Source organism: Pseudorca crassidens, chromosome 8, assembly GCF_039906515.1.
Source record: "Pseudorca crassidens isolate mPseCra1 chromosome 8, mPseCra1.hap1, whole genome shotgun sequence".
Classification (NCBI taxonomy): Eukaryota; Metazoa; Chordata; class Mammalia; order Artiodactyla; family Delphinidae; genus Pseudorca; species Pseudorca crassidens.
In genome coordinates, this window is record NC_090303.1 from 57542216 (window position 1) to 57614304 (window position 72089).

The 72089-nt window shown below is 41.2% G+C and overlaps 1 long non-coding RNA gene across 1 annotated transcript; it reads left to right on the forward strand.

Moving 5' to 3' along the window:
• The first annotated feature begins 13517 nt into the window (after positions 1 to 13517).
• LOC137228600 (uncharacterized) lies at positions 13518 to 43812 on the forward strand. The gene is made up of 3 exons (XR_010945315.1): positions 13518 to 13776; positions 42840 to 43253; positions 43765 to 43812. It is a non-coding gene; the product is annotated as an uncharacterized lncRNA (long non-coding RNA).
• Positions 43813 to 72089: the final 28277 nt, after the last annotated feature.

The window sequence follows — 72089 nt, forward strand, 5'->3', positions numbered from 1 at the left end:
CCCTTGAGCCACTAGAGAGACGAGCTGCCTCCTGGCCTCGGTTGTTGTGCCCCCAAGAGAGCACAGTTTCTCGGCCACACTACTGGGCACCATTGCCCCTCAGTCCACCAGATGCTAGCCCTGCTTTCCTGACAGAAATCCAGAGATGCCCATATCACCAAATTAGGTCTTAACCCTCACAAGGGTCCACACTGGAAAACAATCCTTTCCACATCTGCCTGCACCCACTCTCTCCATAAGAGTCTCTGAAGCTCTTGCACTTTGGCAAGGATGGAATTTGCCTGGAGAGTCTGTTAGAAATGGAAGTTCCTGTCCCCCACCCCCACCCCCGCAGCCCCACCAGAGATCCTAATCCAGTAGTTTTGATGAGCTGCTTTTAAACAAGCTCCGCAGATGATTCTGAAGCAGGCAGTCTGGATGACACTTCGAAAAACCAGTTGACTAGACTAGACAGAAATGGTAGAGAACATGTGATGGTGAGTAACACACACTAGGTTTTATATGGAGAGGAAGCCAGAGAGCATTTGGAGAAACTCCATAGTAAAGAATGTGGTGGGTAAGAATGGTTAGTACGTATAGGGCTAAGAGAGTAGAAAAGAAATAGAAAGCATTAAGATGGCAACCCTGGGAAGCAATCAGAACTCAGGGATTGTACAGGAAATTAGTGCAGCTCCACCAGCCCCAGCTTCTTCCCACTCGCAGACAGCGCACCAGGAAAGAATCCAGTGACCACCTCCTTCCCACTAACCAAGTCCTTCTATGTGCTTTTTCAAGCCAGCCAAACACAGCCAGCAGAAAAGCCGTATCTGTTGGAATGTTCCGTCATATGAAGGGGGAAATGACAACCTTAATGCAAAGCAGTTTTAACATGGCATTTCCAATGTGTCTTTTCACCTGTGATGGAAACTTAGCTATTTGTGCAGCTAACCCTCTGCTGCCAGCACCCTCACTCCACCCTCCTCTTCCCATCACTCTTTAATCCATCTTATCCTCTCTATGACCAGAGTAGAGAATGGCTCCCTGTAGACTAGAAAACAGGCCTGAAAGAAGGAAAAGACAAGTTGAGTTGGGGGGATTGGCATTGTTTCACATCCCAGAACACACTCAATGTATGGAAAAGTGGTTTTTCATCTCTCCCAGAACTGGATGAGCACAGAGACACATAGTTGCCCCCCCCATTCCTCTCTCTTTGTGCAGGACATTGTGATTGACTCTTACCAATAGCCACTCACCCCCAGGCCACTCACCCCCTCAGCCACTTAACACATGGCATTCCTGTCCAGCCCAAATTGTGTCCAAAGTTTTTCCCATAAGACTAGAGCAGTGCAGGAAATTTCCTGGTAGTCCAGTGGTTAGGACTCCGTGCTTTCACTGCCCGGGTTTGATCCTTGGTCGGGTAACTAAGATCCCACAAGCCACGTGGCACGGCCAAAAAAAAGAAAGACTAGACTCAGTGTTGTACAGTAGAAACATAAAGCATGCCACAAATGTAATTTTAAGTTTTCCAGTAGACACATCTTAAAAAGTGAAAAGAAACAGGTGAAATTAATTTTTAAAATATATTTATGTAACCCAATATATCCAAAATATTATCATTCAAACACATAATCAATATAAAAATTATTGAGATACTTTACATTCCTTTATTTCATACAAAGTCTTCAAAATTTAGCGTGCTTTTTACACTTATAGCAAATGTCAATTTGGAATAGTCATATTTCAGGTATTTAATAGCCACATGTGGTTACTACTACCATAATGGACAGTATAAGGCTAGAGGATAGGACTTTAATCCCATGTTTTAAAATGGGATGGACAGAAGGGGGTATTCCAGGCTATGATAAGAAAACATATCACCCCTGTGGTTGCTGGCAGCCACCTTAGGACCATGAGGTAATCCAGACTGTATCCTTTTCCTCTATTACTTAAGTCATTTTGAGTCTGCCTTTCTGTTAAATGCAGCAAAAACATGCTAATCTACATACCCCTCCCATCCATGTTCTTGCCACGAAGGAGTGGTCCAGCCCTTGGTGTGATGGATTTACTTGCCCTCCCAAGCAAATGGATACAAGCCAAACACATTTCTCCTCCGGGTTATAAATTGGGAGAGCCAATAAAACTCTAAGCCACCTATTTCCCTGAAGAGTTACTATTTTTACTGTTGTTTAAATACTACTGCAGTTGATCTGTTCTTAACGAAGTTAAGGTAGCACTTCATATTTAATATTTTAGAAGCAAAAGTAGACTCATTTCCTCTAAGTGCTGTTTCAAACAAAATGAGTCCATTGTTAAATATAGACATAATCACAATAAAATAAAATCACTTAGGTCTAAAATAAAATTGATTAGTGCAAACTTGATGGAGTTACATAGACAGGAAGAGTCCCTCCAAAGTCTTAGATGCAAAAGTTGCATGGAAGTCTGAAACTGAAATACAAGTAGTGGGAAAGTGTTTACTGATGGTATCACACCTGGGGTGAAATGATGCCAACAGCTCACTACTTTTTCCTGCAAAATTACCAGAATAAATAAATGTCAATAGTGCTATTTAAACATGTACAAAACACTTACATTAAAAGGAAGAAAGATCTAAACAATGTAAATTTATACCAGAAAGAACTATAAAAAGAATAAACTAAAATTTAAGCTAGCAGAAGGAAGAAAATAATAAAGAGTAGAGATAAATAAAATAAAGAATAGAAAAATCAACTAAATCAAGAGTTTGTTCTTCGAAAATTCAACAAAATTGACAAAACTTTAGCCAAATTGACTAAGAATAAGAGAGATGACTCAGCCAAAACCAGAAATGAAACAAGAGACAGTACAGCTGATTCTATAGAAATATAAAAGATTATAAGAGAGTACTTTAAACATTTGTAGGCCAACAAATTAGATAACCTAGATTAAATGGATGAATTCCTAGAAACAAAAAAGCTACCAAGACTGAATTATGAAGAAATAGAAAATCTGAACAGACCTATAATTACTAAGGAAATTGAAACTGTAATCAAAAAAACTCCCAACAAAGAAAAGTTTGGGACCAGAAACCTGTTTTAACTAATAAATAAGTTCCAAAAAATTTCAGGATAAAAAATCAACATTCAAAAAACCAGTTGTTTCTAAATGCCTACAGTAAACAACTGGAAAAGGAAATTAAAAAAACAATTCCATTTACAATGGCATCAAAAACAATAAAATACTTAGGAATAAACTTAAGGAGGTAAAAGACTTGTATACTGAAAACTACAAAACATTACTGAAAGGAATTAAAGAAGACACCGATAAATGGAAAGACAAACTATGTTCGTGGATTGGAAAACCTAATATTATTAAGATTCAATAGTATCCAAAGATAGATTCAGTGCAATCTCTATCAAAATGCCAATAGAAATAGAAAAATCCATCTTAAAATTCATATGGAATTTCAAGGGACCCTGAATAGTCAAAACAATCTTAAAAAAAAAAATTCTTGATTTCAAAACTTACTGCAAAGTGACAGTACTCAAAAAATTGTGGTACTTGCATAAAGACAGACATATAGAGATGTATAGAGAACCCAGAGATAAACTCTAACATTTATGGCCAAATATTTTCAACAAGGATACCAAGACAGTTCAATGGAGAAAGGGCATTCTTTTCTACAAATGGTGTTGGGAAAACTGGATATTGAAGAGATATTTGTACACCCATGTTCATAGAAGCATTATACACAATAGCCAAGGAGTAGCAGCAGTCCAAGTGTCCATGGACAGATGAATAGATAAATAAAATATGAAATACACATATAATAGAATATTATTCAGCTTTAAAAAGGAAGGAAACTTGGATGCATGCTACAATATGGATGAACCTTGAGGACACTATGCTAAGCAAAATAAGCCAATCACAAGGAGACATAAGATTCCACTTATCTGAGTTATTAGAGTAATAAAATTCTTATAGACAGAAAGTAGAATGGTGGTTGCCAGGGGCTAGAGGTAGGGGAATGGAGAGTTACTGTTTAATGGATACAAAGTTTCAGTTTTGCAAGAGAGAAAGATTTCTGGAGATGGATAGTGGTGATAGTTGTGTAACTACGTAAATGCCACTGAACTGTATACTTAAAATAGCTAAGATGGTAAATTTTATGTTAGGTGTATTTTGTCACAATTTTTTAAAGCTTAAAATCAAGTCTTAGTTCCTATAAGACTCAATCATCATAATTCAATAAGTCCATTTCAAATATTTACTTTGTTTTTTGTCTTGACCCTTAATCAGAGCTAGTACTCCTTTAAAATATGGAGGAGCCCAAACAAGATGTTTATACAAACTCCAGACAGAAACAATATAGTCCCCAAACCTGGATTATTTTCTCAGGAAAATTCCTGACCTCTAACACATCAACATCTTCCTCTTTATATCCGTGTACCTTATTCAATCAACATTTATTGAGTGACAATTATGAGCTGGGCATCAGGATACAAGGAAAATCAGGGATTGAATCTATCAGTTTTCCTTACAAGAAGCTACACTTGAGCTAGATCTTGAAGGATAAGTAGAATTTGCCAAGTTGCAAAAGATGGGGAAAAGCTTTCTTAAAAGTAGAAACAGCAGGTGCCAAGGTATTTAGCTGTGAAAGGGCAGGGTCCATCCTGGGAAATCGGAGACATTTCAATGTGGCTGAATCACTAGGTGGATGGCATGGAGTGTGGAGGCATGAAGCCAGTGAGACAGGTTTCCTGCTCTCTGCCTTTCCAATATAATGAAGGGTTACCTCTGGGCATTTTGCATGCAGTTCAGCAGTAGTAGAACTAGGTATTTGTCTCTCTGGTGTTGGGCAAAGACACGAGGAAAAGCATCTTGGGCCAGGCACAGAAAATGCCTGCACACATGCCACCACTCCCTACTTCCAACTCCACAGCAGGCATGACTAATCAATGATAGCACTGTTTCCCTCTGAGGCCACACAAGGTCTCAGTACCCTTTTCACAGTTCCCAGACAGGTATACCAATGGATTGGGAGGGCACATTAGATAAAACAAGTTTCACATCCCTGTCTGAGGGAACAGCTTTTTTGCATGGTTTGGCTAAACCATGTCGAATATACAGCAAACAAAATCTTTCTCATTGTCAGCTTTTAGGAGTTTATGGTTTAAAGCTAGAATATGTAGATAGATCAAGGCTGAATCTTCTCATGCTGAAGCTTACTTCTAACTTTTACAAACTTACATTTTTGAGCACCTTCTATATGCCAAGTTGACATTAACACCACACATATTTGCCACATGTACTATTCACAACAATCTAGCAAATCGGGTATCTTTATTCCTGTTTAAGACGAGGAAAATGTGACATAAATATCTATATAATCTATCCAAGATCACATGGTTAGAAAGAAGCAAAGTGAGGATTTGAACACCTATGGCCTTTCTACCACATTGTATTGCCACTGCATTATGCTAATTAATTACAGAATAGGTACTACTTTATTGTCTCATTTTACATTTAGAGTGTATTTGGTCAAGAAGTCAACAGATTGTTCAAAAAATTAAGAATGTTTACAAAGTCAAAAAACAGAAATCAAAGGGATATTGGCCACAAATTCCAAGGCTGTTTTATGCATAAAGCTCAACAAAATTTAGTCAGTAGGAAGGTCACATATGACACATAATTGTTTGTCTTGAAAACTTCTGATGGGTTCAGAGAAGTTCTTGTTCTGAGAATCATCATGATATCAACAATTTTTCCCTCTGCAGTCAAGTAGGACATGATGCTCCTTCAATTGTCAGCATTCAACTGCTGGGTCCCAGGGGACCATTTCTTGTCTAAAAAGAGAAACGCCAGAGGGTTCTTGCTACCAATGGGTAATTGCTGTTATCTGTACTTGAGTCAAATTGATTTGAATTCAGTACCTGTTCATTACTCTGAGGAGAATTTCCTTCTGAGTTGAGGATGTGAAGATGGTTCTTCCCAAAGATCTTACTCTAGGCAAAGTTGACCTTCCCAAGGTGCCTGTTCTAACTTGTGCATTTATTGGACAATAACTGTATCTGACTTTTTAAAAGTCTTTCTTTTGAAAATAAGTTTTATTGCAGCAGAATTATTTTATAATGATTGCATTGAATTTTCCATTCTCATGAAAGTATTTGCCATGTACTACTAAAGAGAACACTATTAATATAATTTCTCTAAAAATTTGGATTATTATCCAAGTAGTTTTCAAATTCTCATCTTATATAAACATTCATCACCACAAATAAATAAAGGGATCTCTCAACATTTCTCCTTACTTTGAAGAAGCTAATGAGTATTTGGCAGGAAAGCAGTACAACTCATGTTACTTTCCCTTAGGGCTTCAGGAATAAATATTTTCCACTATCAATAACTACAGTCACAAATGCAATCCAGAAATCATTAAATCTGCATTGCAGAGCTAATTAAGACACACCAATGAAACAGTAAGGAGGACTGGTTTTCTTGCAGAGATGATGAGAATTTATGAAATCAAGGAGTTAAAATGATAAATCAGGGGCCACTGGCTCACTCTAAAACCAACCACAGTTAGAGGGGGTACTCCTAGGGTAATGCAACATGCCATAGACTAGGAAAAGAACATTTGTGTTCACCACCCAGCTCCACCTCTTCTGATCCATCTGATTTTGGACTCTGATCAGTGAAATGGAGATGAAAACATCACCCTGCCTTCTACTCCATAGCATTGCTTGAAGAGCTAATAAGATAATGCATATAATGTGCTCAATTATAAACTGCTCTACTGAAGGCAGAGTTATTTAGACCTTTGCAAAAACTGTTAGCATTCACATTACATTAAGGAATGTTAGAACTTTATATATTCAATTAATCTTTTAATAGTTTGTATTCACGCCTCCATCTCTGTACACCGCGACACTTTCTAAAGAATGTCTCAACTTTGAAGTTGACAGAGCATGGAGATAAACTCACAAAGGAACTAAAAAACAACCTGCCACATTCCATGGCTAGCCTATAAGTCCTATCACCCCTGACTGCCTTCATTTACACGATAGATACTTCCTCCAAAATTGCCTATAGAAGGGATATTTTGAAAATCAAATCACATTTTAAATATATAGGGTTAGTTCATTTTAAAAGAACCTGCAGCAGTAAACCCTTTGGAAAGTGAATTATTATCCTTAATCTATCTGTTGTGTAAATACAGATTTTTATATTTTGGGTTTGCTTGAACTATATATATACTTGAACTGAAGGGGCCCCAGGAGTGATTTATACCTCAACTTCAGCTAACGAACTGCTGTTATCAATGCATGATTGCATTGACAGCAGCAATTGGGATTAAGAAGGAAGGCAGTGGATCGGGCCTCCAGCCATGTGTGACAATGACTCACTCAGGATTCTAACACACTCCATTGTGGTCCTCAAGATGAGGATTTCTACCTGTTTAAACGAAAGGCCATCTTAGTTATAACCACCTAGTATATTACATTAATTTCAAATAACATAGTTTTCTTAACTACTGGCTCCCAGGGACAGATATTTTATTTCTTATTAAGCATATAACTTACCTGTGTAAAAGTACGACATGCAGTTTATAAGTGCTACGTAAACATGAATTAACAGAACAAATATTCAGACAAAAAAACCCAGTAAGCACCTAAAAGATTATGTACTTACTCTAAGGATTCAATAACATTCCTTTATTAATAACTAATTATGCATCACATCTAAAACACAAATTCTCAGCCAGACTGAATCAACATTTCAGTAAAGCAAATGTTATAAATATGAATGAATGAATGTACATCATTTTATTGAGTCCTCTCCCTCTTGCATCTTTCTCTTTCCAAAACATTTTATCAATGTGTCCTGCTGAAGAATTGTACACTGGTCTTTCAGCGGGGTAAATCGAGGCACACATTGTTTTACGGGCACCTGGGATTACCATACCATCAAGTATGGTAAGGCACGCAGACACAGAAAAGACTGCCATAAAGGAAGAAGGTTTTTATACTTACAGAGCCTTAGAAACACGAGGCATAGCATGCCATACAGGGCCACGTGGGGAAGCCAAGGGCGAGAATGGTGCTGTTTCCCCAGCCAAAAAGAAGATGGAGAACAAAGAGGCTGCTGCCCAGGGGGCCAGGGAGGGGCCAAAAGCCAAGGACCCTGCTTCTCCTGAGGGTGTTGCATCCAAGATGGCGCCTGTACCACTGGCCAGGAAGGTAGAGGCTCCCAAGGGCCTGAGAAGGCCTGGCATTCCCACCAAGTCCTAATCATCCCAGGTGGCCAGTAAGAAGGCAGAAGCCGAGAGCTAGAGACGTGGTGGAGAGAGATTGAGATACTACTTTTTTTATTCCCCTAAACACCATCACTCTATTTATTTCACTGTAACCTACGTATCAATAAAGAATTTATCCCCCGCCACACACCCACACAAAAAGGTCAGTAGGAAGCACAGAGAGGGAAAAACATGGGCAAGAGCCTTTATTGTGGTTTCTACAGGAAGAAATGGACAAGACAAGGTAAGCAGGTTTAGTATTGGCTAGTTTGAATAATTTCAGTGGTCTCGAGGGTGTAGGGCTGTCTCTAGTTGTCTGGCTCTGCGGTGATGAGGGCAGGGGAAGAGTGGGTCAGTGAGTAAGAACTCAGTAGACGCCTTGTTTGGGGATGGGGTCTCTGGATTGGTCGGTTTGCGTATGAAAGGCAGACTCGCAGGTGAGGTGTTTGCTGTCGCTACACCAGCGATAGCATTAGCTGGCTCTGGGAAGGGCAGCCTCTCCAGGGTCAACAAAGCTCCAAGATGTCAAAGACCAAAAATGCGGAATAAAAAGACATGACTAATAGACATACCAACTGTAATTCTCTGGAACTAAACAGGAAGTGAGAGGTAAGGTCCAAACATTCATTTCACCCCCTCACTTCTCCTGAACCCAGGAAGACTCTGAGAATTTCGTAGAAATGAAAACTGAAGCATAGAAATGAAATCCTACTTGTCTAAGACTTTTCACTGAATAACAATAAAACCTTTCATTTGAGCTGATAATACATGGAAGTCTTCAAAGTAGAGTATGTATCAGTCATTTCCATAAATGTGCTGTGAATTTTTTTTAATTTTATTTATTTTTTTATGCAGCAGGTTCTTTTTTTTTTTTTTAACATCTTTATTGGGCAATAATTGCTTTACAATGGTGTTTTAGTTTCTGCTTTATAACAAAGAGAATCAGTTATACATATACATATGTTCCCATATATCTTCCCTCTTACGTCTCCCTCCCTCCCACCCTCCCTGTCCCACCCCTACAAGCGATCACAAAGCACGGAGCTGATCTCCCTGTGCTATGCGGCTGCTTCCTACTAGCTATCTATTTTACGTTTGGTAGTGTATATATGTCCATGCCACTCTCTCACTTTCTCCCAGCTTACCCTTCCCCCTCCCGATATCCTCAAGTCCATTCTCTAGCAGGTCTGTGTCTTTATTCCCGTCTTACCCCTAGGTTCTTCATGACATTTTGTTTTTTCTTAAATTCCATATATATGTGTTAGCATACGGTATTTGTCTCTCTCTTTCTGACTTACTTCACTCTGTATGACAGACTCTAGGTCTATCCACCTCATTACAAATAGCTCAATTTCGTTTCTTTTTATGGCTGAGTAATATTCCATTGTATATATGTGTCACATATTCTTTATTCATTCATCCGATGATGGACATTTAGATTGTTTCCATCTCCGGGCTACTGTAAATAGAGCTGCAATGAACATTTTGGTACATGACTCTTTTTGAATTATGGTTTTCTCAGGGTATATGCCCAGTAGTGGGATTGCTGGGTCATATGGTAGTTCTATTTTTAGTTTTCTAAGGAACCTCCATTCTGTTCTCCATAGTGGCTGTATCAATCTACATTCCCACCAACAGTGCAAGAGGGTTCCCTTTTCTCCACACCCTCTTCAGCATTTATTGTTTCTAGATTTTTTGATGATGGCCATTCTGACTGGTGTGAGATGATATCTCATTGTAGTTTTGATTTGCATTTCTCTAATGATTAGTGATGTTGAGCATTCTTTATGTGTTTGTTGGCAGTCTGTATATCTTCTTTGGAGAAACGTTTATTTAGGTCTTCTGCCCATTTTTGGATTGGGTAGTCTGTTTTTTTGTTATTAAGCTGCATGAGCTGCTTATAAAGGTTGGAGATTAATCCTTTGTCAGTTGCTTCATTTACAAATATTTTCTTCCATTCTGACAGTCGTCTTCTGGTCTCATTTATGGTTTCCCTTACTGTGCAAAAGCTTTGAAGTTTCATTAGGTCCCATTTGTTTATTTTTATTTCCATTTCTCTAGGAGGTGGGTCAAAAAGGACCTTGCTGTGATTTATGTCATAGAGTGTCCTGCCTATGTTTTCCTCTAAGAGTTTCATAGTTTCTGGCCTTACATTTAGGTCTTTAATCCATTTCGAGCTTATTTTTGTGTATGGTGTTAGGGAGTGATCTAATCTCATACTTTTATATGTACCTGTCCAGTTTTCCCAGCACCACTTATTGAATAGGCTGTCCTTTCTCCACTGTACATTCCTGCCTCCTTTATCAAAGATAAGGTGACCATATGTGCGTGGGTTTATCTCTGGGCTTCCTATCCTGTTCCATTGATCTATATTTCTGTTTTTGTGCCAGTACCATACTGTCTTGATTACTGTAGCTTTGTAGTATAGTCTGAAGTCAGGGAGCCTGATTCCTCCAGCTCCGTTTTTCGTTCTCAAGATTGCTTTGGCTATTCGGGGTCTTTTGTGTTTCCATACAAATTGTGAAATTTTCTGTTCTAGTCCTGTGAAAAATGCCAGTGGTAGTTTGATAGGGATTGCATTGAATCTGTAGATTGCTTTGGGTAGTAGAGTCATTTTCACAATGTTGATTCTTCCAATCCAAGAACATGGTATATCTCTCCATCTATTTGTATCATCTTTAATTTCTTTCATCAGTGTCTTATAGTTTTCTGCATAGAGGTCTTTTGTCTCCTTAGGTAGGTTTATTCCTAGATATTTTATTCTTTTTGTTGCAATGGTAAATGGGAGTGTTTTCTTGATTTCACTTTCAGATTTTTCATCATTAGTGTATAGGAATGCAAGAGATTTCTGTGCATTAAAAGTATCCTGCTACTTTACCAAATTCATTGATTAGCTCTAGTAGTTTTCTGGTAGCATCTTTAGGATTCTCTATGTATAGTATCATGTCATCTGCAAACAGTGACAGCTTTACTTCTTCTTTTCTGATTTGGATTCCTTTTATTTCCTTTTCTTCTATGATTGCTGTGGCTAAAACTTCCAAAACCATGTTGAATAAGAGTGGTGAGAGTGGGCAACCTCGTCTTGTTCCTGATCTTAGTGGAAATGCTTTCAGTTTTTCACCATTGAGGATGATGTTGGCTGTGGGTTTGTCATATATGGCCTTTATTATGTTGAGGGAAGTTCCCTCTATGCCTACTTTCTGCAGGGTTATTATCATAAATGGGTGTTGAATTTTGTCAAAAGCTTTCTCTGCATCTATTGAGATGATCATATGTATTTTCTCCTTCAGTTTGTTAAGGTTCTGAATGAGATCCTTCCTGGGTAGAGTAATCTTGGTTGCAGGTTTTTCTCCTTCATCACTTTAAATATGTCCTGCCAGTCCCTTCTGGCTTGCAGAGTTTCTGCTGAAAGATCAGCTGTTAACCTTATGGGGATTCCCTTGTGTGTTATTTGTTGTTTTTCCCTTGCTGCTTTTAATATGTTTTCTTTGTATTTAATTTTTGACAGTTTAATATGTGTCTTGGCATATTTCTCCTTGGATTTATCCTGTATGGGACTCTCTGTGCTTCCTGGACTTGATTAACTATTTCCTTTCCCATTTTAGGGAAGTTTTCAACTATAGTCTCTTCAAATATTTTCTCAGTCCCTTTCTTTTTCTCTTCTTCTTCTGGAACCCCTATAATTCAAATGTTGGTGTGTTTAATGTTGTCCCAGAGGTCTCTGAGATTGTCCTCAGTTCTTTTCATTCTTTTTTCTTTATTCTGCTCTGCAGTAGTTATTTCCACTATTTTATCTTCCAGGTCACTTATCCGTTCTTCTGCCTCAGTTATTCTGCTATTGATCCAATCTAGAGTATTTTAAATTTCATTTATTGTGTTGTTCATCGTTGCTTGTTTCATCTTTAGTTCTTCTAGGTCCTTGTTAAATGTTTCTTGCATTTTGTCTATTCTATTTCCAAGATTTTGGATCGTCTTTACTATCATTATTCTGAATTCTTTTTCAGGTAGACTGCGTATTTTCTCTTCATTTGTTAGGTCTGGTGGGTTTTTATCTTGCTCCTTCATCTGCTGTGTGTTTTTCTGTCTTCTCATTTTGCTTATCTTACTGTGTTTGGGGTCTCCTTTTTGCAGGCTGCAGGTTCGTAGTTCCCATTGTTTTTGGTATCTGTCCCCAGTGGCTAAGGTTGGTTCAGTGGGTTGTGTAGGCTTCCTGGTGGAGGGGACTAGTGCCTGTGTTCTGGTGGATGAGGCTGGATCTTGTCTTTCTGGTGGGCAGGTCCACGTCTGGTGGTGTGTTTTGGGGTGTCTGTGGACTTATTATGATTTTAGGCAGCCTCTCTGCTAATGGGTGGGGTTGTGTTCCTGTTTTGCTCGTTGTTTGGCATAGGATGTACAGCACTGTAGCTTGTTGGTCGTTGAGTGAAGCTGGGTGCTGGTGTTGAGATGGAGATCTCTGGGAGATTTTCGCCATTTGATATTATGTGGAGCTGGGAGGTCTCTTGTGGACCAGTGTCCTGAAGTTGGCTCTCCCACCTCAGAGGCACAGCACTGACTCCTGGCTGCAGCACCAAGAGCCTTTCATCCACTCAGCTCAGAATAAAAGGGAGAAAAAGTAGAAATAATTAGTAGAAGAAGAAAAAGAAAGAAAGAAAGAAAGAAGGGAGGGAGGGAGGGAGGAAGGAGGGAAGGAAGGAAAAAGAGAGAAAGAAGATAAAGTAAAATAAAATAAAGTAAGGTAAAATATAATAACGTTATTAAAATTTAAAAATAATTATTAAGAGAAACAAAAACAAAAAAACGGACGGGTAGAGCTCTAGGACAAATGGTGGAAGCAAAGCTATACAGACAAAATCTCACACAGAAGCATACACATACACACTCACAAAAAGAGGAAAAGGGGAAAAAATCATAAATCTTGCTCTCAAAGTCCATCTCCTTAATTTGGGATGATTCGTTGTCTATTCATGTATTCCACAGATGCAGGTTACATCAAGTTGATTGTGGAGCTTTAATCCGCTGCACCTGAGGCTGCTGGGAGAGATTTCCCTTTCTCTTCTTTGTTCTCACAGCTCCCAGGGGCTCAGCTTTGGATTTGGCCCCGCCTCTGCGTTCAGGTCGCCGGAGGGCGTCCGTTCCCCCGCTCAGACAGGACGGGGCCAAAGGAGCAGCTGATTGGCGGGCTCTGTCTCACTGAGGCCGCGGAGGCGGGAGGGGCACGGAGGGCGGGGCGAGCCCGCGGCAGCAGAGGCTGGAGTGACGCCGCACCAGCCTGAGGCGCGCCGTGAGTTCTCCCGAGGAGGTTGTCCCTGGATCCCGGGACCCTGGCAGTGGCAGGCTGCACAGGCTCCCCGGAATGGGGGTGTGGATAGTAACCTGTGCTCGCACACAGGTTTCTTGGTGGCGGCAGCAGCAGCCTTAGCGTCTCATGCCTGTCTCTGGGGTCCGCGCTTTTAGCCGCGGCCCTCGCCCGTCTCTGGAGCTCCTTTAAGCAGCGTTCTCAATCCCCTCTCCTCGCGCACCAGGTACGTGGGGGGTTTCTTGCCTTTTGGGAGGTCTGAGGTCTTCTGCCAGCGTTCAGTAGGTGTTCTGTAGGAGTTGTTCCACATGTAGATGTATTTCTGGTGTGTCTGTGGGGAGGAAGGTGATCTCCGCGTCTTACTCTTCCGCCATCTTCCCGGAAGCCAGCAGGTTCTTATTAGTTATCTATTTTATACACATCAGTGTATACATGTCAATCCCAATCTCCCAGTTCATACCACCACCACCACCGGACCACCACCCCACCCCCGCTTTCCCCCCTTGGTTGTGAATTCATTAGAGTTAGGTTTGGCTCACAATCAAATTAACAGCGGCCTAAACAATGTAAAAAGCTTCGTCTTTTTCATGTAAGTGAAATCTAGAAGCAGGCAGTCCGGGGCGGCTATGGCATTCTCCACTGAGTCCTCAGGGATCCAGGCTCATCTGAGCTCAGGCTGAGCTATCCCAAGATCCTCTTTTGGTCCCCATGTTTCAGGCAGCAGGATGGAGGAGGGAACAAAAATAAGAGAGTAAGGGACTTACCTGGTGGTCCAGTGGCTTAAAATCCACCTTGTAATGCAGGGGATGTGTGTTTGATCCCTGATCGGGGGACTAAGATCCCACATGCCACAGGGTGCCACAACTAGAGAGAAGTAAATAAATATTTCTTAAAAAGTAATAAGAGAGTAAGAAGTGTGTATCAGCTGTCTTTCAAAGATGATTCCCAGATTTACCACATGACACTTCAGTTTTATCCTTGTTGGCAAGAACTTAGTCACGTGGCCATACCTAGATACAAAGAAACCTGAACAATGTAATTATTTAGCTCAACTAAAAATCAGAGTCTCTACTGCTCCAGAAGAAGAGAAGATTGGACTTAGGAGAGAACTAATGGTCCTCATCCCAGCATTCTGTATTGAATTTCTGCCACCTATCCTTCCAAATTCCCTGCTCTTTTATGCCATCACCAACACCTCCAAAAGTGGTAGTCCAGAGACTTCTCAAGCCAGAAATCTGAGTGTCAGCCTAAGCTTCATTTTTTTTCTTTTATTCTCCACATTCAGGCCAAAAGTAAGTTTGGCTTCTCATACCTCCTAAATGTCTCTTGAGCAATTTCACATAAGAGTTACTACCATATGAAAATGTAAATTGGTGCAGCACTGTGGAAAATAGTATGGAGGTTCCTCAAAAAAACTAAAACTAGAGTTGCCATATGATCCAGCGATCCCACTGTTGGGCATATATCCAGAGAAAACTCTAATTCAGAAAGATACATGCACCCCAATGTTCGTTGCAGCAGTATTTACAACAGCCAAGACATGGAAGCAGCCTAAATGTCCATCAACAGATGAATGGATAAAGAAGATGTGGTACATATATACAATGGAATGCTACTCAGCCATAAAAAAGAATGAAATAATGCCATTGGCAGCAACACGGATGGACCTAGAGATTGTCATACTAAGTGAAGTAAGTCAGACAGAGAAAGGCAAATACCATATGATATCACTTATATGTGGAATCTAAAATACGACACAAATGAACTTATCTATGAAACAGAAACAGGCTCACAGAGAGAACAGACTTGTGGTTGCCGTGGGGGAGGGATGAATTGGGAATGCGGGACTAGCAGTTGCAAACCATTATGCATAGAATGGATAAACAACAAGGTCCGACTGTATATATAGCACAGGGAACTCTATTCAATATCCTGTGATAAACCATAATGGAAAAGAATACGGAAAACAACGTATATATATGTATAACAATCATTTTCTGTACAGCAGAAATTAGCACAACATTGTAAATCAAATATACTTCAATAAAATAAATTTTTTAAAAAAGAGTTACTACTACCATAACTTCCTATTGCGTCTACATCTTCCAGACTTACTGCCCGTACCCCCTGCTCAATATTCCACAAACCTATTCCAGATCATACTTCTCTCTGCAGCAGGAGCTATTTTTCAAAATGCTCACCATGTCTCTTCCTGCCTATAGCCCTTCAGGGGCTCCTCTTGGCTTTCAGCATAAAGTCCAAATATCCTGGCATTGAATATTAGGCCACCCATGATGTGTGGTCCGTATCTGTCTCTCTTGCCTTGTCGTCTGTCTCCTACACTTACAAGCCCATACTATTGCACAACAGCTACATGAGGTCTCAAACCCACCATGCAGTTCAGTGACTCCATGCATTTCTGCATGTTGTGTTATCGGGAGTGCCCTTCTCCTTTCTCTCCATTTGGGCTCCTATTCATCCTTCAAGACCCAGATCTAGAGTATCCACCTGTCTTAGCCTGTTTGGACTGCTATAACAGAATACTATAGACTGAGTGGCTTATAAACGACAGACATTTATTTCTCACAATTCTGGAGGCTGGGAAGTCCAAGATTAAGGTACTGGCGGATTCAGTGCCTAGAGAGAGCCACCTTCATGGTTTATAGACAGTCATCTTTGTGCTGTGCCCTCACACGGTCACATTCATGTCGCTCTGCCCTCATGACCTAATCTTCTCCCAAAGGCTCTACCTCCTAATACCATCACCTAGAAGGTTAGGTTTCAACATATGAATTTTGAGAGGACACAAACATTCAGTCTATAGAACCATCTTTGGGAAGTGTTCCTGGACCCTCACTTCTGGAACTAGATGATCACTGCTCTCTTGTTGCCATCCCAACCTTATAAATACCCATCTGCCACAGTATGGCCCAGGGATTTGATTACACATTTCTCTCTACTATCAGGTTCTGAGTTTCTGTAGGACAAGAATTGCATCTTACTTATCTTTGTGGAACCAGTGCTTGACAGCATCTAGTGAATAACAGGTCTTCAGTAAACGTCTATTAACTAAACAAATCCTTTGCTGATGGGGAGACTCTCCCTGAGCTTGGAGCCCCTGCGGCACACAAGCACGCCTGCACTCGTGTGTCTTTTTGCTCTTTAGTGCCAGCTGGCTGATTCTTTGGCCAGAATCTCTGCTTGAACTGTGCTGTGCACTACTCAGGCAGCCTGACCCAAGAGACAACTATTTGGGGGGCACATCCATTTCCTTCTGAGCGCTCATTTGTAAAACAAGCCACCATTTCTTACCATTTCACAGTCAAATTATGACCCTTGTGGATGCAAGATCCAGCTTTAGATTTTACCATGAGGTTTAATGGTGACCCCACCCTGAAATGTACCGATGTGAAAACACCAACATACAGAGGTTTGTGATATCAGCTAGTAAGATTCAGATTCCAGGTGAATTCTGCGCCTCCTGCCCTGAGCAGTCTTTGGCACTCTTTCAATCCATTGAGTAAAGTGACACTAGGGTGAGGCATTTGAAGTTATTTAAATGGTGTGTTAAGACCCTGTGACAGCCTCTGATGGTGGGTAAGCAAGGGGATGAAAGGTGGTCAGGGAGGCTCTCAGGAAGGAGCCCTTAAGTGATGTCATCAGGTACAGAAGCACCCATGGAGACGAGCTGCAATGGAGCTTGACAAAGTGGTCTTTGGGGGCTCTGGATTGGAATCCTGGCTCCCCATCATGGCTTTGCCATTTACCAGCTTTGCAAGGTTGGCCAAGTTACTCCACTGCTTTATGCCTCCGTTTCCTTATAATGTGGAGACAATACACCAGAGTTACTTTATTGTGAAAATTAAATTAGATAATTTATGTAAAGTGGCTAGCACAAGGCCTGGTCCACATTAAGTGCTCCATAAATGTTAACGTTTAATTCTTTTATGATTAAGAGAGAAGAGTCAGTATTATGGAGCAGACTGCCTGGGGTCAGACCCTAGTTCCACTCTTTCATACCTGTCTGCCCTCGAGCGAGTTATTCAACTTCTCTGTGCCTCAGTTACCTCAGCTGTAAAAGGGATGTAATATCAGGTTGTTTCAAGGAATAAATGAGGCAAGTCTGTAAAGTGTTTAAAACAACACCTGTCACATGAAAAAGGAAGCCTTCAGGGTGGTGCTCTTTCCAACAGAGCTTTTTACAAGTAAGATATACAGGACCTAGGTAGTAATATTGGTGGCAGTAACGAGGGTTACAGTTAATGCTAGTAGTACTAGTAAGCAATAGCAGCAGCATTACTTTTTACTAATTAAAAACAACTGACATTTACTGCATGCTAGCTCTATGCTGGCATTCATGCTAGTCTGGAAGTTTCTCCTTGCCTATCTTTTCCCCAGCAAAGCTCCCTGGATCCTCCCCAGGAATTTGACACTGAGCCCAGCCAAGGACAGGTCACATCCCTTAACTCACCAGTATATTACTATCCCTTAGCACAATGCCTGGCACGTAGTAGGTGCTCAATAAATACTTGTTCCAGGCATGAAGGATAACAGGACAACCATGTTGCACAACATAGGGGGCAGTCCATAACCAGCACACTGTTCCTACAGCAAGTTTCTGTGAAATTTAACTTTGTTTGTGCAAGCTTCTTGTGAAGGGTACCCTGCATCCACCGATGCTAGTGCCTGAGTATGAACTGTTTTAGGATCATAGCCTCAGAGTGGTTCATCAAGCAAGAACAGTATCTTAATTACGTTATCACCACTTTCTGGCCTCTAGACTTGACAGTCCAAAGTGACTGTAAAATGTAAATATTCATATTTATATGTTGGTCACTTAAAACCAGTGATTATTAAGTCAATATTTTGTAAGTGATCTGAACGTTTTTTTTCTAGCCCTCCAGGAAAAGTTTTAGTATGATTCTACGAAGCATCAGTTACAACCAGGCAATATTGTCATGTATATATTGTGCCATTCCACCTCCAGCTCCCTTTCCAAAAAACATAACCTATAGTTTGGTCTTCACAAGTTTATTTATATATCCCCCTGACCCCCTTTCACCTCAAGAACTTTGAAAAACTATGTGCCCCAAGCACAAATTTAAGTAGATGCTTAACATTTTTCATAAGTTTAAACAACAATTTAAACTTTGTAACTACAAAGGATGTAATTTCTGGTCATTGGAAATACTGAGGTTTTTTTAAAGTGTGACATTACTCTTTTATATGTATCCAATGAAACTTAAAAGTCATAGCAATTTGATACCAACAAATTACCCATTTGAAAAATATATGAACAAACTCTTATTTAATAATTAGAATATTTATACTGTTCTTTTTGAAACTGTAATTAATAACACTTTCCCCAAAGAATTTTTCTGATTTAATTTTTTACATTTTTATTGATTATCCTGTCATACTTCTCAGCAATTAAGATGCATATATGAATTGTGATTTAAATTGGTTTTAATTTCCCATGACCATAACTTTCCAAGTGTTAAATATTTTTTCTAGATTGAGCCTTCATTACAATTATTATGAGTACAAAACTAATGTAAACATAAGTTGTTTTTGTTTTTGTTTTTGTTTGCGGTACGCGGGCCTCTCACTGTTGTGGCCTCTCCCGTTGCGGAGCACAGGCTCCGGACATGCAGGCTCAGCGGCCATGGCTCACGGGCCCCAGCCGCTCCGCGGCATGTGGGATCTTCCCGGACCGGGGCACAAACCCATGTCCCCTGCATCGGCAGGTGGACTCTCAACCACTGCGCCACCAGGGAAGCCCTAAACATAAGTTTTGATTATTAATTATTAAACATAAGAAGCAAACGTTTTCTGGAAGCCATTTCTTCAATGAGGTTAGGCAGAAAGTTGTAGGGCCTTGATTAAAGGAAGCAACCCAGGTGACACTTTTGTGCTCCTTGGCCATCTCTTCCTGCTAGAATGGAAGCCCCATGAGGAAAGACTCTTTACTGTTTTGTTCCATCTAGAACTGTTCCCGGCACATAGTAGGTATTCAATAAATATATGTTGTCAAAGGAAATTGTTTTTTTGTTTGATGCCTCAGAGGTTTTTATACCACAGGCAATGCACTTCAGTAAGATTTGGGGTAAAGGAAAAAGAAAGAAAATGCCCTTCTTTTGTAGAGTGGGAGAAGGATGCTGGGAATAGGAGATATAGAAGAGGATAAATCACCCAGAACCCAGATGAGCAGGTCAGTTTCAGAAAATCATCAATAGGGAAGCTGAGGACACAGAATCGATTCCATTGACATTTCAGTTCCCAAGTAACCCCTACAAAGTCTTCATATACCTCCCTGGATATGCAGGACCCAGTCTAAAGATCTCTGGGCTTCATAATATTAATCAAAGATGTCATGCTATTGTTTTAAAAGAGAGAAGTGGGTGTGTTGGCATCAAGAAGAATAAGGAGAAAAGCTTCTTTCGATTATAATCATTTCAGGCTGGAAACTTCCGAATCCAGGGTCAACCTAAAAAGAAATGTTGGAAGAGAAATGTATGCTTTCACTAATTCCACAAAAGAAAACCTTGGAAAGCAAATATATGGAAGGATGTGGTTATCTCACCTATGATCATATCAAACATCTAAGGAGCCCACATCAGTGAAGATAAATTGAAATTATGTTAACTCTCAAGATGCTAAAACACACACATACATAAGGTTAAGATGCACAAACTCATTCACACATTCAAATCTCTATGGAGTGGCCAGGGACAGTGATAGGTGTTGGGATGTAGCAACAAATCAAGCACAAATGGCCCCGCCCTCATGGAGCTTAGAATCAAAGCCAATGTAGCCAATGTTCTAGGCATTGTGCTATAATTTGTTTTCAATAAATCATATTTCAGAAACAAAAAGAAAACTCATGATTTGCATTGGGGAGGAAGAAATAAAATAAGAGAGTAAAAGTTTTCTACTATTTCTTGCCTTTCTATTCAAATTCAGTTTTTCAAGATAAATTATTTACAATTCATTATACAGTGAAGTGCCTCAGATAATTTCAAATTCACTGTTTGGAAGCTAGAAAGATGAACTGAATTCAATTTTCAGTTTTCACAGGGTACAGATAAATCTGTTAACATCAGATGGTTTAACAGCCTGAGCTGGTCTTGCTAAACCATCTTCTTCCTTTTCTCTAATCCCCAGACAACATCATGACACCCTAAGAAACCAATTCTCAATGGCCTTTCAAAACTGCATTAGTTGTCTTTCCTCTCCCGTAACACACACACACACACACACACACACACACACACACACACACACACACACACACTCTCTCTCTCTCTCTCTCTCTCTCTCTCTCTCTCTCTCTCTCTCTCTCTCTCTCTCTCTCTCTCACACACACACACACACACACACATACACACAGCTTAGGAAGACTGAAAAAACTGAAGGCGTATTTTCCATAGCACTTCAGCTCATGGTAATAACTTCAATATAAATGTTGACTCACAGGGAAACAGTAGCCAACTGGAATTGTAGCTTAAGAAATGAAATAAAAAGCAAGACCTTATCTGCAGATACTAGTTCTTTTTTGTGCTGCTTACAGGGGTTTATCCTCACCATTGAGATGAACACATCTTTTTGACAGCATGCAGCATAATCAGGAAAACAATTCTAAAGGTCCTCTAATTAAGGGTGCCATTTTCACCAATGAAGGTGAACCCAGGTCCAGCCCAAGAAGTTGTGACAGACACAAGTCCCCTCCCAAATGAAGTGAAAACGACACCTCTAGCCGCTTCTCGTGAGTCTTCATAATAAATGTCTGCATGATCCACGTTCTTTTCTATAGACCTCCCATCCCCAAGCAAGGGATGTGTAACTGAACCTTCAAGCAGACATAGATGATGATTTTAAACTTTGATTAGGAGCTCTTGAAGATAATTGTCTCTTCCTGTTTCATCCTCTAACAAGATCTCCCCTTCTTTAATTTGGTCACAAAGTGGTTTCCTTTTAAAAGAACTGTTTGACTTTTGGAAAACCCACAAGAAGAAACAGAATATTCACACACCACAGAAAATGGGTACTCAGCTGCTAATAAATTTCACTGTTCTCTCATCTCCAAGCCTTACACCATCAAAAAAGTAGAAAGAATAAAAAAGCTAATCACAAATCTAAAATCTTATAGTCCTTTGGAATCAGTCAGCTCTTGTTCAGAAAGGGAGAAGGAGGGCAGGAGGGGGGCAAGGATGCCAGAGGCAGGGTTAACTACTCAGTCGTCCCCACCCCCCTAAAAAGAAGTCATTTACATATTAAACACCTAGGAGCACAAGCTTTGGTATGTGACCTGGCTCAGACTCTGCCCTGCCTCTACTGGATAGACAGGCTAGCTTTACTTCACTTGTCAAACCACAGTTTTATCCATAAAATGATGGTGTGAGGACAGTGCCCAGCACTCAGCAAGTGCTCAATCACTATGGGTAGAAATGTTCCTAACAACAAATCTCATAAGAATGCGTAACCTTATTGATGATTTACCATATACCAGGCGCTAAGAATTTTAATCTATTCAACAGTTCTGTGAGGTAAGTACTATTATTAGCCCTGTTTTAATGACTAGAAAGCTAAGGAACAAGGATGTTAAAGAACGTTCCCAGAGCCACAGAACTAAGAGGCTAAGCCTACACTTGAACTCCAGCGGCCAGGCTTCGAGCGGTACAGTCCGATGGACCTTCCTGCGATGATTGAAATGTTCTATAACCCAAGCTGTCCAACACGGCAGCCACTGGCCACGTGTGGCCGCTGAGCACTTGAAATGTGGCTAGTGTGACTGAGGAAGTGAATTTTTTATTTTCTTTCATTTTAGTTAATCTAAATTTAAATAGCCACACGTGAGTAGTTGCTACTGTGTTGGACAGCCCAGCTCAAGAGGCTACACTGTAAACTACCAAAGATTAGGTACATCCAGTGTGGGCATGAGACTTCAAAAAAGATAGTAATAAAATAGTGATTAATTTATTCATACATGTGGCTGTGATGTGGGAGAGTATGATCTCATTACTAGCAATATACTATTGCCATGGTCATATTCTATTTGCCTTCTTATCATGTGGCAAATTAATGTTTAATCACAAAAGCATTATATTGTGTTAAAAAAGTTAAAAAATCAAAACCTATTAAGTGAAAGTTCCTCTCTCCACCACCTCCACCTCTCCCATCCTAATCCCCTTCAGACCAGAACATACCAACTCTATGCCTATTTTGAGTGTATATGTAGATGAGTGCACCTAGAAGGATCAAAACAGAATCAATTCCCTTTATTGTTCTATAACATTTTCTTTGCTGAAAACTACATCTCATTGATCCCTCCATGTTGATTGCATGCATATCTACCTTACTCTCTCCTAATAGCTGTTCCATTGTATGACGATACCGTAGTTTATCAGGTCCTCTACTGATGGACATTTTGGTTAATTCTAAATTTTTGCCTTTAAAAATAATATTGCAACAAGTGTACACTCACCATGGAGTTGCAGCTTTGTAAGACTGCTCCCTAAAAATGGTTCAACAGACACTTTCATTTGCCTACCCAAGAGACACACCCTCCCCCATCTTTTCTTTGCTAACGGAATAGATTTGGATCAGGGTCCACCTCAACTCCTCCTGAGTCTGAATTAAGTCCTGATTGGTCCAGGCCAGTCACATGGTCCCATTCCCACTGGCAGTCATTCGTTAATGGCTGGGCATCCAACTAGATTCTGCCCAATGGGAAACAGCAGAAAGTGGCTGGGCCTTTGAGAAAACAAGGGGCTCAGGGACATTCTCTGGTCACATCCAGAGTTGCTGTAGCCTTCACACAGCCATGAGAGGACCTAGTCTGAGAATGAGGCAAAGGAGCTGAGAATGGCAGAGGGGAAAGATGAAAAAACCCAAATCCTTAATGCACTGTTTAGCTGCTGAATTAACCACCCCTGAAGCCTCCCTCCTTCTGGGCTTCTTGTCAAGTGAGAGAAGTTATTTTTCCTTTCAGCCACTTGAGTTTGAGTTTGTAATACTTAGAGCCCAAACTATCTTAACCAATGCAAATGGGATTGCTGGTTGAAAGGGTATGAAAGGGGTTTCATTCTGATAAGTACCCTAAAGTCATTTCTGTTTAAGCTTTTCATAGCAAAAATACGGAAAGGACCTCATTGTCTTGGGTGCATCTTCCGTCCTCTAGAAGGGGAGCTTTACCGCTACATTCATCCAAGCGTATTTGAACAGCTCTTCCATCAGTATCCCCTGCCTTCTTATGCACACAGATGATACTGTCATAAAAATAAAATCAGAAATCTGGCCAGACTAAAGATAGGAACCTTCCAGAGCTGTGCTTCCTAGCCTTTTTCACATAATATTGCATACAGTAAATGATAATATTTTAGGGCACAGGGGGGTAAATGGATAACGCTGCTCACAGCCAAGTTTCCAGACTAGGGGTTCCAGCTGCCTGGCGTCCCTGAGGGCAGAGGAGAACAGTATTTGGCCCACTTGAAACCCACTCATGGAACACTGGTTGTGAGTAATACTCTAGAGAGGTTCATCATATTTCATTGATTCTAAGCAACATATTTTTTCACATTTTATCTCTGAAATTAAGATGCATCTGACAACTGGTAACACGTTATAAGCACTGTCAGCCAAGCAGCAGGCATCATTTCATTGGCATTTTCTACCTTTGCACAAATTCAATCTGAAAATCTTCTTTTGGCCCCTTCTGGTAAGGTCAGGAAAACCCCAGCATCATGGGAAGTTACTGTTAAATGGGAAGAGATTTTCAGTTTGGGGTGATGAAAAGTTCTAGAGACAGATGGTGGTGATAGTGGCAAAACAGTGTGAATGTATTTAATGCCACTGAAGCGTACACTTAAAAATGTGTACTGAAAATGAAATGGTAAATTTCGTGTTATTTAAATTAAAAAAAACAATTTTAAAGGCCCAGCATCAACCTTGCACAAAGGGTATCGGCGGCTTGGATGCAGAGACCACAGTGGGGCACCGTTCTCAGAAACACTGCATCTTGATTTGTGCTCTTATTGGCACAGAGGATGAGACTGTGTGAAAACATTAGCCACTGAGGACCCTGAGTAGGAAGTTCCAGGAACACTTTAAGCAATTTATCTCTCTGATAGTTTTTTTTGTTATGTATGCACAGGAGGACATGAGACAACAAAACTTTGTTCTGGCAAATTCCCTATTTGACCCCGCAGATGCACTCTCCACCCTTTCCTACCCGTGGGAGGCTGACCTCTATGGACTGACTCCTAATTCTGAGTATTTACTCTCCTGGCTCCCTCCCTGCTGGGCTGTGGGTTGGTAATAGCTGCGTTCCTTCACCAAAGGCCCCAGCTCCTGTGGGGCAGCTGTCTGCTAGAGCCTCAGCCCTCTCCAGGATCTGTCCTTCACCCCTTGCGGCCTGGGAGTGGTTAGTACCTGCTTTCCAGCCCCAGGCCGCTTCACTCTTCCCTACTGGCTTCCCCCAACCCTGCCCATATCCCTTGTAAGTATTCTTTTCATCAAACCCTCTATAGTCCCCCACCTTTTGAGGGTGCTCTTTGTTTCTGGCTGGGGTTGTTTTTTTTTTTAATCTATATCTTAATCTAAAAGAGACCTTTAAAATTTCTTTGAAAATCTAAGCGTTACATAAGCACTGTGTCAGTTTAACTGGCAGCACTTTTTCTTTCTTAGTGACACGTAAATGATGGTGCGTCTTGAAATTGTTGACTTCTCAGATTTGCTGAACTAGGGTAAAATTTCCAATATGCCATAAAGGGTTAAAGAGATGTTTCTAATATTACACTTCCGGAATTTACTTGAGATTATAGCCAAGCAATTCAATATTTCGAAATATCACACACAGTGCAGTTTAGTGCCAATTTTATTCCCTGGGTAAGTACGACCAACAAAATGTATGCAAGGGCCTCAGGAGCAGCCTGCCTTGGACGGTTGCCCCAGGTCAGCTGGCCTTCCTGCTCTCATCCTAAACCCATGCACGCCCCTCCTGTGCATCCCACTGGCTCTCACTCTGTCTCCTGCACTACTCTCATAGCTTACTAACTGGCTCATCTACGTCTACACAATCCACCCTCTTCCCTTTGCTTCCAGAATCTATCTAAGAAAGCAGAGCTCATCAGGCCTAAGATCCTTTAGTTGCTTCATGGTTTTCAGGCTGAAGTTCAAAAATTTAAACATACCACACAAGGCCCTTCATGGTCTACCCCTGCCAATCTCCTTAGCCTCATTTCCTGTCACTCACACATGACATTTATGCCTGCCACACATAAGGACTTACAGATTCCTAAACACATCATACTGTTGCACACTTCCATGAGTCTGTACTTGTTGTGCCTTTGAACTAGAATGCCCTTCCCTCCCTTCATTCAGCTACCTCCTACTTATCCTACACCATTCAGCTCAGTTATCACCTCCTCTGGGAGGCCTTCCTGGATGTTCCAGGTTAGTGAGCAGTGGTTCCCAGCACTCTGTGCATTTCACACTACACTGAAGCTGCTCGCATCCAGGGGTTGACTCATGGTAGGAACTCAAAGTTGTTAAATGAATGCATTAATACAGCTTAGTTATTTTCAATTTTTTATTTTGTACTGTATCACCCAGCACACTTTGAAGAAACTGCCATTCTTTTTTTCAGCATTCAGTTCTGCCCAGTGGCAAAAATGACCATAAGACTGTAAAATAATCCTCAAAGCAGTGCTACCACAGAGCCCTGGGAACCGACCTCACATGCTAAAGACAGACCGGAAGATTTGCATTGCGCTATAAACCCTGATTATATTCAATGCTTCTAACTTTGAACCTAGACTCCCAGGCTTTGTCCTATGCTGCAACCACTTAGGCAACTGAATGATACTCAGTACAGCACCGCTGCTAAGATTATAGGCTCTGATCTAGACTGCCTGGGCCTGGGCCTTGCTTCAGCCACTGACTTTGTGCCATGGGCATGTTATCTAATCTCTTTGTGCCTTAGTTTCCTTATCTGTAAGATGGGAATGATATTAACAGAATTGACCTCAGAGTAAATGATCTAACATATGCGAATGTTTATAATAGCACATGGCACAAATGAAGTACTATTTAACTACTAGATTTTCCCTATTAAATGGCAAAAAGAGAGGCATGTCTGAGGAGCAAAGCAGACAGATCATTTCAAGAGTGGCTTTTTGCTGTGCTGAAGTCAAAGCTAGCTCTCCTAGCGCCCACTTAATTAAGTCACAGGTCAGAATCATGAGACGTGTGTCTAATATTGCCAGGGGTCTGCTGAAGACACACCGTCCTTCCATCTGGTTCCACCAAGGTGACCAAAGCGACACAGGTTTCTATTCCTGACACATCACATATAGCAGCGTGAACAATGAGTTCTGCCTTTTTCTTTTCCTGTCCACAGCTTTTGTTTGTGTCAGGTTTCTCTGTGTCTGTAGCAGTTATGCCATGGAAGCACCCTGTATGTACTGCCCACATGAATAAGAAAAATCTAAGTCAAGTAACAGAAGTTTAGCAAGCGTCACTCCTGAAATCTCCTGTGGCCTAGATGGTAGACTCCTCTGGCTCCTGGGGATCCCAGAAAACATGTGTCCACCCCCCACCCCTCCCCGCCACTGTTCGAAGCATGTTGGGGGAGCACTTAGGAGTTCTTTGGAATACATATTCTTAGAAATGCAAGGTTACCTAGAATCCTAGACTTTGCTGCTGGAAGATGGGGTTAGATACTACATTCAGGTGCGGAATCGGTGTGGCCTAGTGTTGTGTTTCCCCAGCTCCTCATGGGAAGATTTTCTAGCACCCTCACATTTCCCAACCTTTGCACTTGGAAATAAACTGCTCTTTAAAAAAGTGAAAGGTACCAATGTTTAATAATATACAGTTTCTGTTGCACCTCTTGTTTGGTTCATTCACTTGAAAATTGAAAATAAAGACGGGAGGCCTGGGCCATGCCAAGTAGGCTGCCGGTGGTGGCGTTCTTCAGCCTGGCGACCCAGGTTCCACTAGCACCCTGCCTCCCCAGCGCTCCCTGTTCTCCCTTTCCTGGCATGCTTTCTCTCGTTTTACTTTATATTTTTACTGTCTGCTTCTGGCATGAGAATAACCTCCAAGAGATCTGGGATTCTGGCTTATTTTGTTCACTGCCCAATCCTTAGCATCTAGAATAACACCTGATACTCAGGAGGTGACAAGACACAGGTTGCTGAATGACCAAGGTCAATGAGAAAATGCCAAGTTTATGGTCAGAACCCCCAGAATGCCAGTTTTCCTGTTCCTACCCCATCAACGTCATCACCAGAGTATACCACAGCCTTCCTGTCTACTCAGTCCTTTAACTCACCGAGAATCACAGGCAGGAGACAAGGCAAAAGATTCCTAAGCAAATCATTTAAGCATAAAGTGAAAGCAGACATAATCCCATCAGGGGACTCCAAACCTTACACTTCTTTGGAGGGGAGACCCTGATCTCATTCATCTCTTTGCTAGGATGACTGCTCTCCCAGTCAACCACTTCACAACCCCACCCTCAAAGAGCCACCTGCATTCTCCTGCAAGGTTGGTTTAAGTTTTGTTGGAGGTTAGTACTTTCAGAATATCTCGTGGACATATTCAGACACAAAAACAGGGGCAAGAATCCTTTTTACAAGTAAGCACATCTTACATCTCAAATGAATACAAGTACATGAGTTCGAAACAATTTATTTTACTGCACAGATATAATTCAGCCATCTTTTGGGTAAAGGATTGAGAAACTGAAGTAAAACGGTCACTGATGATGGAAAGGTGGGTGAGAGGATGGGTAAGAGCCATGTAAAAGAGAATCCAGGATGTCTTAGGATCAGGACACATCATTCCTGTGAAAAGCAAGTACTAAGTCCTACCATTAAGCTCTGATACCAAGCAACTGAATACTTCCCACCCCCCAACCCCCACTGATCCTCCCTCCATTATCACCCTCTCCTGATGGAATACACACAGGTAAAAAGATGGTGGCTTTTATAAAATCAAGGACCTCTCAGAGACACAAACAGGCAACCCCCCAGGCTTCTGGAGAATCCTACATCAAAAGTGAGTCCCTCCTTCACTTGACTGTCAGCAACAAGGCACAGGAACCGTTTCCTTTTTACTCACCACCCTGTGCCCGGCACCCAGCAAGCACGTCAAGCATATTTGTTAGATAAATGACTTTGTTAATATAGTTTTTGTAATTCTTTGGAGCAATCAGCTCTCCAGCCAAAAGCTCATAAAATCAAAATAGGGCAGTGTCAATGGAACAGGACTAGAAACCAGTGGCCCATTGCAAAGGGCACGCTATTGATAGGAACTCCCCAAACCAAAGCCCACATTCCAGTAATGAGAAGAGCAGTGTCTCCAGTGCAAAGTGTCTCTACAGCCCCAACGAGTAAATATTTCCCCCACTTGCCCCCCACCCAGCTGCCCTTCAAAATTCTTTCTTGAAAAAAGTGCTTCCTTTCCATTAATAAAACCTATTTTAAAAAATAAAAGTGAATTGGACCTGAATCGGAAACAGAATTGAGAATAGATCGCCAAACTCAATCCTTGCAGGATCTCATTTATCTGACAGGTCACTTGAGTAAAAGGACCATTATCCGCAGCTTTTGTACAAATACATTTTCTTCTTCAAGGGTAGAGAGTTTAAATTCCTGTAAGTCACTGCGCACCCACAGACCCAGTTATAAACCTGTGGCTCTCCTCTCCTCGCTCAGTAAGTGAAGTCCATCTTTTGAGCACCTTTTAAATAACCTTGAAAAGCCCAAACCTTTTTTTTTTTTAAAACCAAGAACTCTGCAGTCAGAAGTCCACCAGGGCAAGATGAACGAAGGGAAATTCGGATTTTGGTTTAACCCACCAGCTTCAAGGGAGTTGGCCACGTTCCCCGAGCAGTACTTGGACACCCCCCTCTGGTGTCGCCCCTCCCCCAAGGGAAACGCGCTGCGACGTGGCCACCAGGGCTACCCGTCTAGCCCGTCGGGTGTCGGCGGACGCCCTCGCGGCGGGTGGTGGTGGTGGCGGCGGCGATCACAGTCTCTAGAGACAAAGTTCTGTAGTGCACTGACTTCTATCATATTCAGAGTCGGAGTGTCTCAGAACTTTGCCTCAAAAGACCAAACAGCCCGTCTTCCTCCAGAAGTTTCTTCCTGCAGGTGTGCTCCCCCCTACCCCCAGCTAAGACAAAGAAGAATAACTTGTTAAAAGCAATTTAGCTCAGGATGCGACAGATAATGGAACGGGTCATTAATTATGGAAAGTTACTGCCGCAGTCAGCAGGAGCAAATGCCCAACAGAAATGGTGTTTTAACAGCCCGGTACGACAAATTCTGGTCGCAATGTCACAGCAAGCTGGCTGCAGCAATCACACACCCTCCCCCTGCCTTCCAACCCATCCCAGATTAGAACCTATTCCCGATCGAACCCCACCTCCTCCTCGGTCCTGCTATTTAAACTTTTGCAAGCAGCTAACTCACTCCATCTAACTTGTGGCAACTTTTTACCTTCCCATCTGGAAAGCTGGTGGGGGAGGGAGGCTGCACGAAGACGAATTCTCGGAGCTGGAAGAGTTGGGGGGGGGTGTGGGGGGAGATGAACACAGGCCCGGGAAATACCCCGCGGACGGGACCGCGCAGGAAAGCAAGGTGGTGCGGGGCCTCCACAGCGGCTCCCCTTCCCCCAGCCATTCCCAACACTCTATTCCCGGTTTTCCCGCAGCCCGCGCCCAGCCCCAGAACTCGAGTCTATGCAGTCCTCTCCCCTCCACTCCACCCACCCACTCTGTGGGATTCTCCCTGCCCCAGTAGGCAGCGAGCTCCTCGCGGACCCCGTATGCACACAACCTTCCCCCTTGCACCCAGCTCCCAACACCACCCCTCCGTTCTGAGCCCCCGCCCTGTACCCCCTGCCCCTGCAGTCTCTGCGGCCATCCTCCCTCCCAACTCCGACAGCCCACTCCCCCTACCTACCGCACCTGAACAGCTGTTGCACCCGTGCAACAGGTCTGGAAAGTGTCTTCCCCACCTTCCCCCCCAACCGCTCGCCACCGTCCCCTACCCTACGACCCCCGAGACTTAGGGCCGGAGGGGCAGTGGGGTGCACAGGCGGCTGCCGAAGTGCGGGGTGCCCAGAGGCGCCGGGGACTGGGGGCGGGTGGTCGGGCTCCGGTCTCCCAGGGCCGGGGCGCCCTCCCGCGTGGCCCCTCCTGCGCCCGCCGCAAGCTCCCCAGCCTGCCCCTCCAGCACCGGCAGCCAGGCATTCCGGGGCGGGCTCCCCCCCTCGCGCTCCGCTCCGCTCCCTTCCATCTTGACTTTTGCCGACGTGGAAATTTTGGGTTTGGAGACGACCTGCGCTCTTATTGGCTGCCGGCGGGCGGGGTCGGAGGTCACGGCTGCTCTCGCTATTCCGCGCCAAGGGGAGCCGCACAGCGGCTCGTGTCAAGTCAGCAGGTTCCCTCCGCCTCCCCGGGGTCACGTGCGCCCCGGGCAGGCCCTGGAGCCACCTCCTTATGCAAATAGAGCTGCCGCGCGGGGCTGGGGGCGGGGCGGAGGCGGGAGTGGGCGGGGGCGCGCGGGGCGGGGGCGGGGCCTCGGCTCGCCGGCCGGACCGGGGGAGGGGCCGGGAGGGGCGGGGTGCTCCAGGTGCCCACCTGGCTCGGCGTCCCGGCCCGCCCCCCTTGCCACCCCACTCCACCCCGGACCCCCTACCCTTTCTACCTCTAGTGAGTCTGCAGAACCTCGTCCCCGGCCCGCCCCGCAGGGCCTGAGGAGCCGGGTTTTGTAAGGTGCCCCTCACTGCCGGCTTCCTCCGGAGTCCCTTCCACCAGACCCGAGCCTTGTTGGGCCTCATGTCTCCTGGGCCGGGAAAGAGGAGGCAGCGAGGCTGCCTGCAGGGCAGAGAACGAAATGGAAACCTCGGGGAGGGCAGTTTCCTCCTTTGGCAGGGAGTTGAGAGAACTAATAGCGAGATTCCCGGTAAGAGAATTCTAGGACAAAGCAAAATCAAGAATTCATCGGGGTTAAAAGTACTCCCTTTTAATTGCCTTCCACCCCACCCCCAATAAAAAAGAGGCCAAAATACTAAAAGTAAAAGTACCACTCCTGATTTTTTTTTTTTTTTTAACACGTCTACAAGGACTAACCGAAAGGCCGGTCCATCTCCACCCCGTCCTCTGCTGAGTACTGGGCAGCCGAGGGTGGAACACAGGACGCGTTCTCCTCTCTACATCTGGGTGGAGTTGTGACTTGAGGAACTCAGAATTTCGTGAGAAGTCACGGGGCACGTAAATGGAATCAATTCTTAACGTGGTTCCCCAAGCATGCCAAGAAAGGTGCTTTTCTAGAAAGAAAGGGAATCGATGAATGGCCCACATGACCAGGACCTCTTCCTTCCCTCCCCCTTCCCCAAGGAAAAGAAAGTAACAGCAACGCAAAGGTAGAGCCCATATTATAAATGCTGACTCTGATGGTTATTGTAAGATCTGCCAGCTTTTAGTCACCAAGGAAAAGGAAAGGGGCTGCATTTTTAAAAATATAAATCTTTCTCACAATTGGCCTAGTTATTTTTTCCTTCCTATAATAAAATATCTGTATCATCTTTATCATGTTTCTATCATAAGTCTGACCGAATGATACAGAAAAGCAAAAGATACATTTTCATGGGAAGATTCTTACCTGTAAAATTCTTCCCATCCTCTCTTCTTAATTTACTCTCTCCTTCTCCCCATTTCCCCCATGGAAAGATAAATCATTGCTCCTTCCAACTGTTTTATCCTCAAGGATCTTTTCCACTCTCCTTTCTCTTTGCTCTGCACACTTGGTTTATCTGACCCTTCCCAGGTTTGCAGGGGCCTCTCCCCTGGCATTGTCTCGTCCAGCATCGCCCCCCCCCCACCGGCCTCCCGTCCTCGGCCAAGGCCTGCCGGCAGTGCTTGCTGGGCCTCGGAGTTGGTCCCGGCTCTGCCGCTTGCTCTGTTGTGTGCACTGGAATATTGATTTTTCAGTGTGTGCGCGCCGGCTCTGTAAAAATCAATATTTCAGTAGCTCGAGCACAGCGCAGGGCAGTGTAATGGAGCCGGCCTGCTGATGTAACATGTGGGGTCCACCCTCAGCGATTGAGATCAGTCAGAAAATGGCAGTGTGTTTTCCTATTTCATTGTTTGCTTCAGAGAGAAGGAAGGAATTTGCATACCGTTGTGTACATCAAATTCCAGGACAGAGTAACAGTGCTGTTGGGTGACATGCGAACCAAGTTAGAAAGTTATGTTCTTAGGCAAAAATGTGATGGAAACGTCCGATTATCCACTCTAAGAACTCCTACGGTAAGACATTGGAGAAGGGGAAGTTATTGTCTGCCTCGATCCTACCAAATTTCACAATGAGAAAATAAAAACAGGCTCACTCCAGGAAAGGACTAGAGTTCATCTTTTAATACTGGATATACGGATCATTATTAATCTACAGCCCCTAAAATATGCTTTTGATTAATGAGGACAAGAGATTTCTGGCATGATTTGAAGAAAAAAAAAATAATTGTACCAACTTAGGGGCCATCCTCATGACATTTGCAGCAGATGTGGAAAGATGCTGGGCGTAGAGTCAGGCCAGTGGGTTCTGGCCAGACATGGCCCACTGGGGATGCCTTTCTAATCTTTTCACTTCTCTGAGCCTCAGGGACTTTACAAATTAAAGGGTTATACTAAATGACCTCTAAATACTCTCTAGCTCTAATACCAAAGATTCTACAGAGAAAAAAAAAAAAGATATATATATATATATTATAGTTAAAACCTTCAAAAACAAAAATAAAATATTTTTCTTATTTCACGGATAAGAAAAATAGACTAATACCAGAAGTGTTGCAGAAACAGAAGATAGATACGTTCCTGCTCTTAGCTGTGTATTTTACTTTCTTTTAAATTATATTCCAGTGCAATCTTATGAGGGTAATTTGGCCATTTTTTAAAATGCACTTCTTTTGACCTAGCATTTCTAAGAGTTTTTCCTAAAGAAATTATTAATATCACTGGAAAGATGTTTATCATTGCCAATTTTAGAATACTGAAACATTAGAAACAATGTAAGTATCCAATAATAGGGGATGTATTAGATAAAATATGGTATTTATTCAGTGGGACACAACTATTTAATATGGTGGTGTTGAATGGATATTAAAATAATATCAAAGATTTGCATTTATTGAAATGCATGTACTGTTTAAATCTCTATCTATGTATATCTCATCATGGTAAAGGAGCCAGATGGCTTGAGTTCAAATTGTTGTGGTCCAAGTGTGGGTTGGAAAAGAATTTCCAGACACAAGGCAGAAGATAGAGTTTATTAAAGAGAAGGGTCACTGCAAGAACCTTTCTGTGGGCCGACTTCCTGGTAGCCAGGGAAGGTCGACAGTGAGCTTGGGTTGCTTGTCTGTTTTTAATAGCCAGGGAACCTGCAAGACATCTGCTGACTGGGCAGAGTATATATACTTTCAGTGTGCTGAGCGGGAGAAAAACAGGGCAAATGTCTTTCCTTATATGGGATGGGAAAGGGACAGGGCACGCTGCTTGGGAGGGGGGCTCTGGTTCATTGCAATGGTCACATCGTGACAGAGCGATAGGAGTCCTGTAACTGTTTGTCCCAGCAATATTGGCCCTTTGAGTTTATCTTGTTCTTTGTCCTTGGAGCACACCACACAAATCTCTGTCTATCACTAACTAGCCATGTGGCTGTGATCAGCTGTAAACTAAGTATATTAGTTTTCTATGGCTGCTGTAACAAGTTACCACAAACTCGGTGGCTTAAGACAACACAGAGGTATTATCTTACAGTTCTGGAGATAGTCCCCAAATGGCTTTCACTGGGCCAAAATCTCCCCTGTGGAGGCTCAAGGGGAGAATCTGTCTGCTTGCCTTTTCTAGAGGCTGCCTGCATTCCTTGTCTGGTGGCCCCTTCCTCCATCTTCAGAGCACAGCACTCCAATCTCTGCTTTTGTCGTCACATCTCTCGGTAGACTCTCACCCTCCTGCCTCCTTTTGAAAAGGATCTTTGTGATTACCCTGGGCCCACCTGGATAATCCAGGATATTCTCTCCATCTCAAGATTCTTAATCATCTGAAAAGTTCCTGCTGCCATGTAAGGTAACAGATTCACAGGTTCCAGAGGTTAGGATGGGGACAACTTTGGAGCCATTATTCTATCTATCACCTAGGGCTAAAATCAAGATGTCAACAGGGTGGTGGCCCTTTCTGGAGACTCTAAGGGAGAATTTGTCTTCTTGCCTTTTCCAGCTTCTAGAGGCTGCCTGCATTTCTTGGCTATGGTCCCCTTCCTTATTCTTTAAAGCCAGCAACGTCTGGTGGAGTCTTTTTCAGACTGTATCACTCCCACACTGACTTTTCTGTCTCCCTCTTCTACATTTAAGAACCCTTGTGATTACATGGAGCCCAGCCGGGTAACCCAGGATAATTTCCCTATTTTAAGGTCAGCTCATTAGCAACCTTAATTCCATCTGCTACCTTAATTCTCCTTTGATGTGTAACATAACATTACTATGCATTATTAATGGCAATATAGAGTACAACTCTCTTTGCAACATTATTGCAAGCTATTTTTTAAAATCAGTTAAATAAATGAGAGGCAAGAGTTCTTCCACTTAAGACTACTTTTAACTTCTCAGTGGAGGACTATCTTGGATAAATTCAAGATACAGGGAATTACTGCAGAACTTTATAGTCGGAGGGAGTGGGGAGAGCAATAGAAGGATTTAACTTTTGTAAGGTTTTTATTTCTTCATTCTCACCATCAACAGAGTATTGAAAGGGTCAATGAAACAACATCAGGTCTATTACCGTAGCCTTAGCTGGTCTCTATAACCCATCCTACGTACAGTTATCTTCCTAGAGCACAACTTTGCCCATTCCTTTAATAAATGTGTCTATTATGTGCAAAGCATTGTACTAGACTTGGGAGGGGATTTAAAGACAACCAGAATAGCTGCTTTTCGGGTTTCCCTGGTGGTGCAGTGGTTAAGAATCTGCCTGCCAAAGCAGGGAACGTGGGATCGAGCCCTGGTTTGGGAAGATCCCACATGCTGCAGAGCAACTAAGCCTGTGCACCACAACTACTGAACCTGTGCTCTAGAGCCTGCGAGCCACATCTACTGAAGCCTGCGCGCCTAGAGCCCGTGCTCCGCAACAAGAGAAGCCACCACAAGGAGAAGCCCACGCACTGCATCAAAGAGTAGCCCCAGCTCGCTGCAACTAGAGAAAAGCCTGCGCGAAGCAACGAAGACCCAACCAGCCAAAAATAAATAAATAAGTGACAGCCATAAAAAAGAATGAAATATTGCCGTTTGCAGCAACATGGACAGACCTCGAGATTATCATACTAGGTGAAGTATGTCAGGCAGAGAAAGACAAGTATCATTTGATATCACTTCTATGTGGAATCTAAAGAAATGATATAAATGAACTTATTTACAAAATAGAAACAGACTCACAGACATAGAAAACAAACTTATGATTACCAAAGGGGAAAGGGGAGGGGAGGGATAAATTAGAAGTATGGGATTAATAGACAAACACTATATATAAAATAGATAAACAACAAGGTCCTACCATATAGCACAGGGAACTATATTCAGTATCTTATAATAACCTATCATGGAAAAGAATCTGAAGCTGTACACCTGAAACTAACACAATATTGTAAATCAACTATAGTTTAATAAATAAAATTTTAAAAAGAAAACAAAATGAGTGAGATTTGGACATGCAGAAATTATAATAATAAACATTTAACGAGTGCTTACTCTGCATCCGGCTCTGCCCTAGTGCTTTGCATATAATAAATGATGCAGCATACACAGTCCAATGAGGCTTCACTATTACCCCTCTTCTGCAGGAGAGTACACTGAGGTACCCAGGATCAAACAGCGTGTCAGAGGTTGCCCAGCTAAGAAGTTGAGACCTGGGATTTGAACCCAGACGATATACGTCTAGCGCCCACACCTTTTGCGTCTCAAGTGAGAGGAGAGAACCTTCCAGGAGGCAGGAATAGCAGAAACAGATAGGAGAGCAGAGGTACAAACATAAGGGGAAGGGAATAATGTCAGGTAGTTTGATTTGTCAGGCGTTTGATTTGAATGCCAGACTAAGGGCTCTGAACTTGACTTAGGAGGCTTTGGGGCACCAAAGATTCTTGAAAATGGGGCTTTGTCATGGGATTCTGTGGACTTCCAGGTACTGCAGGGATGTAGGGAATTACCATTGAAAGCATGGTCCATTCCTCCAAGACAGTGTGCTGCTCTTCCCCTCCTAAAGAACAAATCACTTTCTACCTAGTACTCAAGTTGTGGTGTATAGACTAGAGGCTCCAAGGAGGAGCCTCTCATTCTCATTTTCCATCTCCCATGGCAACTGGCGGAATGCACACTTTAGGCACTTGGGTATTTGTGGAATGAGTAGATATTATACTAGGTTTTTCCATATCAAATTGCCAGTATTTGTCCCTTTTTGACCTACAAAAATGGCAATTAATTATGGTTTCAACCTATTTTAAGGTATTTAATTAAAATACACAGAGATTGACTAATATTAAAATTCAAGTACACCACTGTTAAAGACATTAAAGTAGGCATTAGAAAATGTGTACGGGACTATTGTTTGGTTACAAACAATGTTGTACAGAATTTAAACCAGAATATATGTATATGTATGTAAATATTATACTATATTGTATATATACACATATATTGGCTTGGCCAAAAAGTTCATTCGGGTTTTTCCATAAGCTCTTAGGGAAAAACTCAAATGAACTTTTTGGTCAACCCAATACATATATTGTACATATATGTATCTGTAATATACATATATATTAGCATATTGTAGAATATGTGTAGAGAAAGCGAGAGAAAGAGACATAAAGCCCTGTCTACAGGTTATTTATGGAAGGAATATTATGCAGGCAATCTGATCCTGAGGTCAAATCAGAAGCACAAATTCCATTCAAATCAGGTTTATAAACTTGAGGGAAAGCTCAGTACAGTAGATCAAAAATGAGGGGGAAGAAAGAGAAACAAGAAAATTAGATAAACTTTATCCAGTAGTTGATGTCTGATACAGTGTTTCATAGAGGATTCTTTCTCCATGGTAAGAAGTCATTTTTAGCTACTTTCAACCAAGAAGTTAGGAAATTTTAATAGTTAGGTCTGTGTCACATTAGAGATGATGTCACCTATCAGAGGAAAAAGAGGAGCTGACGTCAGTGTCCCTCATAAAGCCAAAGAGATCTGCCCACCCGGGAACCTTCTTGCTGACCAGGGCTGCTTCCACAGAGGGTCAAGCACCAAAGCTAAGCCCCCAAGGGTGGCCGTCATTTGTACAGCTTACGTAACGGCAGTGAACAAGTGACTCAGACAGCATGAGTAAAGTGTGTAGCGTGCAGCCCAGACTTCGCAGCCACCGCCAAATTTCCAGTGAGGAGTTTATTTGTACACAAGAATCACAGTTCAAGGAGAAGGGGAATTTAAAGTAGATGGAAACACAGCTCAAAATCCTGCCCAGCAAGTCTCTTATTCCATATGTTTGCTTAGTTAAATTGAACAGGAGATTGTAAGAGACGATTTATTCCTGAAAGCAGCTCAGACCTGCTTGTTGCTTGCTGACTCTCCTGAAACAGACCTATTAGTGGGAAAGATCGTTCCTAAAGAGTCTTTGCAAAATGAAGTGCTCTGAACTAAATATTCAGTAGAGATAATTATTTCCAAGGTAGAGGAAGTAGAGAAGCTGGACTAGACTGTGAATCACTTAACTTTCTATTTGCACACAAAGAATCCTCGCTTCCAAGGTCTGAAAGCAGAGCCAAATTGAAGGGCAAAAGTTCCCCCTAAATTCAAACAACTTTGATCAAATGGCGTCAGGTGTTATCTTGCGTTTACAAATCACTGGGAAATTCTGTTACAAATCTCAAACGATTTAACTTTTCTAACACCATAGTCAGAAAAAACTGAGCCTCTAGTCTTTAAACTTCATAATCAGTATGGATGTTACCCCTCAGATGCTGATCTTATAAAGTGGAATCTACCATGTGCTTCCTAATATAAGCCCCCTTAACAGCACCTTTTGAAGATCAACCTCCCACCCTGACCAAAACCACACATACAAGTACCCTCAACCTCTCTTTAAATCTCTCAATTTTGTGTCTGTGGAAATATAGTACATTCCTAATAGAATTGTTCTTCCTTTTCTCCAGGTTCTCAGGAGTTTTCTTTTCAAGGGAAGAGAGATTTGGGGGATCAGTTCTCTTAGCTGGGGTATCTTGCAGAGTCTTATCTTCAGTTGCTTGCAATCCTACAAAGCATGGTGACCCCTACCGGGCACCCCAGTTCGTTACTCTTGTTTTGTTCCCTCCCCTCAATTCAGTTCCTCCTGCTCTAACATAAGAGAGACTGTTTTTCTAGAAGCCCTTCTTTCTGGGAGACCTCAGAAACCCCAAGGACTCAGGAAAGCCATAGAGCACAGACTTGTAAAAGGAGACGCCAATTCTAAGGTCTTAGAACCCTCTCCGCTGATTTTCAGGCTACTGGATACCTCATTTCCTGTTCAGATTTCCGTTGGGGCTAAGAGGTCTGGACAAGCGCCCTTTTCCTGGCCTTTATAACTTTCCTCTTCTCTGTTTCTCTCTGCTCCAAAGAGCTTTTCTTCTCCTTTAGTGATAAAATAATGATATAGCCACCCTTCTGGAAGAATGCCTGGAACTCTATGAAATAACATACCCACCTCCACACTCGGGCTCCCCACCTCTCTTACCTTTCTTCTGATCATCTAACAATATATGTTTACTCAATGTTTTTCCTCCCCACTCTCCCAAAACTGTAAGCCGCCTGAGGGTGGGGACTTGTCTTTTATTGCTGTGTCCCCAGAGGCCAATACACACATATTGTAGGCAATCTATAAATGTCTGTTGAATGAATGAATAAATGTGGCTAGATTGGATGATATAAATGAAGACAGTGAAGAACAAACTTACATAAAACAACTTTTCCAGTACTTTTTCATGTAACAGTGTGATGAATATCTGGCAAAGGGTTATAGAATTACCCAATGGGTGTTAAAACTGTCAAGGACGTTCTGAACCCATCCCTCAATAAAGCAGGGAAAAAAGGGACTTTTGCTTTCAGACATATAGTGTAGCCTGACTTTCTTTGCGGGGATTTTTTTATTTTTTAAAGAAATAATCTTTAGACAAATATGTGAAGCATTGTTATGTAAAACAGAGAATATGGAGTAATATTATCAAACAATGAGTTTTTCTTTCTTTGAATACCTCAACCACCAACAACCAGATATACCTCTTAAAGTAATTTGATTATCTTTCTGGAGAAAAGTCACTTTCACCAAAGATCATATGAAGAGTACATGTGACTTTTTAAGCAATATCCTTTAAACTATTGGCTACAGAATCATACGGTACTTTCTAAAAGGTTCAGAACTAGTCAGAAAGCTTGTTTCTCTAAAAAAATGAAAGAAGAGGGAAAGGAAGAAGAATATGTTACAACCTCATTTAAGTTTCCAGAATGATTCACCTCTTATAATTTTATTTCTCCATACACTGTCAATGCCACACTACAGTGTTTGATGTACTCAGGATCAAGGAATCTCTTGTTAAATCAAAAGCTGATAAGGGCATTATAAATGTAGCTGCATTCAAATTTACTAACCTATACAGCAGGGATAACTCTGCTCTGGATTCAATTTTGCATATTAAGTATGAGTTGCACTATTGGAGCTGGCACTGATCCTCAGGCTTATTTCTACCCACTGATGGGGTTTTGATTGCAAGATTCAATGACATCAACACTCCAACCAGTGGAGGAAAGCCTTTCACACGAGGCAGAACACAGCTGCTCCAGTGTCCTGCTCTTCCCGCCTGGAATTCCAACTTTCTTTTGAATTACCAGGCACCATTCCGTTGCTTTCTCCTTTATGCTTCAGTAACACTTTCACAAATCTCTCTAGAGCACCTATCACAGTGTTTTGAGATCAATAATTTACATCCAGGATCACTGCTAGCCCATAGGGCACCTTTGTATGAATTAGAAAAAGACACCCATTCCTCTGGGAGAGTCAGAGAAAGATGGGATAACACCAACTATGTATTTTTATAAAGTTCCGGAGAAAAATTAGGGCAGAGACGACACTCATCTTCCCTATTCCTGTGCCCACACTTCCACCACAAAATAGGAGAGGGATCCGTCAACAACAATATTTTTCATTGCTTAGTTCAATTGCGAGATATAACACTATCTTGTTAACAATAGTGAAAGTTTTCCTGTAAAGACCGAATGTCTTCCAGAATAAATGGAACCCGGTCAACATTTTGCATGAAAGAGATTTTTTTAGAGACAAGACATGATTTTCAAGTGTGTGCCCTGCTGGTTGTCAGCTATTCAGTGACCTCTCACTGTTTTGGACCTGGTCTTCTATCTTGGGCGTTCCACGAAAACAAGAGGGAAAAATGGAACGGTGCTTTTCTCTTGTGCCTGAGACTGTCTAAAAATACCCTTGATCTATTCTCCCTCCTGCACACTCTTCGGAACGCGGAGAGGGAATGAAGAGAGGCGTGAGAAGGGGCTGAGAGGCATTTCCTACTGGGATCTCAACAATATCCTGACAACACGGTCTGGATGCCTTGGAATACTGCTTGCTTTTCTCCTTGATCTTGGCCAGTAATGGTGATAGCCACCAACGTGTACTCTCTCTGGAGAGTCCTCTTCTCAGTAGGCTAAAGGCTTACCCCGACCAAGGGGAGAGCTGCACAAGCTCTTCTAGTCCCATTTTCTCAACCAAGCTTGAAGCACTTTGATATATACTAGTATGCATACTAGTATGACCAGGAGTGCCTGTTTCAGGGAATCTTAGGTTTTAACCCTAGAGATAATCTATCTCAGTGTTTTCAAACTTCTTCGACTTCACCTCATAGTAAGAGGTGAAGCATTGCACCTCTCATTGCAACGTTGTACACACATAACTATATAAACATAGGTTTATATAGTTTATATAAACTATAGTTTATGTGTACACACATAACTATATAAACATAAGTTTAACTAAAAAGCTTTTCTGGAAACAATATTTAGTCATATGACATGCAATGCACCCTAATATTTTCTATGCTATTATATATATATATATATTTTTTAATTCTGATCACAACTCACTAGATTGATTTCATGATTCACTAATGGGCTGGGGCCAACAGTTTGAGAATCACCGATCTACTTTAATCCCCTACGTTGTAGAGCAGGAAATCAAGGTCAAGAAAGGTTAAGCAATCTGGACAAGCTTACAGAGCCACTGCCTGCTGGCAGAACCAGGGCCAAAACCCAGGTAGCGAAATCATCTAACTTAGCTAATTATTAATGATAAACACTCTTCTTGCAAAAGGATGAGCAAGTGCTGTGCTAGTACTGTGAAGGGTGCGTGCTGTTACAAAACACATAGATCTTCTTTTTGAACAGTGGAAAATTAAAGTCGCTCAAAGAAGAACTAAATAGAATGTCACCCCCCAAATCCTCACACACATATCATTTTTCAGTCGCAAACTCCAGTTGTCTAGAGGGCTAAGTCTTTCTACATATTTAAACACACACGTCTGTGTGTGTGTGTGGGGTGTGTGTGTGTGTGTGTGTGTGTGTGTAGTGGGTTTGTTTGTTTTACGAATGTTTTAAATTACATCTGCTGCTTGGCTCCAATTTGCTGGCTCATGTACACTTCCTCTCACTGAAATCTATAATGCAATAGAAAAAACCCCGAGCAACCAGTCCTTCCAAAGATCTTTAGTGAAGCCTGCTTGGTCAAAGAAGCGCCGGTGGGCATCTCTGTGATCTCAGTTACACTAGGGGACTCTATGGAGGTATGAGTAAGAGGGTGGGCTGCAGCTGGGATCTAGAGACATCTGGTAATAGTACGAGTCTAGAACAGGCTCAGCAAAGCTCAGCAACCTCACAGCCCATCATTATTGGATGGTTTACCCTCAAGGGCTGCATGCACAGTAACTGCAGTTGACTCTGACCTCATTACCTCTCTAAGAGTAGTATTTCCATTAAGATAAGTTAGTCTTTAAAAACAAAGCCCTAAATTTCAGCAACCAGCATACTTTCCTTCAATAAGGCATGCGTGCCTTCCTGTTCCACCTATTTTTATCCTGGGGTTTTTTCGTTTTTTGTTTTTTTTTAGAAAAAGCCTACTCCAGCCAAAGCAAATACTATCTCCATCTCTCTCATTAGAAGGAAGACTGGTCTCCAGCCTGCCCAGGATACGGAACTGAAGATGCAGCGGGCTGATTTTGCCCGTGGCTTTTTTTTTCATTGATATGGTACCTGTTCCTTGGTTCATGTGTCAGCTGATGAAGGCAGCAATGACCTTTTCCAACAATTGGCCTCTGTCTTTACATTGGCTTTCTGCACTTGACTGGGAGCCATGAAGATCACCTTAAGGGCACCTTTCAACCTATTCCTGTGAAATGGCAACAGAACAGAAAATGACACAGAAGTAAAGGGACACTGAGGAATAGATACAGGTCCTTTTAGCTTGTGAATGTGAAAATGTCACAGGTCCCTTCTGAGCATGTTCCAGCTGGAGGCAAAAAACCACTTTGGGATAAACATGTGGACCACATGTGCAGAAGCACTGAAAATTAGGTATGAAAGTTATCTATGCAAAATTACCACAAAAATTCCTGCTGTGATCATTATGAAATTACCTTGGAGTGTGGATTTCTGGCTCACTTTCCAAGCTACGCAACTTCTTTAATAAAACCCCTAGGCAACATTATACCCTCTCCCGTTGGTCTTACCTCAGCATAGCACAGTAAATGTCATGTCTCTTCCAAGCCCTAAATGCTAGGACAACTGTGTAAGAAATGATTCCCTTTTGGCGGGATAGGAAGAATAAATCAGAGGGTTTGATTATAATCTTTAAAACTCAATTTTTAAAAACTGGTATGTTTCTGTACTTTCTAAAGACAGACATCTTAAATAGTGCTTACATTTGTTTTGGCAGACACATGGGTGACTCTTGCAATGGGCAGTCTTCCATATCCGTATTTATGACAAATATGTCAGAATGTAATCCATCCCAATGTCTATGAAGGGATCAACATTTACAACTTATCATTTCCCTCTCATTATGTTGCTTTATTTCTTTTCAAAGACAGACGTAGAAATTGCCATGAGTTGGAGAATAATCAATACTCAGAAGAAAACATAATACCAACTCTTCTACCTGAATAAAAGTATGGTATCTGTAATGTTTGTTTCATTTCTCACCTACTCTTTGAGTGATGCAATGTAACTCATCACAACTCAATACAATCAAGGAGGTGGCATTTCACAGGAATGACTACTAGTATGGAGGAGAGGAGGTCCCAGAGGTCAGATCCGCTACTGATGACAGTAGCAATTCAGTGACATTAAAAAAAAATTAAGGGACTTCCCTGGTGGCGCAGTGGTTGAGAGTCCGCCTGCCGATGCAGGGGACACGGGTTCGTGCCCCGGTCTGGGAAGATCCCACATGCCGCAGAGCGGCTGGGCCCGTAAGCCATGGCTGCTGAGCCTGCACATCCAGAGCCTGTGCTCCGCAACGGGAGAGGCCACAACAGTGAGAGGCCCGCGTACCGCAAAAAAAAAAAAAATTAAGTACCATTTCCAAAAGGATAGTTACCTTTAAAGAAATAATATTGTCTTTTTGTTGACTTTAATGCTCTAGTTCATCCCCAACAGATAGATGCAGTGAAGAGCCTGTATCTGTACTGTGAACAATACACTTCCTTTAATGTCAGTCCCGGGTGAAATGAACCCAGCCAGGAAGAGCACAACAATCTCTCCAATTTTAATAATCAACAGTTCTCCAAAAAGCAGACTTGTGATTGTTGTTATCCCAGCAAGTTGGTCATTTACAAATGGATTGTGTCCAAAAATTTCAACTGTATATTTGGATTACAGAGTGTCAAGTATAGGTGCTCGTCTAAGCAATATAAAACTGATAGGTTCCCGGAACAACCCATAGACATCTGTTTCCTTAATGTTTTGCTGATGGTGTTGGGAGAGACAAAGAAGGATGGAGGATTCAAAGAGTAGTAGTCACACCTGGGAAGACAATTTGTGGCACAAGACCCCAGAACAATCTCCTGATGATTTCTACCACTTCCAGAAGGGAAGGCAGGAAGGAGTGAAAGAAGGAAAGATGGAAAGAAGGAAGGAAGGGAGGAAAAGAAAGAGGAAGGAATAACCATACCAGCCATGGTCCAACCAAGAAACAGAAAGCACTCGGAGTATTCTGACTTTTCAAAAAACAAAAATGCTGAGTAGCTACTAAGAGGTAGTGAGGCAACTCAGAAATTAGGAGCAGAAGGAAGTTACTACTATCCCTGGAATGGAGGGTCAAAAAGAGGAGGTGGTGTTAGCAGAAGCCAGAAGCCAGATCACCCTGTGGAAGCTGGAACCACAGTGGGCCTGTCCATTGAGGACTGGAGCCATGGAGGAGCTGCCATAGCTGCCATCAGAGAAGAATCTATGGATTCAGGGAAGGACAGAAGAAATACCGTGGCTTCTCCCTTTCTCCCACCATGATGCCTTCCATTGACCTAACCCAGCCAGAAACCAGCTGACACAGGATCCTAGGAAATTCAGCCTGCAGAGATCAGCCTCCTGTGATGCAGAGCAGGGAAGGGCAAGGAATGGATCTGAGGATTCACAAGCCAGACCCGACACACTACCCAATTAACTAAAAAGAAAAGGAAAAAATCTAATCCCAGTCCTAGCAGATTCAACAAGAAGGGGTTGCAAATGGTATTAGCTCTGAGAACAAGGATCACACATGATCTACATAGAAAGCGAAATTAAGATACAACAAAAATAACACTACAAGACATCAATATGAAGGATGCCACAAGAGAAACCAGGACACCTGCCAAATGAATGATCATGAGAGAGGAGAGACCATGTTGACCTGGAAATGACTGGGTTCTTCTTCAGAAAGAAGGAAAATCAGTATGAAATCAAGGCTTCCAGGGCAGAGCAGGCACCATCTATGGAGAAAAACAGGAGTTTTACTGGGTCAAACACCACATACCTGCAGTCAAAAGATAAGTGAAACCCAGGGAAAGGCACTGGACTCCTCGGTGGGGGAGGAGAGCAGGTGAGTGACTCATGATCTTACCAGGATGGCCCTAGTCTAGGCTGGAGCCACACTGTGTTTAATGACTAGGTGTCATCACATTGTAAAGTCTGACAATGAATGGAAAGACAAAAAGAAGCTCTCAGGGTGGCAGGTTTCCGCAAAGGTTCTGGCTCTAAAGCGGAGGAAAGAGATAGTAGAGACTAACACCTGCGGCCAAGAAACTGCACAATAAACCGTCTACCACTCTCCACTCTCCCCCAACCCTGCCCCCCTCTCCCCACCGCCAGCAGGCTGCAAGCTACTCGGGGAGGAATTGCACCTCATTTGTCTTAGTAGTTCCGGGGCTTCGAACAGTGTCTAGCACACAGTAGGTGATCATCGCATAGTGGTTAAACGAATGAATGGGCCGAGGGTGCAACCTGGGTACACTGGGAGAGCAGAAGAACCGCAGAGGACACATGACCAACGCTCTGAAGTGACGTGGCAGCATGCTGGCCTGCTGGAAAACCCCAGCGGCAGCCAGACCAGTGTGGGCAGCTGCAGTCAGAAAATGAGATGATTCTTTGGAGCAAATATGCAGTCATAAATAGCACAGGCCTATGCAAATGGCCTCAGCTGCCCAGCAAAGGACTGGAACGCATCTGGCACACAAAATGTTCCTGCCACCCAAATTCTGCCTGGCTAATCCCACAGCTCACAGAGGGGCGGGGGCTGCCATCCAGAGGGGAGACCCACTGAGTGGGGAGAGGATGGTCACCACTGTAGTAAGCCTTCGTAAGACTGCCCCTAACAATTGCCCTAAAGAGCCTGTGCTTCCAGTATTACTGCCTGTGGAAGTGTCCCAACCACTGAGCTGGTTTCAAAGACGCATTAAGAAATCACCAATAACCAATGTGTACAGTTGTTAGGTACCATACAGCAGCTCTAATGTAGGAATTTTTAGAGTGACCTTCTATGTCTAAGTGTACCAGACCTTCTCCTTTTGAGGGGTGCTTTAGCAGAGAAAATGGCAACATGCTATCGTTTTCTGATTTGTATTGTCTCCCTAAAACCTATCACCCAGCCCAGGATGAGTTGAGGCCCTTAACAAAACCAACGAGAAAACAATGCTATTTATTAGCCTTTTAAGGGAAAGAACCACACCCGATTTGTATTTGTCCCAAGTTCCCTTTCCCATAGTCAAGAATCTAGCCCAGTGCCTGCTTGTCCCAGAGACTCAAATATTTGTTGAATGAAATAGTCCCTTCAGAGAAGTTATAACAATTCTCTAAATTAAATTTTGAAAGAAATTGAAAACTACCAAATACATTAATTATAATAACAATACTACCACCAACGGCAATTAAAATATATTGAACACAGTTTGTTCCAGGGACCATGCTAACCTATGAAACAGTTGACACACTACCTGGCACGCTCTCCAGCTAGGAGCAGAAACTGCTGGTGGATGTAATCAAAGCCTCAATCTTTTTTTAATTTATTTTTTCCCCACCTTCCACAAAAGATTTGTGGTGACCTATAAGATACATACATCAAATAAGATATTTAAAGTGTTCTAGTTTCTGGGGGCTGCCATAACAAAGTACCACCAGTTAGGTGGCTTAAATAACAGAAATTTCTTGTCTCTCAGCTCCAGAGGCTAGAAGTACGAGATCAGGTTTTGGCAAGGTTGGTTCCTTCTGAAGGAGCTTGGGAAGTGTCTGTTCCAGGCTTCTCTCCTTACTTCTGGTAGCCCCTTTGCTTTTGACAGCATAATTCCATCTTCACATGGCATTCTTCTGGTGTGCATGTCTGTTTCCAAATTTCCCCTTTTATACAAGGACATAAATCATATTGGATTAGGGACCCACCTTACTCTAATATGACTTCATCTTAACTGATTACATCTGCAATGACCTTATTTCCAAATAAGCTCACATTCAGAGGTACTGAGGGTTAGGACTTCAACACACAAATTTTGAGGGGATACAATTCAACCCATAACAAAAAGGGAAATGAAGAAAGCATGGGGGAATTCTCAGCAGACGGAACACACACAGTTATCTATTCATCCTCCTAAAACACCTCACTAAATTAATTAAGTGAAAATAAAAAGTTATTTATCCATGTGCAGAAAGAAGCTTCAGGGAAGACAACAGTCGATAGGAGATGGAGGGTAGATAGCAGAGAGAGGAGAGGGAACTGACCTGGCAGAAAAGAATGAAGTTACAACTCAAGGCTAATAAAATGTGAGGCATTTTATCACTCCACAGCATTCCAGAGACCCTGTACTGGGAGGTGCCAGATGCCGGGGAAGGCAGGGGTCAGGCGAGATGCTTGACACAGACGTGGGTTTACAGTCTGGATTCAGAGGCACTGGGCCTCTTCCCCACCCCACACAGCCAGATGATCATGTTTCCCAAGCAGCCTCCTAAAAGAACCAGGAGATTTATTTTTGGAGAGATTGAGATGGAAAGGCCCAACTCAGAGGACACCAGGCTTATCAGAGGGCTGGGATAGGGGGTAGGCACAGAGCTAAAACCAGGGATATTAGTGAAAGCCCATAGGCCCTGTGAACTATCAGTCCCCTTCCCCTACCCAGATCTTAGAACACCTGCAACTGGAAATATAAATACAAAGACAGGAGGCTGGAAGATTCTACCCTTGGAGACCCAAACAGCATCAGGGGAATATCTTGTGATGATATTTAAGTTTCCCCAACAAAAGATTGTCTTCATATCTGGCTATACTGTAGTGATTCCTACCAGTCACCAATTCTTGCCCGTGTTTATAGAACTTAAGTGAGCTTTTAACATCTCACTCTTAAATACAAAAGGACAATCAGACACTAGAAGAAAACCTATGAAAGCTGGACATGACATGAATAAACAAAGGCACCAGGAGGAAACAGAGAAAATGAAAGGAACCAAAAAACATTTTTTAAAAATCAGTAATTAATATCCTCAGGGAGATTAAGAACAGAATTTGATAGAAAGAAAACAACTGGAGAATAAGTAAGGCTTCTTGGCAATTAAAAATATAACAAATTAAGACTCATTCAAAACATTAGAAGATAAAGACAAGAAAATCTTTTAGAAAGTAGAACAAAGTGTTGAAGAGTTAGAAAATAGGAAAGAAGAGATAAGGAAATAAAGAGATGAGAAAAGAAAAGGATCAATTTGGAATTCTAACATCTGCATAGTAGGAGTTGCCAAATAGTAATAAGAGAAATGGAGGAAAGAAAATTATCAAATAGCAATAATAACAGTAATAAAAATTATCAAGGAAATTTTTCTGGAACTGAAGGAAACATGTCTCCAGGTAATAATGATCCACTGAAAACCTAGCACGACAAATGAAATACTCACAACCAAGGCTCATCATTCTGCAATTTGAGACCTCCAGAACTAAAGAGGAGACCTAAATTTTCCCAGAAAGACAATACAGGCCACATAGAAAATATTGGAAAGAGAATGACACTGCAGGTAACGTAGTGTAGTTAAGAGTATAAACTCTGGAGACAGCTACCTGGACATGTAACCCAACTTATTAATTGTGTGACTTTGGGTAAGTTACTTGACCTCTTTTGCCTCCATTCTCCATCTCTAAAATAGAGATAACAAGAATCCTTCCGTATATATGGGCTCTAGAAGACAGACCCCAAGGGGAAAAAATTGAATTGATATAATTGAGTATATAGAAAATATTATTGATAAGCATGCAGTAGAGACAGAGCATTCAGGGGAGTGGTTGATGAAATAAAAATTTTTTTAGGCAGGACAAAATAATTTTTAAACATAAAATCTCTCTCTGCCCATTTGAGCCACTAACCCCCTCCTCTGCATTACACATTAACTAGATCCCGTTAGAAGACATAGGAATTCATACACACACACACACACACACACACACACACACACACACACACACACACACACAATTTTCTCCTGGCGCCAGCAAGGTAACTCCTTAGGAGATAACATTCCTTTCTCAATCCTGTAAGGGGTCAGAATAATCCACTACTTGCCTTGTTGGACTATGTAAACTGTCAATATGTTACTTTGATGTATAACCCTTTGTCTCGAAAACTTATATAACTGTGCCTTGACCTCAAACAGGCGGAACAGTCCTCAGAGCTTTCTGAAAGACTGTCTCCCGGGTTATAATCCTCAAGTTGGCTCAAATGAAATTTTCCGTTTCTTTCTTAGATTGACTACTGATTAATTTTTCATTGAAGGGAGGGAATGTAAAAACAGAAAATCAGGCAGATTCAAAAGAATAAGCAGCTTTCAACTCCAGGAAAAAAAAAAAGGGGACAAGTCATAGTCATTCATACAAGAAAGGGGACATAGTCATAGTCATTGCTTGCTCAGAAGCAAATAAGATTTGTATAGGCAAAATGATGTAAATGCTAACTAAAAATTGTGATATTACTGACTTAGGGAGATAGGGAGAAGGGAAGGGGTAAGACTAGAGTGGAGAGAGAGAGCTCAGTCCTCATTTACCAAGATGTTAAAGTCAATAGTTCATATATAAAACTGACAATTAAAGAAATAGCAAGCAGAACAAGTTATTTCTAAACATGGAGATAAACACCTGGGGATGCAGCTAAAAGAGCCGAAGGTGATTTCCTCTGAGAAGTGGGACTGGTGGGCTGGGGAGAGACAAAACAGGAAATTTCTAGTTTTTCATTTAGTACTATTTGACTTTTTAAAATCACATATATCTGTTACTTTGATAAAAATTAAATTTTAACTTAAAAAAAGAAAGAATAGAGGGAAATAACTCAAATATTAGTAGCGGTTATATGTGGCTAGTATGATTACGAATGATTCTAATTTCTTTCGGGATTCTTTTCTATATTATCCAATTTTTTAATAAATAATATGTATTACTTTTATAATTTAGAAAGTACATTTTATTTTTGAAATGAAATAAAAATAAGTGAAAAGAAAGTTTGTGTAGTTTGATGTAGCTTAAAAAATGATTTTCCAAAAAAGGTAAAATCATGACTCCTATAAAAATATAAAATGACACATGTCAAAGATTAATTAAATGAGGGAACCAGTAAGATATTACAGCTGGTTCAAAGGAGAAGTCGAAGAACTACAAACTACAAATGCAATAAAAACTGTTCAAATGAATTTGCAAAAAGTGGTTTCTCCATAGAGCAAGAATCAATTACATTCTACAGACAAACTATTTATATTTTTATGGACAAGAATTATTCACATTCCTATCAGTTTTCTATAAATTTTTAAGGAGTTGTAAAATAAGCCTAGTCAAAGATAAACAGGGATATACATTCCTATAGGATCAGATAATCCCAGAGGTTTTAGTGTTCCTTTGAAAGGATATCCAGTAATCGCTTTTGCCCATTTGAAAGTCTCAAAATTTTTCCTTACATGTAGTTAAGGGCTAATTAGTCTACAGAATCTTGTGTCACAAAGTCTCATATGATTATTCAAAAGTGGGATGCAAGTTTGGTTTGAGTTCATAGAAGCCAAAGTGAAAAAGAAAAGGTTTTAAGTTTACTGGGGTGCCCAGTGGGGCTTAAAATGTTTTGAAACTGAAGAAATTTCATTTTATCTATTTAACTGCTGGCAAAACTTTTCTCTGAAGAAAAGATCAATTTGCCTTTGTAGTCTGCTTCCTTTGTTTGGGTAAAAATTACCAAAATGATCCCTTTATCCAAATGTAAAGCAATACCCACTCATTGTTTTAAAACAACACCCTGTGAGGTTGCCATTAACTCTGAATGCTGTTCGATTAAGTGGTGTGTTTAGGGAGGGAAATTGGATTCATTTTAAGTAATATCATGTTATTGGAGAATTTTTAAATTATAATTCCTTTCTATATGGGTTTAGAATAAACTATCTCTGAAAATTGGTTTTGGGGATGGATGTCTGTCTTCTTGTACAAGTATTTGCTCCTGTGAGAGACAAGATTGGATGTTGCCAGGAGGCCTATCCTTCTGACCTCTTTATGCCAGATTGTGAAAAGGGACTAAACTTGTCTGGACTGAATTTACAAGGGACACACACACTGTTCTTAAAATGACCCAGAATTTTATCATTTTACCCTTCCCCCCCTCCACATCTCCCCTAATTCAGGTATATCACAATTTTTAGATATAATCAATTATTGGGATTTCCTTATTCAAGCCAAAAAAGCAAGACCATATACTGCAGGTGCATATTTCCCTGTTCCTGTAGTTGATCATCCTGGGACAGGAAGGGAACACACCTCAGACAATCTTTGTGAGCAGAAGGGGCAGAAAATGATCAAGTCTTCCTCTTCCCAGAACAAACCTCAGGAACTGTGTTCTTTTTCATATGTACAAGGAAAAATTAGAACTTGAATATCTATCAATGAAGGATTGGTTTAAAAAATTCAGTTATAGTAAATCCAAACAGTAAAGTACTATGTAGACATTAAAACAAATGTAGAAGTTATCGTTGAATTGACGTGGAAAGTATTTTTCGCACATGCAAAGGGTAGGCAGTATAGAGCTGGTGCAGCTGCTCAAAGAACCAACCACCTTCCATCTCCCCAGACCATCATCCTCCATGTAAGGTCACAAGATGACAGCTGTCCTTCCAGGCTTCACATCTAAGCTCCAGGCAGCGTGAAGAAGGAAAGGCAAATTACGAAAAGCATAGACCAGCTGAATCTTTCTTTTTCTAACCAAGGAAGATGACAGTGCTTCCAGAAGGTCCTCCCCATGTACACTTCTGCTTATACTTCACTGCCAAAATTGTGTCCATTACTGTTGTGACATGATTAGCTGCAAGGGAGGCTGTGTGATTTGATTTTCAGTTGGACACTGTTGTTGTTTTGAATGCAGTCAATGGTACAGACCAGGTACCTGGCAGTGTCTGCCCCAGGACTGTATCAAAAGAACGTACACCAAACAGTTAACAACGTTTGTCTTTAGAGATAGTATTCTAAGTGATCTATAACCTTCTCCTTTATGTTCTTTTGTATCATTTGGAGCTTTATCATTCTGTATTATTAGAAATCCAGAACCTCAGGTCCCACTACAGACCTACTAAATCAGAAACTCTGGGACTAGTAATCTACTACTAGGTTTACTACTTCTCAAGGTGATTCTGAAACTCTGGGAGGATTGAGAAAGAGTGTACTATATCACTTTTCAAAATTAGCAAAAAGATATTTGCATTTTGAGAGAAAAAACTTGTGACAAGTTAAGGATATCACTCAAGCTAACAAGTGTTTTTCACAGTAGAGCTACAAATACAACCTAATTAATGAATGTGTCAACTCTTTCTTCCTTCTTTTGAATCATTAACATTTATTCTGGCCTTTAGCAGTAAGAGTTTTTCAAAGCTGACATTCAGAAGAAGAAAAAAAAATCAACCTTGTGTTTTGATTAATTCCTCTACATTTTTCGTTTTAATTGTCAGGGGATGTGTAAATGAGTATGTAAAGCTCATAGCACCTCAAATGACACCTCATCAGATTGAAAATAGAAAGTTCCCAGTCACTAGATAGAGAAAAAAATATTTTTTTCTTGCAAAAGTTTCACATTCTTAAGAAGATCCTGAATTATATCACTGTAGCCACAATATGTAAGATGTTAATAGACTCGGGCTTCCCTGGTGACACAGTGGTTAAGAATCCACCTGCCAATGCAGGGGTCACAGGTTCGATCCCTGATCCGGGAAGATCCCACATGCCATGGAGCAACTAGGCCCGTGAGCCACAACTACTGAGCCTGCGCATCTGAAGCCTGTGCTCCGCAACAAGAGAGGCCGCGATAGTGAGAGACCCGCGCACCACGATGAAGAGTGGCCCCCGCTTGCCACAACTAGAGAAAGCCCTCGCACAGAAATGAAGACCCAACACAGCCAAAAATAAATAAATAAATAATAATAATTTTTAAAAAAGACTAGAACATCACATAGAATTTTAATGATTAATTTCTTTTATTGTGAGATTTCACACTCAGAACTAGGATCTGAGTCAAAGCACAAATTTCCAGGTAAGACACCCAGGGCCTGGGGAAAGTCGGCCCGCATAGAGATGTTCCTGACCTCTCTTCCTGTGGTTTATCTTCTGGGTATCAATGAATCTTCAGCCACCTATGTGACCATTACACATACTTCATAAATACAAAGTGCTCTCGAAAAATTCCAGTGTCACAAACATCCTTGTGGAAATTATGCCTTCCAATGTTTGCTTCTTGTCTTCATTTTTCTAAAATGAAATAAAATATTCTTATATGTTCACAGAGATTTAGACTCCTGAGTGGTATGACTGACAGTACTCTTAAATATTTCCAAATTTGAGTGGACAGAGGCAAAACAAGGCAGGAAAGTTGACGTTGGATAAAGTTAAAACTAAAGATGTCTCACTGTAGAGAACCATTTGAATCTCTCTAAGACCAGCTGACAAATATCTAAATACAAACTAGGCCCTTTTGCCTTGTAAGTTGTTTATACTTTTTGCTATAGTTTGACTGAATGAGGGCATCATTCATGAAGAATAGATCAGTCATAGATTAAGGAAAAGAGAATCACAGTGGCAAATGCTGGCAGGGTCACATCACCCCTTTGAGAAACACCATTCCAGGGGCAACAAATCAAGCTTAATAGTTAAGTATGTGGGCTGTGCCATGAAGCAGCCTTTAGGGGTCAGAGGTTTGAACCTCATGGCTACTAGCTGCTACTGCAGTGTGACTTTAGGGCATTCCACTGGCCCCTCTATATGTCGGTATCATCATCTGTCAAATGGGAATAACAGGCCAATTCTGGGGATGAAATGAGTACCATATGCTAAGTTGTGTTGGAATGGTGCTTGGCACATGGTCAGCCCTCGATATCAGCTGTTGTCATTATTATGTCTGTATAGTTATTTCAATATCAAATAATGCTTTTTAATAAATGCAATTTGAATGCATTTAAATACTTCATATCATTTAATATTAAATTAAAATCAATTTAATGAGAGTTTAATTTTTTTTAATTATACTCTCCTTTGGGGCCACTGGATTCTCTTGAACATGACCCCTTTCCTCCCCCTATTCCTTATATTTTCTAGAATCTGAAGCCTGAAATAAAGCTGAGTAAAGCTTCTATGGGCAAGTTGGGGAGACCAAGAAAGAAACACACGAAACACACCTACTGTGGCAGACACACTCTAAGGTGACCTCAATTAGTCACTTCCCCGTATAATCCCCTCCTCTTGAGGGTGGGAGGCACCTATGACTTGCTTATGATCAATAGAATAGGGTAATAGAATATGTCCCTCCCATGACTGGAAAGAGGAGAGAGAGTGAGAAAGAGAGCATAAGAGAGTGAGTAACTCCATCTGGAGCCACAGAGAGACTCTCTCCAGCCAGCCTTGAAGAAGAAAACTTCCCCATTGTGAACCGCCTACAGAGAGGACCACGGGCAGGGAACTGCAGACAACCTCCAGGTGCCAGCCAGTAAGAAGCCAGGGCCCTCAGTCCTGCAGCCACAAGGAAGTGAATTGTGACAACAACCCAAATGAGCTTGCAGCAGATTCTTTCCCCGAGCCTCCCAAATGAGAACACATCCACCAACACTTTTATTAGAGCCTGTGAGAACAAGCAGGGGGCCCAGCTAAGCCATGCCTGGACTCCTGACCCATGGAAACTGCGAGATAAAAGTATGTATTGTTTTAAGTTGCTAAATTTGTGGTAATTTGTTACACAGCAATAAAAAATAAATACACCTGCCTTCACCTGTGACTCTTGTTATGGGTTAAGTTGTGTCCCACCAAAAGATGTTGAAGTCCTAACCCCCAGTACCTGTGAATGTGACTTTATTTAGAAATAAGATCTTTGCAGATGATCAGGTTAAGATAAAGTCATGAGGGTGGGCCCTAATCCAATTTGCCTGGTGTTCTTATAAGAAGAGAAATTTTGGACACACAGACATCTACAGAGGGAATATGATATTGAAGACTGGGAAAAGGTGGCCATCTACAAGCCAAGGGATGCCTGAGGCTACCAGAAGTGAGGAAAGAGGCACGGAACAGACTGTCCCTCACAGCCCTCAGAAGGAACCAACCATGCTGACACCTTGATTTTGGACTTCTAACGTCCAGCACTGTTAAGACAATATATTTATGTTGTTTGAGCTGCTCAGTTTGTGGTACTTTGTTTTGGCAGCCCTTGGAAAATGATATGGTTCCCAAAGGCAAGAGGAAGATGGAAAGGGCTGCTTTCCAATCATGGATGAGGAAAGACTGGGAAGGAGAATAGAATTCCTCCACTCATCCATCCATCCATCCATTCAATAGACATGGAGGCTTTACTTTGCCAGGTGGCCTGCTAGGCATTCCCTGTGTGCCAGGTGGGCACCGTGTGCTATGCAGTGGATTTCTAGAAATCAAAGCACAGCCCCTGCACTCAAGGAGCTCACCATCTAATGGAAAAAGGGCACAGCGAGCACAATTCAGTTTGACATGTGCTAGAGCAGAAAATGAGCATGGCTTTGTGGTGCTTAATCCTACCTGGATGGGGAAGGGTAAGGAAGACTCCCAAGAAGAGGACCCTGGAAGAGGGAGAGGAAGAAGGAGAAGGAAGAGAGTGATCTAAAGACAGGGAATGATATGTGAAAAAGGATGAAGGCATCAAAGAGCAAAGACATCCCAAGAATTCTGGCACTGCAGGGCTGGAGCGGAGAGTACTTGTGAGAATAAGGCCACACGTGCTGATATGTGCTGTGCTACAGGGTCTGAACTGTGTCCTGAAAGCTTGGGGGCCACTGAGGAGCCTTACAGAAGTCAGTGACGTGATCAGATCCAGGTGGGATTCTGATAGAGGGTCCTGAATCATGGCCATGGCAAAGGGGATGGAGAGGAGAAGACATGTTCAAGAGACATGTAGGAGGTCGAATTGCTAGAACTCACTGAGTGGTTGTGTCGAAGGAATGAGGGAAAGACAGGAGTCCAGAATGATTCCATATTTCTCTTGGTGACTAAGTAGGTGGGAGTACCTTTCTCCAAACAAGAGGCCATGGGAAGAGGTACAGTCTGGAGAGATGAGGTTAGCTGCCACCCCAGTGGCCGTTTCCCTTCGTCCTCCTTGCTAAGAGAACCCCAACTTTGTTCACCCTCCTTTGAGGGGCTCTGACTTCAAGGGAGGCTGGACCCCTTTCCAGCACCCACACAATAAATCTTGTTAGATCTAGACCCTCACTGTCCAATGCAGTAGCCATGGGCCACGTGTGGCTCTTACTCACTCGAAATGTGGCCAATCCAAATTGAGATGTGCTGTGAGTGTAAAATATACACTAGATTTCAAAAACTTCTTCCTAAAAAAAGTGTAATATATAACATTATTCATTTGTTGTATTAATTGTATGTTGAAATAATATTTTAGATATATTGGGGTCAATAAAATATATTATTAGGACTAATATCACCTGTTTCTTTTTTAATAGGACTGCTAGAGAATTTAAAATTATATATGTGGCTTACATATTTCTACTAGACAACACAGGTCTAAGCCAATCATGGTGGTCTCATTCCCTTACCTAGTAAAGGATCTAGGAGGGTGTGTGCATATAATGCCGTTACGACCAACGAAAATGAGGGAGTCAGTGGCAAGGCTTCTGGGAGGTTCTTCCTCTCTCTTCAGATAGAACATAAGACAGAAAGTGACATTCCTTTTTCTGCCGTATACTGTCATCACAGTGTGCTGCCTGGAACAATGGCAACCATTTTGGTAACTTGAGGGCATCTGGCTTCAGAAAATAAATCAGAGTAGAAAGATAGAGAAAAACTGTGTCCCTGATGACACATCTGAGCCTCTGAACCCACAGAGTTTTGATGTTAAAATTATGGTTTTAATGTTAAATAAATAAAGATATTGTTAAAGCCAAATATAAATGGATTTCCTGTTCCTTGTAGACAAAACTATTCTAACTGGTTCATCTAGCGACAACAGTGTCGGAAGGCTGTTATCTCCGTGTATGGTACCTCTCTACTTCATTTATAATCTGAAAAATGAGGGGGACATTTGAGAAATATTTGGATAATTCTTTTCTGATCTATCCCCAAATACCACCATCCTTCATGTCTGTGGAAAAACAGAAATCCTCAGTGGCTGAAATGGCTTGGTAGGATAATACCTTCCCCGACTAATACTCTATTTCGCTTTTTCTTTCTATTCTCTTTTTTTTCAAGATGTAAATAAGGAGTAGGCCTGGTCAGGCAATAGAGGATTGATTCATTTATGTAGTAACACATACGCAGTTACCCTGAGTTCTGTAAATGGTGGGGAGGGAGCCATTTCCCTGGCCAGCTGCCAGTCTCCAAACCACGCAGAACTTGGTAGCCATTGTCTTTGAAAGCAACTTTCTGTGGCTTCATGGAGAAGGAAGCTTGATGTGATAATCACAGTCTGCTGCATTTTTGGAACCAATATTAAAAATCTAAATTTCACAGATCTTTTCTCTGGTACTTGATTATATACTAATATGAAGATTTTAGTGTACATGATTCTGACCCACCAAGCAAACGGTTTTATTTATCTGTCTCCCCCAAGGTCTAAATATAATAAGCTGCCAACATCAGAAGTCAGAAACTGCTGGAACCCTGGTCAATGCCTGAAGCACAGAAGAGAGGCAAGGAAAAGGACGAACGTTTTTAGAACAGTGCTGGCTACAGAGAAATGTGTGAGTGAAGCAGGAGAGAGAAAACAGAAAAGGTGTGGGAACACGGTGTTGAAGCTGAAAGAGACCTTTGAGCTCATTTGGTCCAACCCCTTCCCTTAAACATGAGGTAATGGGGCCCAGAGAGGTGCTCTTGGCTCCTTCCTTTTTCCCTTGTACAGGCAGTGAACGCTGGCCTCGGACCATCCTCTACAAAACACAGGGCTGCAAAGGTGGGGAGACGCTGGCAGCCCTGCCCTCCTGGGCTCTCGACACCAGCCATTACAGAGTCATTATCAAATCCAAGTTAGAGTGGTTTTGGTTTTGTTCTCATCTTGTTGGGGTTTTTTTTCCTGCTAAGTCACTGCCTCCCTCTCTCCCAGATATGAATCAGTACTGGCTCTCAGACTAGTTCTGCTTTATGTCTGTGCTGGTGGGGTTTGGTCACCATTAGATTAAGAAAATAAAGCAGTAAATTTTTGCTCAGATATTATTGTGGGAAAACTTGCTCTTACTCTCTTTTTCTCTCCTTCTCTCTCTCTCCCTCTCTCCTTTCCTTTCCCCTTCCTTCCTTCCTCCCTTTTTTCCTTCCTCCATACATTATTTCTCTGGGATATTTACCATTTTTTACCATATTTACCATTCTTCCTGAACCTTGGGAATGACAAAGAAATGTCTTGGTTGGAATCACGATCCAAACAGAACTACTACAAGCTTAGGATTGAAGGGATGAGTGCCAGCCACTGACTGTTTTCTCACTCTTGTCTGGAATTTTTACTTGAAATGTAGCTATTCTTTGGCGAAATATGAAACAGACAAGTTTGCATCTTTTGCCCCTTTCTGGAGCCTGGTGAAGTTACAATAGCTGAAGGGGAGAAAGACCCAATACATTCAGAAGGCCACACAAAGGATGATTCCAGAGGAAGGTCAGCTGTGGTGGGGGCCCCCCTTCCTCCTCTCCTTCTCTGACCTTAGAATCCAGCACCTCCCTCTCCCCCAGCTCCAGCCCTGACCAGCAACAAAAGCCAGGTCTGGACCTCAAGCAATGAAAACCTGGCCTGGAGGCCAGCAGAAGAGCAGGATCAGGGGGTTAAGCCAGGGCCGGGACAAACAAAACCAGTGAATAAGGGAAGAAAGGAAGGAATAAAGGGGAGGGGGAAAGGAGAAGAGAGAAAGTGTTTTCCCTTCCAGAAACTTCGGGGAATCACCCTGGATCCTCTGTGTGCCCCTCTTCTCCCCAGTCCAGTGCACCATCATCACCCAGTAGAGGCAGAGTCTCCTAAAGGGTCTCCCAGCTCCCACTCTTTCCTCCTTAAAATGCATTCTCCATGGAGCAGTCACAGTGATCTTTTTTTTTTTAATAAATTTTATTTATCTATTTGTTTATTTATTGGCTGTGTTGGGTCTTGCTGCACACGGGCTTTCTCTAGTTGCAGTGAGTGCGGGCTTCTCATTGCAGTGGTTCCTCTTGTTGCAGAGCATGGGCTGTAGGCACAGACTTCAGTAGTTTTGGCACGTGGGCTCAGTAGTTGTGGCGCACGGGCTTAGTTGCTCCGCAGCATGTGGGATCTTCCCGGACCAGGGCTCGAACCGTGTCCCCTGCGTTGGCAGGCGGATTCTTAACCACTGCGCCACCACAGAAGTCCCACGGTGACCTTTTAAAACCATAAATCAGCACCAATTTCCCCAGCACTAACAATGCTCTCTGTGATCTGCCCTCCCCCCTCTGACCCAGTTCCTCCCCAACCTTTTTTGTAACCACTTGCTCACTAGCTCACAAATCCAGCAACACTTGCCTCCTTTCTGTTGTTTGTAAATCAAATCATGCTCTCACCTCAGGGCCTATCCAATTGCTGTTCTCTCTGCCTGGATTGCTCTCCCTTCAGCTCCAACCATGGCTGTCTCTTCCTCATCCTTCAAGCCTCAAGCCAGTGCAAATGCTCCCAGGTGGCCTTCTCTGACCACCTGGGCCAGACTGACTCTTCTTCATTATTTTATATCACTCATCACCATTTGAAGTTATCCTGCTGATTCTTTATTTTCTTTCTTAAAACTTTTTTTTTTTTTTTGGTCTGTTTTCCTACAAGACTGAAAGTTCTAAGACTGTGCAGGGACTCTGCCTGTCTTATTTGCAGCTCTCTTTTTGGAGCCAAGAACAGAGCTTGGCACAGAGTAAATGCTCCGTAAGTGTTTGTGGAATGAATGAGTGAGTGAATGAAGAAATGCGGGGGGCGGGGTCTCTCAAGAGTCCAGAAGTAAGGTCCCAGACTAGGGTGGCCAGATTTTGCAAATACAAATACAGAGTACCCAGTTACACTTGAATTTCAGATGAACAAGGAATGCATGCAATACTAAATTTGTATATGTCCCAAATACTGCATGCATTCCTTGTTTATGTGAAATTCAAATGTAACTGGGTGTCATGTATTTTATCTGGCAGGCCTACACCAGACCCTCTGCGGAGCTTGTGTGAACTGAGCAAAGCAAAGGAGACCTTCTCAAATCTCTGCCTTGTAGATCCTTATGGGTTGGAATAGACCCGAGCTGTTTTGTTCCTTCTTCTGGACTTTGTCCATGTGTGTACTATTTGGCTAATAGTAAGGTGGTTTGGGTAATGTATTCACCACCTCTCCCTTCCACCCTAAAGGGTGCAGAACAGAATATACAACAGTGGACAACAGAGCTAGGGAACAGATACAGCCACGGACAGGTGTAGCTTGTTTCACACTGACGCAATGAGCCCAGCAGACCCTCTGCTAAAGGAGGGCTGTCCTTGCTGTAATTCTTTCTCTTCTCATAAAGGAAAGGAATCCTGAAGGTGATTGTTTTTTGGAAAAATGGAATAATAAATTAAATGTTTTCTTAAATCTTGTGATTACAAGAAAAGCTCACATATCTCACAAAAAAAATATTTCAGCTCTTTCAGTCTCAAAAATACCAAACTTTACGGGGAAACCAAATTATGTACATTCCAGTATTATTCTCCTGTGTCCATAAAACTGTTTCAGATATGTAAAGTGCATTTTAAAAGTTGCATATATTTTAATTTCCTCCAAAAGTTCAAGTCCAAAGGATAATTTGTTTCCCATGGCTTCAAAATATTAGAAATCATATGGATCTACTGAGAAGTGGTCCAGTCACAAGGCCTCCAGGAAGCTGTGGAAAGGACCTCAGGCTGAAAAGGGCTACATGGACAGGAGACATCTTTGCACCTGGAACAGATTGGGTCAAGTCCCTTCACATGTTGAAGGAAAGCAAAGCAGGAAATGCTCTGCTTTGCATTGTTTAAAGCTCTACAATGCATTGAGTTCATTCCTAGAGCTGTAAGCACTTAACCTGGAGGGAGCCCAGAGTCTTTTCGTGTCTTAATAAATCTCATATAACCGAAAAATACCTTTAATGAATGCAAAATAGAATATTGTTAAATACATACCTATGGGTGTTTTGTTTTGATTGGGGTTTGAGGCCAACAGGGCAGCTAATTAACAAGTGTTCCTTGGACCAATCTAGCCATTTCCAAGGACTTCAGAACAATTCATACCTGTTATCTCATTGTCTTCACAGTAACTTTTGGTTTGGGCATTGACATCCCCCCCTTGCAATCCTATGGACAGGGCAGGTGCCTGACAAACTTAGTGATCTGCAGTAAGTTAGAAGCAAAAACCTCCTCTTCCCCATAATCGCCTATTAGCTGGAAACCAACTCAATACTTCAGTTCAGTGGGGAACTGAGGGAGCTACAAGGGTGATAACACTCATTCTATTTACCTATCAACCGCCTTGAACATCTTCCCTTTCCCCATTAACAACATTGTTATACGTTTCATATTTATTTTCTTTTATGCCTCTTATTCCAAAAAGAATCTGTGATAGTTGTAGAACATGCAAAGAAAAAATACATAATTTTTAATGTAAATATATAAAATATACAAAGATATAAAAAAGCATCTAATACATTTTTGGTTTTGGATCTGAGTACATAAAACTTTCTACAGCAGATGTTTAGTGATGGGTTAACCTATAAAATACCAAATTAGTATTCCGTATTGAGAAAAGGGACCTGTGGATGCTGGCTCGTTGAAAGATGGTACAAACAGAGAATGGACGCATCCCTAAAACTAAGACTTTACAAATATATGCAAACATGTACTGTTCCTTCATTGCAATAAAGATATGTAGAGCGTCTGGGCAGCTTCACAGATAATTGAGCCAGAGCTTTTGTACTGGGATTCCTGGTAAAGCTCAGTTTGTTACCATTAACTCATCTCAGTTTTCTCATAAAATCTAGCATTTTTCCCAGTAAGCCAAAATCTACATCTGGTTAAATTCCTTAGATAAAAGGTATAGGTATACCACAGAGCAAAAGTCCATTCCTAGAATACTTGTATGTCAACTGAAATGTTATGAATTGACCTGTATTTTAGATGTGTATGATGAAATGAGAAAGAAGCAGTTTGGTAAGGAGTCCACTGTCTAAAGAAGCCCATCAGTGAAACTTTTTTTAATCTACATGTCATATAATTTTTAAATTTTATTTGATAGTATCTTTTTCTTAATTTGATAAGTAATACACACATGTTGTAATAAGCCAGAGAATACAGAGAGGTACAAAAAAAAGCTAATAACCTTCCCGGCAGCTCCCATTTCATCCCAGGTGATTAATAAATTCTGATGTGGATCCTTCCATACTCTACTCATCACAATATATACAAATACATACATATACTTACTGAGGGTTGGTGGAATTTTTGTTCTTGTTTTCACTCTTTTGATTAAAACAAGTTCTATTTTACACTTTATTCCTTTTTTTCCCACTTACCTATATAGTACAGTCATCCCTTCACTTCAGTACTCATGATTCTATCTTACTATGTTTGCTAACAGCCATAGTTACCAAATATTCCACAGGGAGGACATCTAATGATTTGCTCAACCGTGCCCCTTTAGATAGACATTCTGTTTTTTCCTTGTCTTTTTAAATTTTTTTAACCACTGCAAACAATGCTGCAAGAAGCATTCTGGTATGCTTTTCCTCAAGGGCCAGCAATTCTTGTGCTTACTCTCCAAGTTTAGATTTTTTCATATCAGTTTTCCTTAAAATAATTAGAACTGACTTTAATAGAGCATAGAAATATCTTGGAGCAAACTACGATCCCTCCTTTTTAAAATGCATGTTTTTGCATCCATTGAGTACCAACAGACTGCAAGCCAGCTTTCCATCTTGAACTGGTGCCCCAGGAAGTGTTTGTCCTGCAAAGCTTTGATCATCCCCTGGCCTCGCCACACTGGGAACAGTTTTCCCCATTTGCAGGCTCTATAACTGGTTTGTGAACTTGCACTATTCTGGAAACTAACAGAGATGTATAAAAGTCTGAATATTCAGCCTCAAGACCATGTTAGTAATAGCGTCCTTCGTAAAACTATCAGCTATTTATTCAAATAGGGAAATGAAACTCCAGCAATGGTTCGTATACTTGTTGTGTGCAAGCATGAAGGGTGTCAGGATACTTTATATGGCACCAAAAAACCTGATTTTGAGCCTATTATATATAAACTTTTATTATGATAATACATGGGACACACTTAAAAAGTTATTTGTGGGGCTTCCCTGGTGTCGCAGTGGTTGAGAGTCCGCCTGCGGATGCAGGGGACACGGGTTTGTGCCCGGGTCCGGGAGGATCCCACGTGCCGCGGAGCGGCTAGGCCCGTGAGCCATGGCCGCTGAGCCTGCGCGTCCGGAGCCTGTGCTCCGCAACGGGAGAGGCCCGCGTACCGCAAAAAAAAAAAAAGTTATCTGTGGTTTATCTTGAATTCCAGCTTAACAGGGTGTCCTATATTTTCTCTGAAAGAAGAAATTTGCTCCCTCTCCCCACCTCGAAATTTCTTCGCTTTAGTCTCTGTCAGAACCATACAGCAGAAGGATTCACCTTTCCCTGCAGACTTGGGCATGTTCATGCCATGACCCCAGCTCCTATTGGTATAGAGGGAGCAACTAGCCCCAAAACGTGTTGCCTAAATGCTAAGCTCACTGATGGTCATCTTACATCTACTATCCTTACTTTCTGGGTTGAGAGATCTCTGTATTCCCAACTGCCTCCCTCTCTTTGACCAGGAAAAATGGCCCAGTCCCTGACTTATGTCTGACTTCTCTTAATTGCATGCCTTCTGTATTCTCCTGCCTCTTCTGCATTTCCAGTGTCTGAATGGTTTTTACCTCCTAAAACTTCAAGCTAAGATCATATAATCAGAAGATCCAAGTTTTGTTACCTGCACTATATAAACAGGGAAAGTTACCACCTGAGCCTGTTTCCTATCTGAAAAATGGGTGTTAGATTCAGTTAGGAGGTACTCAAGACAATTTCTAGCTCTGATACTTTGTGGCTATAAAGGACTTTTCCCCTCCAGATCTAGTTCTCCTGGCCACAGCCCTCATCTGAGCATCCCTCCTGGCCCTGCCACGGCCTGTATCCCAGCTTGACAGAAACCATTTACATGGCTCTGAGGATAGGGGCATCGATCCCTGCTCTTCTGAACACTGTACTCAGCTAACATCATAGATTGCCAGTCGTTAAAACTAGCACAGTGCCTAACCGAAGAAAACACTCACCTTTTTGTCACAGATGGTCAATGCAGAAATTCCTGACTGTATAAATTACTGTGTTTTTTTAAATCAAGCTATTTACATATTAACACAGTTCAATACTATATAGCTGTAACAGCCCTAAAGTGGGTCGATTTTTACTATGTAGAAATCTTTATAAGAAAATGTGACCATGAACATAAATATATGCTTCAAAAAAATAACCATAAATAACAAGGTCCTACTGTATAGCACAGGGAACTATATTCAGTATCTTGTAATAAACCATAATGGAAGAGAAGCTGAAACAGAACAAAAACTTAGACACAACCATCTAACTTATAGTTTAAAATCTGGAAACCACTAAGTACGTTTTGTATCCACTATGCTAAAAAAAAAGAAAAAAAAAACCCAGATAAAATGTGTATGTACACATGAACGATGAGAAGAAAATTGAAAAGAAAGTAAACATGTTTAAAATTTTTTAAAGAAAATCGCTCATTTATAAACTTTTAAAGAAAGTTTCTATGGTTTTAATCAGACCAAATATTTTAAAATCCAAGTTCTGTGGTGAAAATCTAGAAGAACCAGTCTGATGAAGCACTTCAATTTCTTGCAAACGTAACCTTCCAAACCACAAGACTATTTATCTTTTTTATTTACATGTAGAACATTGCTCAGAAGCATGTAGAAATTTATACTATGTAATGATAAAGTGAAACACATCTATTACAGGAATTAGAGAATCAAAGGAATGGTCCTTAGAGATGATCTAATCCAGTGTTTTGTAAACTTGTTTCTCCCGACCCCCCATAAATATTGGGCTGGCCAAAAATTCATTCCGGTTTTTTCCATAAGATCTTACAGAAAAACCAGAACGAACTTTTTGGCCAACACAATACTTTCACAAGATAATACGTATCCTTACTATGTGTGAAGACATCTGATACTTCTATTCTATTTCATTTTTAAAAAAATGGTTGTGACCTACCTTATTTGTTTCATGACCCATTAATGGATCATCACCCACTAAAAAAATCCCAGCTCCCTCACCTTAAACATGGGAAAATCAGAGGACACTGTGGTAAATAACTTGATTAAGGTTAGTTCAAGGTAATCACATAATCATGAGAAGCATAAAATATCCTAGCAAGTACATGATTCTGTTCAATCAAAATACTAAATGGGGAATGACCAATAGGGTGTGTTGGGTATATTAAATCAATTCCTTAAAAATTAAAAGGACAATAAAAAAAAAAGGAGAAGAGGTCCACCACATAACCAAGTACCTGCTATGCATTAAGCACAAGTCTAAGCAAAAAAAAAGAATCAGAATCAAGGTCAGAATCTATCAAAAAATCAAAAATATCATCAGGACATTTTTCACTCGTTCCCTTATCTCTGCCTATAAAAAAATTGTTTTGCCCAACAGAAAACAGAAAAACAATAGAGAAAATCAATGAAACCAAAAGTTTCTTTGAGATCAATAAAATTCACAAACCTATGGCCATATTGGTCAGGACCAAAAGGGAGAAGATACAAGTTGTTGATATCAAGAATGGGAGAAGTGAATATCACAATATATTCTACAGATATTAAAAGGACAATAAGGAATATTACAAACGACTTTATGTCTATAAATTCAACAGTTTAGATGAAATAGGAAATTCTTTGAAAGACATATATTACATAAACTTAGTCAAGAAGAAATAAATAATCTTAGTACCTATATCTATTTTAAAAATTGAAATTGTAGTTAAAAATCTTCCCACAAAGAAAACTCCAGGCCTAGATGGCTTCGTCGGTGAATTCTACCGAACATTTAAGGAAGAAATAAGATCAATCCTACAAATCCTTCCCCAAAAATCAAACAGGAAGGATTAAACAGAAGAATTAAAATTAAAACAAAGAATACTGAAGACCAAAATCCCTCATGAGCATAGAAGTAAAAATTCTAAACACAATGTTAGTAAATTTAATTCAACAATATATTAAAAGGATAATACATCATGACCAAGTTGGGTTTATCCTGGGAATACATTACATTCGATATACAAAATCAATTGTACTTTTATATACTAGTGACAATCAGAAACGGAAATTGAAAAATAATACTATTCACAATAGCATAAAAATGTGAAATATTTAGAGATATATCTGACAAAAGATAGGCAAGACCTATACCCTAAAAATGTAAAACATTGCTGATAGAATTTTTAAATACCTAAATAAATAGAAAGTGGATCAGAGGATTCAATATTGTTAATGTGTCAATTTTCCTCAAATTGGTCTATAGATTCAATGCAATTTCTATCAAAATCCCAGCAAGCTTTTTTTGTAGAAACTGACAAACTGATTCTAAATTCATATGAAAATGAAAAGGACCTAGAATAGCCAAAATAAATCTAAAATTTAAAGGGATAACACTCTCTGACTGTAAAAATTGTTATAAAGCTACAGTGATTAAAATAGTGTGTTTGGCATAAAGACAGACAAATAGATCAATGAAAAAGAACAGAATCTAGAAATAGACACACACATATATGGACAACTGAGTTTTGACAGGTGCAAAAAGGTAACGCTACAGAAAAAGGATAGCCTTTTCAACAAATGATGTTGGAACAATTAGATATCCATATGCAAAACAAAAGTGAACTTGGATCTATACCTTGCACTACATATAAAAATTAACTCAAAATTTATCATAGACCTAATATAAAATCTAAACCTATAAAACTTCTATTAATTGAGGCCTGTGCAGGTCCCAACATGTCTATGGTTTGGGGTTGCTATCTGCCTCATAAAGCAGAGGGTGTGTCTTCTGGGAAGACAAATTCGTCTTCTCCTCTGAAAAAGCCTCTTACATAGTTGGCTTTGGCATATTCCAGGAAAAGAAGGGCAGGATTGAGACCTCATGAGTCTGGGTTTTCAGTTGAGGGAGAGAGAGAAGACAGTGGTTATAACCAGAAAGTCCAGAGTGGGGTGTCATTACCTCCAGAACTTGTCACTGTTAACTCAACCTGGGCTTCATGAGTCATAGAAGTGGATTCCTTAATAAAATAATAGTTTCAAAAAAAAAAGAAACTTCTAGAATAAAACATAGGAGGAAATCTTTGTGACCTTGGGTTAGGCAGAGATTTCTTATGACAACAAAACTATAATTAATAAAAGAACAAATTGGTCAATTGGACTGCATTAAAATTAAAAACTTCTTCTGTTAAGAGAATGAAAAGGCAATCCACGGACTAGGAGAAATTATTTGCAAAGCACATATCAGACAAAGAACTTATATCCAGAATACATAAAGAACTTTCAAAACTAAACAATAAGGAAAAAGCCAATAAAAAGTGGACAAAAGATTTGACCAGACACGTCATAAAAGAAGATGTACAGATAGCATATAAGCACATGAAAAGTTGCTCAACATCATTAGCCACTAGGGAAATGCAAGATAAAATCACAATGAGATATTATTACACATCTATTAAAATGGCTAACATTAAAAAGACTGACATATCAAATGTTGGTAAGGATGTGGAGAAACTGGAACTCTCTTGCACTACAGAGGAAATGTAAAATGGAAGAACCATTTTGGAAAAGAATTTGTTTCTTGAAAAGTTAAATACCTACTTTTGATCCAGCCATTCTTCTCTTAGGTTATTTACCCAAAAGAAAAGGAAATATGTGTCCATACAAAGACTTGTATATGACAATTTTTTCAGTAATAGCCAAAAACTGTAAACAACCTAACTGTCCATTAACAAGAGCCTGGATAAACAAATTGTGCTATATCTGTGCAATGGAATACTACTCAACAATAAAAAGGAATGAACTTTGATTCAAGCAATGACACGAAGAAATCTCAAAATAACAGTATAGAGAGGAAAAAAGCCTTATAAAAAGAGTACATATTCTGTGATTCCATGTATATAAAACTAGAGAGAGAAAGAGAGAGAGATGCAGTGAACCCTCCCCACCAACGAAAGCAATCATCTCCAAGAAAACATTCATTTCTCACTGATGACTTATGGTTTTATTTTAGGGGAATCAATAAAAGTACCAAATTCTTTCTCCATGGTGGGCAGAGGCCAAGAACTGAGCCTGCCCTGGAGCCCCGGCTAATACCTGGGTTACTGGAATCGAAGAACACCAGTGTTCATAACTTACTGCCTTACTAAGACATAGTACATGTCAGGCATTGTGCTAAATGCCTCAGATAACCGATGACTAAGGTACACCTTTTGCCCTTGAGACCTCACAGTCCAGTTACAGGACGGACCAGTAAGCAAATATATAATTATAATAAAATGTTATCACATTACTATTTGGGGGGCCATATTAGAGGTGAGTATAAAATGCCTTAAAAATGTAAAGAAACAAGCTAACCATGTAGCAGATTAAAAATATTAGGACTAAAGGAGCAAATATTAGAATTGAAAGTTAAGAAGATTTTCCAGCTAACTTTAGAGTCTCTGAGCCACCGATGAAAACAGCTTCTAAATCAAATCCAGGTAGTATTTCCAGACCAAACTACAGCCCCTTCTTTACCCACTTGTGCCCCTTCTATTTCCCACTTATGCCACTTTTTCCACTTCTGTTTCTTTCCAACCGGGTTGTCTCCCATCATCTGTCAAGTAGAGACACTTTAGATATGATACTGGCCTATCAAGGGGGAAAGGGAGCTGTATTAGCACAAGAATGTTATCTTTACTTCCCCATAGAAGCCTCTGGGATCTTTGCTATTCCTAAAAAAGATCCAGAAAGCAAAAACAGACTAACAAACAAAAAGTAAAATTAGGTGATTTGGGTAATACCACCATATCTGGTTCTGAGGGCTCTTGGACAAGGGAGGAGTCTATTCTCTTGGTTGAATTGGGCACTCCTGGCTCCTGACACAGAAGTATACTACAAACTCTGACTGTAACCCTTCTCCTAGTGTTTGTCTCTGTTGCAATGTTTATATGTATAATCTCCAGAATCTTTACTGCTGCTCATTGCCTCATCAAATGAGCTAACAAATGATCACCCAGCAATAAGATCTAGAAAATCTGGCATCTATGCAAGTTGAAACAACCACCCACAGAAACCTGTGCACAGTCAGAACTCAAGCAGTGGTAGAGATATGGATCTGTGCGGCGTGGGGAGAAGGGAGTGGAGTCAACAAATGGAGAATAACCAGTACGCACCACAGTGAATGTCTGTTGAATGAATAAATGAACCCAGCAGGGTACATTGTAATGAATGTATGGTAATGCATGAATAAATAAGTTATAATGAATGTACATTCTTTCTACTTATGTTTTTGTTGGGGGCGGAGTGTCATAATTAGTAAATGTCAATTTTGTTCCTTAGCTTATAACTTCATCTTAAACCAAGACTGATAAGGATCTCAAAGAATAAGGAAAATTGGACATGTTTTAGAGATTTCTTACATATTGTCTGTGGTACAATTTGGCTTTAAGCCTGGACTTAAGAGCTGTGGCACAAATAATTCTTTACCCCACTCCCAGAAATATCACCAAACCAAGGCTTTGTGTCTAGGAAGCTTACCCTAATTCCAAAAGCTACGCAGATCGCATTTTCTGGAAGGAGTTGAAAAGGTTTGCAAATTTGGAAAAACCACCAAGTAGATTGCCAAATAATCCCTTTGTAATGGTCTGTTTTGAATTATATAGCCTAAAAAAAATGTGAGCTGATGAGGGTTAAAGCCAAGGAACCAAATTAAATTTTGGAGCTATCTGCCATATGATAGATACTTGCCAATATAATTGCTAAGTATCTCTAAGTACTGAAATCAGATAGACCTGGTTTTGAATCTCATACTCTGGGACTTTGAGCAAGTTACTGACTCCCATGCCTCAGTTTCCTCATCTATAAAATGGGAATAATATCCACATTTCTTTTGTCTATTATTGTTTGGCAACCAGCATTCATCCCCACCCCTTACATGCTCTCCCCCATATCCCAGGACTGAAAGGCTTGTAATTATATGTCTCAGACTCCATTTCTTTCATGGTTCTCAAAAAGAAATACATTCTGACGATGAGATGTATGACCTTCCGCAAGATTTGGAAGTTCAGGGATTAGCAGATGTGAAGTTTCGCAGGAACTTCTAAGTTTTCCCTTCTAGTTATCTGCCTGGGTGCTGCAGGACAACTATGACCAGGTGTGACCACAGGCAGCATGTTCTTGTACTTTCCTGATCTGGGTGGTACCAGCAGCTTCTTGTGATAAGACTGCTGTGGCGAAGCTGAAAGCTAGCAGTTGCCTCTCCTGACTTCATTTGCAGCCTTCTAACTTCTTCTTCTTTTTTTTTTTTTTTTTTTTTGCTGTACGCGGGCCTCTCACCGCTGCGGCCTCTCCCGATGCGGAGCACAGGCTCCGGACGTGCAGGCTCAGCAGCCACAGCTCACGGGCCCAGCCACTCCGCGGCATGTGGGATCTTCCCGGACCAGGGCATGAACCCGTGTACCCTGCATCGGCAGGTGGACTCCCAACCACTGCACCACCAGGGAAGCCCCCAACTTCTTTTTATTAGCATCTGATTCCTTCTGTTAAATCCTTTCCTACTTGAAATACCTAAGGTGGTTTCTGTTTTTCTAACTGAACCCTGAATGATATCTACTAGAATGTAAGTTTCATACCCAAAGAGTGTCTTTTGCATAAATGACCCTTGAATTAAATCACTTCCCTTGGCATGTATATAACTGTGGAATGTCCTATAAAATTGAAGACTTCAGAATTCTTCACAGCAATGAAGAAATTTGTTCATTATCCTGTTGGCACCTTAATTAAAATCATTTATTTGTTTAACATAACCATGTCTAACACCTTAGTTATGGAATCGTATCATATAAAAAATAAGCTGAACTAGGTTTCTTGGTAAGAAAAGTACAATTTATAAAATTCAAACATATATTTAGAAACCAAATGAAATTTTTATTTACCAAAAGCCACGAATAGCCCATTCCTTAAGACAGAAACTTTTACTTTAAATGATTAGTTCTCTTTATGGGAACGTAAATACATGTTTATTGTTCTCCCATCTAGTTTGATATGCTGTATGTGAAGTAACAGAAATGTATTAGTAACTTTTACATTATTTTAATTAAAAACGGAAGAAAGTCAGACAATCTGTTAGAAACACAGTCA